Source organism: Camarhynchus parvulus, chromosome 9, assembly GCF_901933205.1.
Source record: "Camarhynchus parvulus chromosome 9, STF_HiC, whole genome shotgun sequence".
In the NCBI taxonomy this organism is placed as follows: domain Eukaryota; kingdom Metazoa; phylum Chordata; class Aves; order Passeriformes; family Thraupidae; genus Camarhynchus; species Camarhynchus parvulus.
The window spans coordinates 9633917-9702510 of record NC_044579.1 but is presented as its reverse complement, the minus strand read 5'-3'; the positions used below and the strand labels follow the sequence as shown (position 1 = coordinate 9702510).

The following is a 68594-nucleotide window of genomic DNA, read 5'->3' as shown; positions in this document are numbered from 1 at the left end:
TCCATGGATCCGCCCAACAGACCCCACTCCACTGGGAGGATTCCTGGGTATGGTCAGGGCTGGGACATGACTGTCAGGGCCCTGATGGAGCCACGGCTGTGTTTCAGTGGAGTGCAGTGACAACCTCTACACCCAGAGGAGCGGGGTGATCACCAGTGCTGACTTCCCCAGCCCCTACCCCAAGAGCTCGGACTGCCTGTACCGCATCGAGCTGGAGGAGGGGTTCTTCATCACCCTGAACTTTGAGGACAGCTTTGATGTGGAAGACCACCCCGAGGTGACCTGTCCATATGACCACATCAAGGTGAGCTGGGCTCTGCACTCTCCTCCTCTCATGCTCACCTTTTGTGTGCCCAGTGCTCTGGTGATGGGATCAGAATCGCCCCAGTCTAAACAGGGATGATAGAATCAGCAGGAGCCTTGTTGTGCTCTGTTGACCCCATGTCACTTACCACATCTGCTTGTGACCCTTCCAGCCAACAGCGACCCTCTTTCTGTTCACATTCCCCCAATACATGGTGCTTAAGCCCTACTCCAGCCCCATCCATTGGCCTCAGGGATCAAAGAGCCCCCTCAAATCACTCCCTCATCTTTGTCTTGGCAGATCAAAGCAGGCCAAAAGGAGTTTGGACCTTTCTGTGGAGAAAAGTCCCCAGGACGCATTGAAACCCAAACCAACAGCGTGCAGATCCGCTTCCACAGTGACAACTCTGGAGAGAACAGGGGCTGGAAGTTGTCATACACAGCAATTGGTAACTCCTGCTGCTTTCCTGTTTGCTGGGTTTGGGAATGGGAAGGGCTTTATAAAGGTGGACAGCTTGAATTTCCTAGTCTGTGATCCTGTCTCCAGAAAGGATCTGTTCCAAAAATTACAATAGGAGAGGCATAAAGTAACATGGAACCCTCCCTCCAAAGGATTCTTTTTTTCCCTACAACAACTGGGCTCTGGAACAAGACGATATTGCAGAGCAGAGCAATTTTGGGCAGGATAATTGCACGAGCTACTGTTATTAGCTCCCAGATTTGTAATGCTCAAAGACAGAGAATTACAGACTGAAGGAAAGACATGGAGCCTCCATGCCTGGCTGAGCCATGCCGGTATAGACTAAAGGTTAAAGGAGGGCAGAGATGCTCAAATTCTGCTACATGGGCTGGGTGGAAGAGCTGGGACTTTACATCTGCTCCATTTATTCCCCTGTTTAGCTTCATTTGCTTTCTATTCAAAGGAAACCCGTGCCCACTGGTGCAACCACCAATCAATGGGAAAATTGAGCCTTCTCAAGCCAAGTACACCTTCAAAGACCAGGTTGTCATCAGCTGCAACACTGGATACAAAGTGCTGAAGGTATGGATTGACAACACGGAGCTGGGAATATAAGTAGCAAGAATAGGATACTTCCTCTCAAAGCCATTACATCTCTGGGAGAGTGAACACAATCACACATCATCCTCATCCCCTTCCCAGGGGCAAGGAAAACACCTCCTCTGAGAGACAACACCTTTCCTTTCCAAAGATGCAGAGGGAAGGAGGAGATAGCACTTCCCTGAGCCACCCTCTCAGTGTCCCTCTAGAGCCAGCAACCTCACAGAATGTCAGGCCTGGCAGCCCTGCCAGAGAAAAAACCAGCAAAAACTCTGAGGCAGCTGCCAGGGCTCTGCCTGCCCCCCACCTCAGTGGGCACTGTCTCAGCAGCCCTGCAGAGGCCAGCCTCCACTGACTGGGAGGTCCTCGGGGACTTGGGGACAGCTTCAGTGAGTCAAGGGGGGCAGGACTTTGGCAGGCTCTCTCCGGGAAACAGCTGAGAGCCACAGAGAGCATGGCTGACTCATGGGGTGGCTGTCTTCCCTCCAAGCCAGTAGCCCACTTTGACTTCCAGCATGGGCTTGGGTATTTCTCTGATCTCCCAGTCCCATCCTTCGTGCAGAGCTGCCTCCTTACCCATCCCATCATTTACAACAAGAATAAGTGACTCCAGTTCTTTGGCTTTCAGCATGCCAGAGTTGCTGGCAGCAAGAAAATGCCTCAAGTTTTTCATTACAATTTTATTGAAATTTTTAGCTAAAAAAGTCCTCTTCCAGGGCATGCTAGCTATAACCTGACTAAATCACCAAGAAATTCCCTTTTTATTGAGAGATTTATTTCTTTGCCTTGAACATTGATAGGTTGTTGGGTTTTTTTGTTGGTACCTTCTGCACAGGATAACGTGGAAAGTGACTCCTTCCAGATCGAGTGTCTGAAGGATGGCACATGGAGTAACAAGATCCCTGTCTGCAAAAGTAAGGACACCCTTCCCTACCCTGCCAATGTTCTTTTCCTGCTAAAATAATTTCATGCTAATGGGAGCTGCCCTGCCAGAGTGGAGTTCCTTACTCAGAGACACAAACCCAGCCAGAGAGGCTACGTAACCCTGCAGAGCTCTTTTGGCTTGTTCTTGGATAACATAATGGGGCTCAGGCCAAATGCCACAAGCAGGAGATTGGTGCTTTCATTCAGATTACTCATAGAACTTGATTTGTGAGCCACTTTGCTGTCTCCCTGTCAAAGAAAGAGCAAGCCTGGCTCTTGAGAACTGGCTCTGTCAGGTAAGCCTGAGACAATGTGGGATAATCTAGTTCCTGGTCCAAATTTCCTTCCAAATTGAGGCTGTTAAAATGCAGGGCATTAGAGAAGTCCCAGGTACTAACCTAAACTGAGCACTGCTCAGGTAAGTGAGAGGGGAGAGAAATATGTCCAAATATTTCCAAACCTTAAAGTGGGAAACAAGGAGAGAAGAAAAGAAATGCCATTTGAAAGGACAGGTGATAATTTGAATCATCTCATCTGGGCAGATGCTTTTAATAATTGTGCATCTTACCTTGGAAGAAAGAGTATTTCTGGAGTTCTAATTCATGTTTTCTCAGGCCAAATGGAAACTGGGAGGCTCTCAGGCTTGCTAAATAGATTAATAACTGAAAGGGCTCCTTAAAAGCTGTGGAGTCAGTGATGCCTCTGCCCTACTGAAGAAATCCTCACTCTTACACTCTCACTACCACAAATTCCCATTGATTTTTTCCAGCTTGAACAGCAATTGGAGAAAATTTTGCATTGTTTAAAACTTGGAACAAAATCTAGGTAAATATTTTTAACACCAAAAATTATTAATTTTTCGAGAAAATGGAAATTATTACCTGCATTGTTCCAGCTGGGCTGGAACTAATCCCTTCTTGTGCAATATGACTCACTACACTAAATTTCTAAGACATCTTTGGAAAGCCAAGAAGCCCCTAAATGGGCAATTTAGGCCTCTAGACTACAGACTTCCACCTCCCTGGGATGTCTGTGTGAGGCAGGGCACAAACAATGCAGAACATAGAAAGCTTCTCAGCAAAGTGGATAAAATCCAGCTCCATAGCCTGGAGAGGCTAAACAGAAACCTGTGACAACTTCTCCCAGCCATCACCCCCAGGTTGCCCTGGCTGAGCAGAGTGAGGGGCTCCCCAGCAGGGCCGGGGCTCCGCTGGCATCCACGGCACGCTGGCACAGCTCGCTGGGAGCTCATTAACGATTTCTGGTGTTTTGGGGGCTGGGTTTCCTGCATGTCTCTCTCTGCTCATCTACTAATTGGGCTTTCTCTCTCTGCTCTCCTCCTTCCCCTCTGCTTTCGGTGCAGCTGCAGATAGAGCCGACAACCAGACAGAGGGAAGAGCCGGCTCGGAGCGAGTGGCCGCGTGAGGCTGGCGCCGGCCGTGCCGCCCCGACGGGCAGCCTGCCTCGATGCCCCTCTGATCTGTCCAGTACCCAGGGCAGGTTCCCTTTCCACTGGCCTGGCTGCCAAATCCATCTCTGTGGCTTGTCTAACCGGCATGGCACTCTTAACCCCCACGCCTGGTGCTTTCTTAACTCCGTCTCGAGAAGGGTGAAGGAAATGGGCGCCGAGCTCCCCTTTCCCGCTGACACACTGCCCCGGGGCATGGGGGCCCACCTGGCCCCAGCACCGCTGCCTGGGCACCATGTGCTGCTGCTGCTGGCTCCCAGCATTTCTGCATCCCTCCCTCTCCACTCGGACTCCTGGGCCGCCCTGGCTCCCCCTCCAAGGCAGCCGTGCAAGGACTGTGGCACGGCCGCCCAGTTCGTGGGTTGGTGGGTTGGCTTCAGTCTCCCACTGTCCTTCCTCACTGGCCCAGCGTTGCAAATAAGAAACACTCCTTCCCCTCCTCTCCCCAAGAGTCCTGGTGCCTTTCAGGCCCTCTGGACAAGGAGGCCTGGAGGATGGGTTGGCATCACCAGCCCGTTCCTGCAGGCACCAAGCCCTGGCACCGAGACAGGGGGATGGATGTTCCTCCACTTCCCCTTTGCTCCCCATGGCTGGCCTGGCAGAGGTGAGGACAGCCTGGCCTCAGGCTGACTGCAGCTCAAAGAGGTCAGAGCCTGGTATCTGGCCCCATTCACATCCCCAGGAACCATGGGCACGCACACTGTGCTCCCTGGGGCATTGGAGGCTCCACTAGGAGGCTGGGGGGATGTGGACCAGAGGCTTTGAGAGGAGGAGGAGGAGGGGGGAGGAGGAGGAGGAGGAGGAGGAGGAGGAGGAGACGTGTGCTGGGGACATCAGTCCCCTTCTGGTCCTACAAAGACAGAGATGCTAAATGGCCCCTTTCCTGAGGAAAAACCCTAGAAAGGTTCACAGAAGGAATGCCCTCCCCTCACCCTTTCAGCAGGACCTGGGACACTGGTGCAGCAACACGTCTCTGCAAGAGCCCATTCTCCAGGGATAAGGCCTGCCCAGGTCTGAGGGACACACAGGGATGAGATGGGGTGTGCAGGCCAGTGAATGCTGCCCTGCAGCCACGAACAATCCCAGAGCAGAGATGGTCAGGATGGTCCCCTGACATTGATTCCCTCTTTACTGCAAGGAAACAGGTACCCAGAGTCTCCACCCAGCCTGCCTGCAGCTACACACTCATCCCATCACTTGCTGTCTCTATAGACAGTGGAGGAGACCCTGGTGAATGGTGAGCTGCAGTGTTTTGCCATAAATCAGGCTTTTTTCACCCAAGGAATTAGGCAATCCTGAGCAGTGGTCCATATCCCTGGTTCCAGCTACTGTGTCCAGTGATTTCTCTCTTTGTTAGCCTGGATCAGTTAGGACTGCTCTCCTCATTCCCTTCACATCCTGGAGCACATGGGAACCAACAGACCTCACATCATCCCTGATCCACAGGACCTGCTTACTGCAAAGTCACTGTGACTTCCTGCAAAGTCACTGTTTCCCTACTCAACCCCTCATCCTAAACACAGCAGAACCCAGCTGCACAGCACTGCATTTCCTGGCAGGATCAGACCCTGGTTCCTGCCCTCCACTGGGGCAGGTCACCCAGGATGGGGTGGGGAAGGCTGCACAGCATCACCTGAATGTGCTGTGAGCTGCCCACGTGGGAGGGAGGCTCAGCTCCAAGGAAGCGACTCCTGGATTTGGCAGATGAACCCTCCCGCAGCCTGGGGTCCTCCCTGGAGTGTTTGGCACTAACCTAATACAGGGGACAAGCCACGGGGAGAGGCTGGGCAGAGCACTCTGGGGGATCATGGGGAGAAAGGGAACCATGGACAAGCCATGGGGAAGGGCAATGGCACCCCAAAATTCTTCTCCCTCAATCCCACCCTGAGTCAACACCAGGGACTGGTAAAGCAGAGCCACCCCTGCTGATGTCTTGGGGGATGGAGGAGTTTGGTCTCACCCACATGTACCGGTCTCCCCCCTGCCTGCAGACCAGCCAAGCCACACTCTCCATGTCCTTCATCTCCTGCTGTCATAGGACAGCCAGGACCAGGGCTGTTCCACCTGATCTGTAAATGCTCATCAGCACTGTTTGGTGAGCAAGAGCAGAGCAGGAAGGACAGGGCTGTGCTCTCAGCAAAGCCTTTTGCATAGAGGAGCACCCCTGATGCACAGCTGGTGAATCACTGCCTGCCTCTCCCTGCACACTCCTACAATGCAAAGACACACTCTGGGATCATCTCATAGACCTCACCTGCCAGGACAGGCTTCTTCCCCTCCCACTGGTGCAGCAGAGAGATCCTGATCCCTCATGGAGGGGCTCCTGGGCCTGAGGTCTCCACCAGTGGGAGTGTTGGTCACGCAGCCTGTGGGTGGGACACGCTGCTGGTGTTCCTGGTGCCACTCGTGTGCTCTGCCTGTGCAGGGTGGCCATGGCAGGGTTTCACAGAGCCAGGCTGCCCTGCCAGGCCAGAGCCCCCTGCAGTGCCATAGAGAAAAGGGACACAGCACCATACAGGCCCTTGGTCTGCCCCACAAGAGCACCATCCCATGCCAGAGCCCAGCACTACCTTGCCTGCTGGCTGGCTGAGCACCCCAAGCTACAGCACAGGGTCCAACCCCCTTCTGTGTTGGCTTTCAGTTGCTGACTGCAAAGCGCCGCCGGAGCTGGAGCACGGCTTTGTCACCTTCTCCACCAGGAACAACCTGACCACCTACCAGGCAGCCATCCAGTACCACTGCCAGCACCCCTACTACCACATGGCCCCCAACAGCACCGGTGAGCAGTGGGCCAGGCCCTGTCCCCACGGCACAGCCAGGGTGGGCACGTGGGATGCAAGAGGGGGGAGCTTGGGATGGCAGCTCCAGGGTGTTCTGCAAACAGCAGGCTGTGGATGTAGCCTGCACATACCAAACCCTGTGTCTACCCTGCCTGGACTGTCAGACTGGACAAATCCTGCTCCACAAGGAGGTAGGATGGAGCTGGCCCTGCTGGCTGCTTTGCCTGGGTGTTTCACAGCTTTGGCAGAGCAGTGTGGGTGTCTGTTTTGCATTCTGCCTTCTCACCCTGCCATCTGCTCCCTGCAGACTACAAAATTTTCTGTGTCTCTGTGAAAGGAGCTTCTGCTGGAATGAGCACTGGGTCCAGCAGCCTCTGGAAGGGCTCTGCAAGGCTCTTCATCCCAACACCCAAATGTTCAGCACAGACAAAGCTCAAGCGGTGGGATCATATCACATTGAGTTTTTCCCACCATCCCCCTTAGTCCACAACCACAGAAAAACTACAAGTTGGTTTATCATTACCACAATTCTCTGTACCCTCCAGACCCAGTTCTGGACACTAGAAAGGGTGCATACACAGCCCAGCCCTTCTCCCTTCTCCCTCAGCAACCAAAGCCAAAAGAATTCTTCACATTCTTGTCTTCCTGCTTTTATCTCCCTGCATATGGTCCCAGCATCACATATGAATTATCAGAATGGGCATTGGCAGCATTTTTGTATGGAGGCAGCTGCCAGCAGAGGCTGAGGCCATAGCACAGCCCTCCAGACAGCTCCAGGCAATGAAACTGAGGATGGAGACATATCCCTGCATGGGGGCAGGGCTACCATGGCCAAGGGCATTAAAAGGGAGGTCACTTCCTGCTCTGACAAAGGGTTCAAAGGGCCCTGAGAGCTGGGCAAGGTCTCCTCACAGGAAAGGACAATCCCTCACGCCAGGACCAGAGCCCAGCTAACACGTTGCTCTCTTGCAGCCACCTACACGTGCGATGCGCTGGGGCAGTGGAGGAGTGAGGAGCTGGGGACCAAGCTGCCATCCTGCAGACCAGGTATTGTGCTGGGGTGGCTTCACACAGCCAGGGGTTCAGAGCAGGGACACACGGAGGGGATGCTGCAGGAACCCTGCTCCTGGTGACAGTGCCAGCTATACATACCCAAGTGCCACAGTGCATGGCCAGGGGGGCCCTGGGGACAGAGGCTTCCTGCTACCCCAGCAGGCCCAGGGGGTCAGGGTGCAGTGGTGGCACTGGGGTCACAGCCATCCCAGCTGTCAGGGCTCCCCAAGCCCCCCACTCCAGCACACAAGGAAACCAGCAGCGCACTGGCCATGCTCAGCTGCCAGCATCCCTGGAGATGGTTTTAGCCAAGAGCAGACTATTACCTGGCTGTCAGCTCCTGTTGGCAGTGTGTACACATCCAGTAGCAATTATCACCTCTTCAAGCCTTCCAGAAAAAAACAAACTGTTTTACAGGGAAGGAAAAGTCCCAATCCTTTGAGCAGCGGCAGAAATGTTTGCAGCCAGCAAGTTTCCAGGCCAGGCACCTGCTTGGGATTAAACAAAAGTCTCTGGGAGTTTCTGGCCATGGCCAAGCATGGGGCCAGACTGGCTGGCACGTCAGGGGCCTGGAGGCAGTTTGGGTGTGGGCTGTAGTGGGATGTGCAGGGATGGCTCTCCAGAGAGGTGCAGGGATCATGCCATGCAGCAGCTGCAGCCACCCTGGGTTCAGACACTGGCTCAGCCCCACGGAGGGTATCTCCTCTCCAGCCATGCCGAGACACTGCAAGGCTAGAGGAAGGACTCCTAAGATTCCCTGCATCCCACAAAACTCCAAGACCAGGGCTGTGGCTGCTCTTGTTGTGGCAGCTGCTCTCTGCATCTCTGCTTGATGTTTCAGCCTGAACTAATTTGAGCTGGGAGCATACGGGGACAGCTTTGGGGCCATAGCTGCTTTCATGGGCCATTTCCAGGCCTTGTGATCAGTGACAGGAGTCAGAGAGACTTCAGGAATATGGAAAATCCCAGAGAGAGGGTGACGCTCTCCTGAGATCGGCATCTGCCGGCAGCAGCTGGCCAGCTGCTCTTCAGATCTTCCCGTGTCTCACGCACCTCCCCATCAATCGGAACCTCTCTTCCAGGAACCTCTGCTCCATGCCTGCCTCTGCCATTAGTGGGAGCATTTGCAGCCTGGTCAGCATTTTTGATATGTAATTTAATAAATATTTGGCTGGATGCACTTCCTCTAAAAGCATCTCCCTGGGACAGCCATCAGCTTCAGTGCAGCAGAGCAGCTGGGCTGGGACACAGGAATTCTTTTCCTGAGCATGTTTTTGATTCCTTTCAACACTGGGAAAGACAGCATTGTGGAGCACATGCAGAGACACATTCACCATGTTCCCTCCCTGTTAGAGTTACATTTTTCCTAGAGACAGACCCCAGCCTCAACAAATCCACAGTAGCAGCTTCCAGTGCTCCTGCCCTGGTCCCAAGACTGATTCTCACCCTGACCCCACCACCCTGAGTGGTCAGGGCCTCTGTCTGTGAGGTTTTGCATCCTCCCCTCACAGCACAGGTGGCATTGAGGCAGAGTCCCAGCACTTTCCATGGAGGATCTGGGGTTTTTTTGCAGACTGAGAGGGATGAGACCAGCACCTGAGTTGCTGCGATTCGGGACCCCTTCAGATGTAGGACAAGCCCAAATAGGCTCCCACAACCTCACAGTGACATCAGCATTCCCAAGCCACCTGAGAGCCATGTTCCACAGTGCTGCCACAGGCAGGAATCAGCCCCACCACTAACAGCCATATCCCAAGTCTTAAATTCCCCAGGGACAAGGTTGTCCCTCCCCACCCCGTCCAACCTGTCAAAGCCACCTTCAGCATCCTGATTCCCTCATCTTCCTAACACTGTGCTTCTGGGAGCAAAGCAGGCACCATGTCAGGGCTCTTCAGGCATTCATTCTGGTCTGTTGAAGAGCTGAGCAGAGAGCTTCTGGTTTGGCTGCCAGAATTGTGGTTGATGAGATGCAGGACTAAAGGTCATGGTGCTAGGCAACATCCCATGGCTGAGCCTTCTCCAGCCACAGCAGCTCCAGGAGGGCAAATGCCATGGCTGTGAGAACACAGACCTCATGACAGGTCTCAGTGAGGGGTGAGACTGGGTTGATGTCAAGCTCCAGTCCTCCCATCATCATTCCCCTGGGTCTCTTGGCACACTGAGCAGGAGCCAAGCAAGTGCCTGAAAGGTCTGGGAAGGGCTGGGTGAGCTCACAGGTCACAGTGAGGCTGTAAGATTACTCATTTGGCCTTTCTGCTTCTGAAGTGGTGTGGATCTAGCCAAATCCCTCCAGAAACTGAAAATGGAAAAAAAAAAAAAACAAAACCAAAAAGGACAAAAGAGAGCGCTTGGTTTGGAGATAACCAGCCACACGGCCCTTTTCATTTGTTCCCTAGATAAGTAAGCTGGAGGTAACTGTACTGTCCCTTCTGTCCCCAGTGTGTGGCCGGCCAGCTCGTCCTCTGCCTGGCATCATCAAGCGCATCATCGGCGGGCGGAACGCGGAGCCCGGCTTCTTCCCCTGGCAGGCCCTGATTGTGGTGGAGGACATGTCCCGGGTGCCCAACGACAAATGGTTTGGCAGCGGGGCGCTGCTCTCAGAGTCCTGGGTGCTGACGGCCGCCCACGTGCTGCGGTCCCAGCGGCGGGACAAGACCGTCATCCCCGTCTCCAAGGAGCACGTCACCGTCTATCTGGCCCTTCACGACGTGAGGAACAAGATGGAAGCTGTCAACAGGACAGTGGAGAGGATCATCCTCCACGAGGAGTTTGACATCCAGAACTACAACCACGACATCGCGCTGGTCAAGCTGAAGGAGAAGGTGACCATGGGGAAGTATGTCATGCCTGTCTGCCTGCCCCACTTTGAGCATGAGCTGGAGGGACCTCACCCCAACACGCTGGGGCTGGTGGCTGGCTGGGGGATCTCCAACCCCAACATCACAGTGGACGAGATCATCAGCTCAGGCATGAGGACCCTGTCTGACATCCTGCAGTACGTCAAACTGCCCGTGGTGCTGCACGCCGAGTGCAAGACCAGCTACGAGTCGCGCTCAGGCAACTACAGCGTGACCGAGAACATGTTCTGTGCCGGCTACTACGAGGGGGGGAAGGACACTTGTCTGGGGGACAGCGGGGGAGCCTTCGTCATTCAGGACCCGGGAACGCGGAGGTGGGTGGCCCAAGGGCTGGTCTCGTGGGGCGGCCCGGAGGAGTGCGGCAGCAAGCAGGTGTACGGTGTGTACACCAAGGTCTCCAACTACGTGGACTGGGTGGAGCAGAAAACAGGCTCCTCAGAGAGATGGACATTTCTGGACCCAGAGCTGGAGAGATGAGTGACTAAGCAGCCTGCTGCCACCGCAGCTCCCTTTCTTCTTGTTGTTATTGTTTAATGTGCTCCAGACTCGGGTCTTTCGCAAGCAATAGCCACGATACTCCACGCATGCCAAGCCCTTGCCAGGTCATTTGTTTCGCTTGGTCCCGCATCCCTTCACTTGCATTCTTAGGAAATGCTTGCTAGGGAGCTGGAAGAAGGGGTCGAAGGACAAGATCTCAGCTGGTGTTCTCTGCATGTGCTGCCCATCTGCAAACCTCACCCACACTCCAGGGAACTTCCCTCCGAGCCAGGAAAAAGGCACAGCGATTGAGGCAGTGTTTCCCTAACACCAAAGCTTTGTGCTGCCTACAGGGAATTGTCCCCACCCCCAGGGCTCTCTGGCCAGATCTCTTTGTCAGAAGACGCAGCTACAGAGCTTCAGAGCCTATGGACAGTGCAAGAAACCCATGTGGGCAGGCCTGGACCTCACAGGTCCCCCACACTGGTGAACCCCTTTTCTGTGCAAGGAGTAGTGAGAGAGTCCTGGGAGTTTGCCATTATTTTTATAGGCAAACAAACATCTCTTCTTGGTAGCATCTCAGGTGATATCCACCTGACCCCAAAGATGTGAGGATGCATCCACATTTAGCCCTAAACTTCAGCCATGGCTGCCAAGACAGCACCAGCCCAAAAGGGATACCTGTATCCCACCATGAGGGATGAGTGACCTACAGAGAACATGAGGACACAGAGCAGGGCTTGAACTCAGCATCACCCTGGCCTCCAGCCACAAAAATTTCTTCAATCTTTTATCACCTGAAGCCCTCTTCAGTCCCACCCTGAGATTAGCTCTGTGGTTTCCAGCCACAGCAGACTTCCCAAGGAAAATTTTCCATTACAAGACAGCTTCACATCAGCTGTATCTAAGCAATACTTATTTTCAGCAGAATCATTTCATATTAAACACCCTTTCTTGGCTTTCATCTCTTTCTCAGGGGCCTGGTTAGTCCTGCATGACAATTTATTCATACTTGCAAGAACCTAGTCCCTTTTCACTGCTTTTGAGGCCACTGATTTAGCTGATTTACAGGTTACCACTGGTGTTCAGTGTTTATTCATGGCTCTTGTGGCCTATTGCAGGTGTCCAAGTCCTTCTAGACTGACTCAAATCCACCTAACACATCTCCCCAGCTCCCCTCCATGGCCCATGCAGACCAGTCCCAACAAGGAACAAGGTCAGGTGAGCTTCCCTTCCTTCAGCAGGACCTTCTCCTTCATTTGCCAGCATAGCTGTAAGCAACATGCAAAAACTGCCTGCTGTGCTCTCTGCATGCCTGTAGCCTCCTTCAGGCCTGTCCTTCTCCTCCTCCTTTGGTTTTTCCATGAAAGGAAGAAGCCAACAGTGGATGAGCCATTCTGAATTTTGCTATCATCCAAAAAGCCATTTTTAGAACTTGTAGAGGAGCAGAAGGCCTAAGGAAGGTTGAACTTGCAGATACACTATGAACTGTACTCTCGGCTATGTCATGTAACTGCAAGGTATTTTTTAATATATATGTATTTCTTTTTTTATATATATTACATTCTGTAAAATACCTGATGTCAGGTAAGGATGGTTCTCTTAGTCTTCCTCCTCAGAACAAAATAAAACTTTTGTATGTACTGAGCTGGTGCCCTGTGGCTTTTATTCCGAGAGGAACATGGTTAAGGCTGGTTGCTGATATCTGCCATGCACGCCTGCACTCCCAGGAGAATCTTCACACCATCCCTCACTCTGACGGCTGCTCAGCCTTGGCCTGTGCAGCTTCTAGGGCTGAGACAGACCCTGAGCAGCCCCTGAATACAAATCACAGAAAAAGGGCGACAGAGGAGATCCTGCCTTCAATTATTTATAGCCTTAGCACATCACTGAAGATGGGGGTGGTGGCAGGAGCAGAGGGCAGCAACCTGTTTGCTGAGAATAGCAATTAAGTCTGAGTTCAATTGACATGAGGAAAAAAATATGAGGTTTGTTTAAAAGGTGTGAAAAATCAGCCCATTCCCACTCGTCGTTGGACTGAAGGAGCATGTCCTTGCAGCAGAGGACTTGCAGGGAGCTCAGATGTGAGCTGAGGCAGGGACAAAACTCTGCCGGACATCTCTGCATCAGAGACTGTGAGAATATCCACTCTGGAGAGAGCTTAAAATAATGGGGGGTGTTTCCTCCCGCGTGCCTGCATCCAGGGCTGGGAGCTGGGTTATTGACCCCTATTTTCCTATGGCACAGAACTGAAAAACAGCACCAGGCTCCTCTGCACTGATGGCAGGGAGGAGGGCAGTGGGTCTGGCTGGCTCACAGGTCTGCTAACCCATCCAGAGCCATCATGGGAGTAGAGGAGAGGAGAGAGAAAAAGCAAAATAAAGGCCTGGTCCCCTGAGCATTAAACCATCATCTATGAGATCTGAGCCTAGACAGCCCTGGGGCACATAATAAAATATTGCTGTCCTTTAACAGATCGCTGGTGAATACAGACTCTCCCCGCCTCCCATCAATAGCTCTGCCGGGAAATCCCCGACCCAGCCCAGCCCTCGCCCCCTGCTCACCAAGCTGTGCCAGCCCCGAGTGACCCACAGGCACTGCGGTGGCTGCAGGGGGCTGGGGACAGGCAGCCGAGGAGAAAAGTGAGACCAACAATGGGCTTTGCATTTCTGGCACCTCGCAACCTGCCAGAGTGATGAGAGCTTCTCTCCAGGGAGACAGGCGTGGAGACAGCAATTTATCAGTCTGGCTGTGGTGAAAAGCCAGCAAAACATCCCTGGGTGAAGTTTTGCTGTCCCTGGCTGTGAGTGCCAGGCATGAGCTGAGAGTTGGCTGCAGCAGAGCCCAATCTCAGACAGACTGGGGGGGCAGACAGGACCTGCACAGAGAGAGCATCCTTCTTCCCTCATCCCCAGGGATGGGCTCACTGCTCCCATGACAGCTGGGGGCCTGGCCAGGCCAGGACTGCTTGCTCTGAACCCAAAAGTGCCAGGAGCCACAGAAGGCAGAATTTTGAAGGCAGTTTGCTAAGAAACTAGTAATGGCCACAACTGCATGTTGGAAAGGGGTATACTGGAAAGGACCCCAAAAATGAGGCCGTGGCTGAGAAGCCCGTGCATGCACAGGTGGCTCTGAGTACTGGGGAGGCGATGAAGGGGCTGCGTGAGGGACGAGACATGCTTGCACAGGATGAGGACACCGGCAGGCAAGAAGGCAGCAGCGAGGAGGGGAGCAGGGGAAAAGGAGCATATTCACACAAGGCCATGGATGGGGGAGCGCAGGGGGTGTGTAAAAGACTTGCAGGGGAGCAAGAGGTGGGTCTTGTAAGAGAGGCTCAAGCAGGAAAATAAGGACCCCTGCAGGGATGTAGTCTCCACCAGAGCTGGCATCTCAGGCAGAGGTGAGGGAGTTCCCCCATGGCAGCGGGGTGGCTGGGGAGGCACAGACAGCCCAGACACGGTCACTGGGGCTGGGAAATCCTCAGCATGGAAAGAGAGGGCTATGGGCAATGGCAGCAGGAAACTCGGCCGTATCTTCGCTGTCGGGGAGGGGCGGGCTGCTCGCAGCACAGGAGGGAAGAAAGCTGGTCCGAGCTGCAGGATCAGCCTCATCCGAGAACAGCCCCGCAGCAAAGGCACCCATCAGAACCACTCACCCACAGACCAACCCCAGACACACGCAGGGTGGGCTTTGGGGCGACCATGCTACAGGGCAGCAGCTGGCCACAGAAATAGGAGGGAGGGCATCCCCCATGTGGGGAATGCTGTCCCCTCCCAGTGCTGGCGGGACACTGGTCCTTGTGGTTCCCAGTGCAGTGCCGGAGATCTGCAGCTCCATCTGGTGGCCCCACGGCCAGGGCTGCTGAGGCTGCAGAGAAGGCGCTGCTGAAGAGGTTTGGTGGGATAGAAGCAGATTAGAGCACTTAAGAAACCAAATCCACACGGCGTCTGGACCACACAGTGTTTTCTTGTTATATTTATTTTTTTAACCAATTTCTTGTTGTATTTTTTTTTTTTTAACCAATAGCCTGCAGGTTGCCTAGCTGAGAATAAAGACGAACCTTACAGTAGCAGAAAAAAGCAGCACAAATGGCCCTTCGGGATACAAGAGGGAGGAGAGGACAGCACATGAGAAGCTGCACAGCCAGGGATTGGTGCTGTGTGAGCCACACTGAGTTTGGTTATTTTTTTCCTTTGGTCCATCATTCTTCCACTAATTCAGTCACAAAATCTTTAATATCATACCCGTCTTCAGCATCAAATCATTTGCAAAGCAAGGAGAGGACAGATACAGCTGCCTGAGTGGTTCTGCAGGTCTGCTTCTTGTTGGACTAATTTGACAGGTCTAAAATCAATTTCAGTACCCAAAGTCGTTTGGAGGTTGTTCAATTCAGCTCTTGCTACTCAGATAAGTAGCATGGCTGCATCTCCTGGATTCTCCTGTGGCCCCATGGAGATGGATTTCCCATGGCATCCCTGGTGTCCCCAGGGCACTCCCAGGTGACAGCCCTCAAAATGCTCTCTGTCACAGGGCACACCATACCCCCCCACCACCACTTGCTCACCCCAGGATCCTGCAGAAGACAGATCTTGGTAACCATGGTTGTGTTCAAGGTTTGTGATGTACAGGCTACAGACTATTTCAGAAGTTTATTCAAGTTGCTGTGGTTTAAGCTCAGCCAGTAACTAAGTACAGCACAGCCTCTCACTCAGCCAAACCACCCTGCCCCAGTAGGATGGGGAGGAGAACTGGAAAAGGGTAAAGTCTATGAATTGAGATAAGAACAGTTCAATAATTGAAACAAAGTAAATATTAATAATAATAACAATCATGAACTGAGAGATAGAGAGACATAATAAAGACAAGAGATGCACACCACAGTTGTTCGTCACCCTCTGACCGATGTCCAGCCCATCCCCCAGAGCAATCAGCCCATCCCAGCCAACTCCTTCCAGTTTATCCACTGAGCAGGATGATCTATGGTGTGCAAAGTCCCTTGGGCCAGTTCTGGTCAGCTGTCCTGGCCCTGCTCCCTCCCAGCTCCTTGTGCACCTGCTCCACTGGCAGAGCACAGGAAACAGAAAAGTCCTGGACTTAGAGTAAGCACTACTTGCAACTACTAAAACATCAGTGTGCTAGCAACATTATTATTCCCATATTATATCTAAAGTACAGTGCAGTAACAGCTACAAAGAAGAAAATTTTCTCCATCCCAGTTTAAATCAGTTGTGGCCACAGGACATGCTGTGCCCACAGCTAAGTTCTGCAGGAGCCCAGCTGCCCTGCAGGGAAGGTAAGAGTCAGGGTGTTAGGCTGCATGGGGACAGCACGTTTCCTCCCAGTCTTATGACACCCACCAGGTCCCTAAAGCCCTGAAGGGTGAAGTAGCAGAAGGCAAGAGTCTGCATCTTCCCCTTTGCCCAGACTCTGTAGCCCAGTATTTGTAATTTCTGCATAACTGGGGCATAGACTTTGGACTTGCTGCCACAGCCTTCTTGCACTTGCCAACTTTGGCACCCTTTGACCCCTCTGCAGGGTACCCAGACAGGTGGCCAAAGGCAGGACAGACTGGGCATGTGCCTCTCTGGAAGCAGAGCTCTGCTGGGAGATAAAAACAGCCCCAAGCTTCCCTTCAAGATGCCCACACACGCCTAGAAAAGGCTTTTGAGACATTAAAAAGCACAAATGCATTCCTGGGCTGAGGAGAAGGGGGTTGTTTTGTTCTTGCAAGTAACAAACCTCATCCTGTGCATGGGGTAGCTGAGAGATTCATCCTCATACAGGGTATGTCCCATAAGAATCCATCAGACCCATCAGTCTTCCAGAGGTTGTTGGGTAAGGCGCCTGGCTGAGGCATCCCAGTGTGCTCCCATGCCACCAGGAGCTGGGGAGCTTGCGGAGCCAAGAGCAAGGGCTGACCTTGGGTATCCAATTTTCCAGGCACTTCATCAGCTTCCCTAGCCATCGCCTCAGCTCCTCTTTGTGATCCCCAGGTCCCTCTACATCCTAGTAAAATAAAACACAACGAAGACGATCAGTGCCGAAACACAGAGCAAAGAGCTGCCGATGCAGCAGCACCATTTCCAGGAGAAGTTGCTGTTGGAGGGTGAGGGGTGGTGGGTCAAGGCTTCATGGGGCCTTAAGCCCTGGTGTTTCAGGGTCTGAGATGTCCTGGATTTGTTTCTATTCCAGGCAACCCATGCCGGGGCTGGCTGCGACTTAGTGTGATGGGTCCTGGCCTTGCCCACACCAACCAAGGGCTTGCAGTCATCTGATCCCAGGGATGACTGTGGCTCCGTGTGATGGGTTCCAGCCTCCCCTATATTTGTTAAGGACTTCCAGACATCTGATGCCCAGGCCACCCATGGCTCGCTGTTGCGCATCCTGGCCTTGTCCTCATCCATCAAGGGCTTCCAGGCATCCAGTGCTGGGACCCTATGTGACCTGTTGCAAATGCCGAGCTCGCAGGCCTCACAGTGGGCACAGTCGTGTGGCCCCGTCACTGGTCTATCCACCACGACTGCCAGGAGGTCAGAGGGCTGGACAGGCTTCTTGTAGAAATACTGGAGGATCTTTATCACCAGGTTGTGCAGAATTGTCTCCACAGTGTCCAGGCTGAACTGAGGATCCTCCAGCCGGGAGTTAGGGCAGCGCCTGCACTTCTGGCGAAAGATTCGCATCCACACCGTGCCCCAGCCTGGGCAGTGGTACATGTGGAACAGGATGTGCACTTTGGCAGAAGACCAGTTATGAAAGCACTGGGAGCACTGAAACCTGTCAGGGCAAAGAGGAGACCAGCTCATCCCAGGTGCCCCATGCTGAGCTAGAGGCTTTCAGCACAGTCAGTAGGGACGAGGGTTAACACCGACTATGGACTATCTTCACTCATGCAAGCTTTACACCAAACTGTCCTCCCCCTAACAGCATGAAGCCAGTCTGGGAACTGCTCTACAGATGTGAGCTGAGGGCTGGCCCCAGCATTAAATATTTCAGAAGCCAGGCTGTCTTTTGGGATCCTCACCCCACTGCCAAAAGCAGGGGCCCTTGGGGTGGGTAGCATCAGGTCCCTATTTGGGACTCCAGCCTCTCACCCATGCTGGCTCATCGCAGCTCAGCAGAAAGCCAGCATCAAGACCAAGACTGGGTAAGACAATAAAAAGCAAAATAGAAGGAAGGTGTGGGTGGAGGGTGCAGGGCAGGTGCAAAGATATCTTGAGAAGCCAAAAGGTGTGCAACCCACAGCTCTTCATCTTGCACAATCTGCATGGGGGCTGGCAACCAAGGTCTTTATTTGCTGCCACTCAGGCAAGGTGTCTGAGCAATGCCCAGGGTGGATATGTTTGGGATGGGGCTTCCCATGAGCAATGCAGAGCCACAGCCTCCCTCTGCCCAAGGCCCTGCAGCCTGGTGCAGGTGCAGGGGCTGCTGAGGCATCACCCCATGTCCCAGAACACCATGGTTCTCCCTCTCCTCACCCTCTGAGTGCAAACCCAGAAGATTTGGTTCTAGTGAGGTATAACTCCCACTACTTGCTGAAGGAGCTCTTTTCATCTTAACAATGACATGGAGAAATTCTGGCCAAATAGCAGCTGCCCTTTGGACCTGCTGAACTCTTCTCCCCTCCAAACATCATGTTTTCCAGTTTGGCAATAACCCACCGAGATTCAAACAAAAATGAGGAAACCCTTCACAGCCTCACCCACCTCCAAACTCCCCCTTTTGCTCAAAAACCTGTTTCCTGCAAGCAAATTTTGAAAAAGGAAAAGGTCCACATGGCAACCCATCAACCCTGATCCCCCTCCGACAGGGTCTGTCAGCAGCCCCCTACCTCCCAAGAGCACGGTGCTGCACAAACTCCTTCCAGCCAGGTCTGCAGGCCTGCACCTGCAGGGCATCATCTTCCAGAAGCGTCCACCCATCTGTTATGTGCATTTCTTTAATCTTCACTGCAAAAACGTCCTGCCACATACTCATAGTGCCACTTTGTCCTGGGTTGATAAGGAAGTGAGTTTTCCACTTTGTCCTGGGTTGATAAGGAAGTGAGTTTTTCAGGAAGTTGTGGCCAAACCACAGGGTGCTCAGATTTGAATATTGGCACCTGGCGTGGCCACTGAGGACACAGATACGCCTCTGAGAACACAGGGAGTTAAAAAGCAGAGAACTCCCAGGGAAACGCTCTCTTGGTGGTTTCGGTTTGTGAAAGAGGTCAGGCCTGCCCTGGCCAGCTGCGGGCTGGGCAGGGGAGGGGAAGCCATTTGTAGGCCGGAGGCCCTGCAGGAAGGAGGGATGGAGGAGCGCTGAGAGGCATCGGGCAGCCCCCCCTCGCCCTGGGAGAGACAGAGAAGGAGAGTGCCTGTGCCTGTGCTTGTGCCACCTTGAAATTTGATATCTTGTGTTGGCAGCAGAAGGGGAGGGTGCGGCTGGAGAGAAGGTGCTGGGCCACTGTGGGAGTTCTGAGCAGGCAGAGCCTGAAGTTTTAACCCTTTTCTTGGACAATGAAAGCTCTGCGGAACATTAAACCCTCCTAGAAGAGAGACAGACATGAAATAGAAGGAAATGGGCAAGTGTGGTGAAGGTCTGAGCAAGTAAAAGATGTCAGAAGAAGTTGAGAAGAATCCTAGGTGGAAGGAGATGATGGAATGGCCTTTGGCTGGACTCTTTCCTTGTATAGCCATGGACAGAACCATTTTTCCTGTAACACAGAGACTGCATTTAGGGGGAGGCAATAGCTTGGAGGCAAGAAAGTGTGGTGATATTATGTGAAGGAGTGGCATGAACAGAGATGGATGAGGAGGGTGTGGTAGTACCCTCTGTCTTCAGTGAAGAAGATCTCTGTTCTCCAGACCCCTCAGCCCCAGGGGGTGAATTTGGGGGGGACTGGTGTCCTGAAAGTGAGAGACTGTTGCTTTTTTGGAACTGGGCAAAGCATCCTTAAAAGGGGAACCCTAGAAGCAGCTCTAGTCCATGCGCAGTGGTGAGAGCACGGGGCATGGAAGGAAGAGGTCACGATGGCAAATGTTCTCTGGGCGGTGCCACGTGTGACATGGAAACACAAGATTTTTCAACTGTTTTTCCTGGAGATGCTTATGGTACAAGGAAGACTCCTCTCTCCTTGATGAACTGAGAGTTGATTATCTGAGGGGCGGTAACTGGATTGAGAATCTAAGGTTTTATCTCATTGTGCTGTGGTGGAAACTGGGGGGAGGAGGAGGAGTGTTTTGGAAGGTTTTCATTTTGAGTTCTGTGTGTGTTCCTTTTTACATATTGTAAGTTAATAAAGTTTTTTTTCCTTTATTCCTAAGCTAGAGCCTGCTTTGCTCTATTTCTGGTCACATCTCACAGCAGCCACTGGGGAGAATATATTTTCATGGGGGCCCTGGCATTGTGCCAGTGTCAAACCATGACACACTTGAAGCCGGGCAAGGTGTGGTGACCAAGCTTGCAAGTCAAGCTTGCAGCTTCTGAATGCACATATGCAACTGCCTTTTCCTTATACTATTCCTCCTTGTACAATGTTTTTGTGCTTGGAGAGGGGAACCTTTGCTCCTGCATGAGCAGCATCACCCCGTCCCAATCTCTGGGTCAACAGTCTCTGCTGACACTGCACCAGGTCTTGGCCAGGTGAAATGTCTCCTAAAGTAAGGACAAGGTGGGTTTCCTCAATATACGTACATGAACCCCTGACCTTGGAAAGCTGCCATGCTGCTCTGTCCATAGGCAGAAAGACTAGAAACAAAACCCCCTACCAGGCTGCCCACGCCCATCACATTCGTGGCAGTGGGGAGAATTTAAGAAAGATTTGCCCGGCTTAGGAATAATGAAAGTGAAACCCATTGAAAATGCAGGACTCAGCAGCTGATAAAGCTCCAGATAACCTTATCTATCTCAGTAGCTGCCACCAGCCATGGGCTATTTTTACCTATTTTCAGACAATTTGAGCAGAAAAAGGCCTAACATGAAACTTCAGGGTGGAAAGTTGGGGAGGACAGCAGGGTGCATAAAACCAAAAGAGATGAGGTGTGCTCTGAGCTGAGAGCACCCAGGCAAGGTATAAACAGCAGGGCTGGGGCCGCCTGCCACCCTCTGCCTCCCAGCTCACCCGTCTTGGGGTGCACAGGTCCCCCAGGAAATCCCATGGAGAGCAATGCGGGATGGAAAGCAGGTTAGATAGGACGCCAAATGATAACAGGACTTGAGTTTGAGAAAGATCTTGATAAGGCAGGTTTAACTCCAGGCGGTCCATGTAGGCAAATCCCAGGAACCACAACCTGGCAGGGAGGCTCTGATGTTTGCTGCTGGAATGGAAAAGCCAGCAAGTCCTTTGTACCAAGTGCCCTGTAACACCTTCCCTGTAACCTGTTCACAACGTGCCCTGCCCCTCCTGTGACAGAGGAGGCAGGAGACCCCAGGAGATCCCAGGGCAGAGCAAACCTTAAGCTTCCACATTTTCCTTCTTTGCAGTTCCTTCCTCTCTCAATTACACCTTGATGCCATCATCTGGAGCAGGACTGGAAGGACAGAAAGTGCTTGGAAGCAGAGAAGCCAAGACGAGGTCTTCAAGAGGCTTATGAAGAAAGCCCTAACCTATGGATAGACCCTGAGTCACCCCCTTGCCAAGACCCTTGTCATGGGTTCATTGGGTCCTGCTTGGGCTGGGGCAGTGAACTACAAGCAAGACAGTGAAGGAGGGATCACCCACCAGTGTTTTCAGTGTTCACAGAAGGGAGCTGGGGGACATCCCTGGCTCAGGGCTGGTGCATGAGGAGGAATAGACGAAGCAGCAGATCTTTACAGCCTCCTATCATTCCTTTCCCTGGGGCTCCCATTTCTATAGGGTCATTTTAGAAGATCCATTCATGTATCCCACCACAGAGGGGTCTTCAGGGCTGCAAATCTCATGGTGCAGAAGGTGGAGCTAGGTAGGGAAAGTGTTGGCCTCACAGCTGGCACCATGGCCAAGCATGGCATGGGGACCCAGCCAACAGCAGGGTGAACAGGATGGAGCCCCCACCCTGCAGCATCTGTCTCTCCACTTGACCCCTTCTATGTTATTGTCCAAGATTTACCCTGTGGGGGTTGAATGCAGGAAAGGCCTAAAGGCTTTGACACCTTCCCTTTATATCTAGGGCATGCCTGTGTTAAACATCTCCAGCTATTTTAAGGAGGAGAAGCCCCCTGCGGACACAGCCCTAGCTCCTGACACTCTCATAATCACCCAAACAAGGATCTGTGGTTTCAGCCCAGCTCTTCTTCCTCGAGGCTGCTGACACAAGGCATTCTCCCCACAGGACAGGCACTACTCCCCACACTTCCCACCCCAGGGGCCAAAACACTGCCCCTCTGGCACACTGCTCAGTGGGGATACAGTGGCATACCTGGTTCCTGGTGTGGGAACAGGTCCCTGCCTTCAAAACCTGGCTGTGATGGAAACCAGTGCCCTGTTACGTCATGGCAACACAACTCAAATCACGACCCACAGTGTGCTGAGCCCTCACAGTCATCTCTGACACAGCCGAAAGCTGGTCCCTCTATTAAAGCTTTTGACTTGCTTCTACTAAAGGGACTTTCCTAGAACAGCCCACAGAGACGAAATTGCTTTGACATCCTGTTCCATTTCACACACACCTCCTGGCTCTGCCCAAGCACCTTGCTGGTTATCAGTACCTGCCTGGAAACAAAAGCTCTTCCTACAGGATCTCCCCACAGCCTGGCCTCAGCAGGGAGTGGGGACAAGCTCTGTCCTGCACACAGTGTGACCTCATTGGGCTGGCAGGGTCAGACCCTGCCAATCCTCTTCACTCCAGCATACTGGTCATAGCTTCTCCGTGGGATGCGTGAAGGAAGCACACAAGGTGCAGCCTCAGTGGTAATTTCCCTGCTGTTTTTGCACAGCACAAAATTATTTCTGACTTGAGCTCCCACCCCTGGGTGAGCCGCCTCTGTGTGCACAGGAAGGTTTCCCGAAGTTCTTTCTCCTCCTCTTCATCTCTCACTATGTGTCAGCCTCCAGATTCCCCACTCTTCCAGCCAAGGGACAAAGTGCTCACATTGCCCATAAGGACTCTCCTTGGCCCACATGCGCCCCATTCCTGCTGGGACATCCATCCCTTCCTTTGGCTTGGGTCGCTCCATACTCTGGTGGCTCCATCCTGCCACCAGTCCCTGCGAGGGGCAGAAAGGGGCATTCAACCCCAGACCCCATGCAGGACTGCAGAAAGGAGCATCCCCTCAGCAGTGGGGATGCTGCGTCCATGGGCACTTCAAGGTTTGCAGGACAAATGAACTGACATCTAAGCAACAGAGCAGAACCCTAAACACTTCTCACTGCTTGCTTCATATTGAGGCTTTTTCCCATTCTGAAGACTTCCCTCATTTTTTCCTGTGCTGAACACACCCAATTCTTTTCCATCAGTCATTCTTTCAGGAAATTTTTGCTCTTTCTTCCAGGTCATGAGGGTGAATTCAATTTCTAACCCCCCACCCAAACACCCTCTTTCAGTAGCATCTTGCTTTCATATGAGCCTGACTTCCCCAGAAAATCTCTGTTGGATGTGTCTGCTGCATGAGCTATTGATAACTGCTCATGGGATAGAGCTTCTTGAGAATCCATCCACCCACAGTGGCAGAATTTCCCATTTCCTCATTTGCTTATGAGAATGTCATGTAAGGCAGCACAAAGATAGCATCACTCCCGCTTTCCCTGTGGTACCCAGTCTGCCACCTTAATGAGGAGAAAGTGAGGATGGTTTGATACAAGATCCAGCTAAATCTGTGTTCTGAGCCTCAGCACTGCCCTGTCAGTGTTTGCCACTTGGTGGTAATTTGTTCCAGCAGTTTTCTGGGTACTGAGGCAGGTTGACTCATCTAGAATTTCTCGATCCTCTTTTTTCTGCTTCCATGAAGCAGATGGTCAATTGGACATTCACATCCTCCTGGGACACAGCTCCATGACAGCTCTTTGTGCCTCAGTCCCCCTCCAAACTTGATGCATTTGACAATGAATGGCTGTCACCCCTAGCCATGATGAAACCCACCCGCTCTAGGGACAAGCAGTGGCTACAGGTTCCCTTCCATGCTGGACTGTCTGCACAGCTGAACCCTTGGAGCAGAAGGGTCCATCTATCTAAGGGTGGATTTGAGGAAAGAAGGATCAGTTCCTCAGGAAATATGGCTATGCCCAAGCTTGACTGTAGACAGGGCACATTGTCCCATCATCCTGGACTTCTGGGATGGAGAGGGATGTTGAGCAATGGAGAGAGATTTAAGGGGGCAAATGGATGTGAAGATATGGGCAGGTATCACCCCACAAGGGTTTAGGCTCCTTGTTCTGTGATGGTCCTTCCAGGCATAAGGAGTGAACTCGACCCCCTCCAACAAGGCTCTGTGCCAGTGTCGTGGGCAGAGAGTTTGGCCTTGGGACAGAGGAGTAGGCAGGCACAGGGCTCCTGCCTGGCCCTCCAAGCCCCATGCACCAGGATCTGGACTGTCAGCTCCCTCACTGAGCAACACATCCCACCAACGGGAAGAAGAGAGAAGAGAAGAAACTCTGGAGGCCACTCAAAGCAAAACTAGAGAAAGCAGAATGAGAACGGGAGGAGGAAACACAGATACTCTGTAAGCTACAACAGCTCAGTGACAGGTGGGGTGAGACTCTCGGTGGGACAGGATGGAGGAGATGTTTTGGACCCAAATCCCTCAGGACACACCAGAGCTGTGCAGCCTGACCATGGTTAGGGGGCCCGGCAGCCTGTGCAGCAGCCACCCCTCCCACCACCAACCACAGCACCCACCAGCTCCCTCCAGCCTTTCTCTTCCAGGAACAGCAGTCACTTTCCCAGATAGTCAAGGACATGGCAATGCTCCCAAAGCACAGTTCCTGACAGACCCGTCCCACCCACAAGCCATCTCATTAACGCAGGGGACAAATAACCCCCACATCTGATGCATCACCTCCAGTCCAACCTCTCCTAATCAAAAACTTCTGAGACATCCCAGTGACCAGGACAGTGCTCACCGGAAACTGACCCTGCTGTCCTACAGCCTGACCACCCCTTCTCCCCTCAACACCTGCAATGCCCTGGTGCTCAGGATCAGTGATTTGCTGCTTCATGGCATGGCTCTCCTCAAAGGCACAGGTGCAAAGTGCAGGAGTGGATTTCCTTTCCATCTTCATCTGCCTGTCCAGTTTTCCCAAGACATGGTTTATGAGTTCAGGTTTCTTGAAGAGATGCTTGCTCACATGTTGTTTCCAACCACCTTTAATCAAGACTGAGGTGTATAAGGAGCCAGGCTGGCTCTCAAGCATCATGTAGGAGGTTTTTTCTTGCTTAGGTATAGCCCAGGTACGTTGCCACACATCCAGTTTCCTGCAGATGCTGACAGGGACCAGTCCCAGCTCTCTGAGGTCTCCCAGAGGGCTCTGGCCATTCCCCATCATCAAGACCCTAATGCAGGACCAGGCTGAGGCTCTCCAGAGGTCTCAGCAGGGGTGTGGTCTCAGAGGGCTGACGAAGCATTTTGGCACTGAGGTGGTGGCAGCCACTGCTCGGGGGAGCGCTGGGTGCCCGCGGTTGGAAGCCGCTGCTTTAACTGCCAGACCAGGCTGCACAGGAAATGCAGCAGCTGCAGCACACACAGCCTCCCCCTGGCTGCTCCTGGGTCCTAGCACAGCAGAAGCTGTGGCACAGGGATGGGGGCCTGAGGGGATGTGTGTCTGTGAGGAAGATGGGATTTGGTACAGTAGCTGTGCAAATCTGGGGGTGTGCACACAAATTTGTCTGGCGACTTGTTTGCACATCTGTGTGTTCATGAGCATTTGTGTGTGCTTGCACATGTGTGCACACTTGATTCCCCATTCCCAAGAAGGATACTGGGGTGTGGAGCCTGACACCCATCTCAGGGCACTGCTTGGTCTGGGGATGCTCAGGGAGCACAGCCAGTGCCATGCCAGGTGCAGGGGAGTATAGCTCATGTCTGTTAGGGCATCTTGTGCTCCAAGCAGGGATGGGAGATGGTGTCTGGCAGCCTGGAGTATCCCCAGCACTCAACCCATGCATCTTGAGGCCACAGCCTTCCTCCCTGCAATGGGCAGGACTGTAGCCAGGCTGATGGGGATTGGAAGGGCACAGGCACTGCAGCAGGCTGGATGCTCTCCCATCCCAAAAGGCAGTGGGAGATGCTTTTGCTACCCCTCCAACCCCACTGGATGGCTTGGGACCCTCTGCTCAGCTACAGACCACCATCCAACCAGAGAGGAAAGGACTCAGCCCCATCTGCACCTGGAGGAATCATAGCTGCAGCCAGGGAGTGCAGGAAGTGCTGAAGATCTGGCACCTCTGCTGCCTGAGAGGTAGGATGGAAAATATGAAGCAGGGTCCACCCTCTCAGCTAAGTCAGTGTCGTGTCTGACGGGAAAGCAAAACGGAGAAGTGCTGACTGAGCTCCCGCTTTCCCGCTGCAGCTGCCTCCTGCCTCGTTTGCTGGGGCCTGCTGGCCACAGCAGGTCTCTGTCAGAGCTGCTGGGGCAAGGAGCAGGGCTGCTGCTGGCAAACAGCCCCAATGGGCTGAACCATGAACTGCCATGAGTTATGTGAGTTATGGGCAGTTATGGCACTGCCCGTGGAAGTTACTGGGAGCCTTCAGCAGCACAGGGGACCAAAGGGGATACCACATCCACTGTCTTACCCTGAAGAAAGGTGAAAGCTATCCCAAATGGATATTTATACCATCTACTCCCCTCTGGAAGTTTCTCATGAACTTTCCAATCCCCACAGGGTACAAGATATGGTGCCTGGCTTGCCTCACCCATTCCACCAGCGCCCAAGTTGGCTCCCACAAGGCTGCACTGGTTTTACTGGGGGCTAAGGGAGGAAAAAACCTGCTGACAGTGCTGCCAAAGTGTAAGATGCAAGTGACTCTTCTCAGTTTTCACTGAGTTTCACACTCTCCTGGCAAGCCTCTGCTGCCTCCAAAGCCACTCCTTACTGGGGTTTCTTCTCTCTCAAGCAGCTGTCACTTCTTTCCGCTCTGGTTTCTGGCAGGCAGCACATCTCTTTCAAGAGAGAAAGTGGAAGTTTGAAGCCAAAAAACTGCACTGAGCACCACAGTATGAGCTTTGCCCTGGCTAATGGCAGCCAGACCCCTGGCACAGCAGGGATGCTCATCCCCATGGAGTGGGTGAGTGCCCCAAGACAAGCCTGATTAAGGGAGAGTGTTGCCTCTCAGCCATGCCTGGGTGACCAGCTCAGACAGGGGCAAGGAGAAAATGAGCATCCACCTCCCTAAATTCTTAAGAGCAGCTTTGTGGAAGAGCAGCTTGCATATGTCACGGAGAGGCCCAGGAACCACAACAGATGCTGCCACCTCCCAGCTCTGCCCTGCACTGCAAGAGCCGTTATTTGCCTGCCCACGCACTTGCCATCACGAGTCAACAAACTCCTGGATGTAAAACTCTTTATTCCCCACCATGGCCATATCTGACTCCCACCTGGGGAGGGAGGGACACAGGGGTAGATATACCCCTCATGTAGAGGAGAAAAATGCCTGGAGACAGGCAGAAGACCAGCTGCCTGCTTCCCAGGGATTTCTGAATAGCAGTGCATACGGAAGCCTCTGCTCCGAGCAAGAAGCTTGCAAGAAGCCTTGAGCTCTCGTGAGCAGCATCTCACAGGATTCATTCCAGTTCTGACCTCCAGCACTTTCTTCAACAGTCATGCTTTGATAGCTGGCTCAGACCTAGGGCAGGGAAGCAGCACGGCCACTCCAGAGAGCACTGGGTGGAGGTAGAATACTGTAAGTCACCTTTGGGACAGACCTGTTGGCATCACTGCTCTGCCTCAGCCCATCCTCCCTGCCCTGAGTGAAGAGGCAGCACATGGAGCACAGCAGGGACCTTCCTCATCCTGTGGTACCCATCCCATGGCCACAACAACACTGTGGCTAGGACTGTTCAATATCAGCAGCAGCAGCAGCATCTCTGTTGCCTTAGTCCTGATACGCAGGATTTTCCCAGAGTGAGGGGCTGGGGCAGCCTGTTCATGCCCACACCCTGGGGTGGAGGGACACTGACCCTCAGCACGGCTGTGATGGCAGCTGTCGAGTCCTCTCCTCCCGGTGTTTCTTGCCACGCTCCGGTGTGACAGGTTTCTCCTCAGGGAAGATGATGGTGGCATATTCAGTCTGCTCAACTGGCTGAGTCTTGGGGGGCACCGGGCTGTGCTGGTCCCGCTGAAACTCCAGCACACCATAGTCCACAGTGGATACAAACACCTCGGGGGGCTTCTCTTCCTTCTGCAAGGTAAGCCCATCATGGTGGTTCAGCATCCAGAGGTACCCACCATCCCCAGCACAAGCCCGTTCTTACAGCAAGTGCCAAAATCAGCTCTGAAAGCATCATGGGAGAGTGAGAGTGATACACAGCAGAAAGATGCACAGACCTGGGGCAGAACATGCACAGAGGGACCACATCATGAGTCTTAGGGTCTCAGCTCTCTGCCTCTTCAGGCAAGCTGGACTCTCTGCCTGCCCAGCCATGGAAGGCAGGGCTGTGCTAGGAGCCCCTTTCCTACCTTCCCATCAGGCTCCAAGGTGCATGGTGAGCAGCAGAAGAGCCTAGGGGTAAGTTTGCTCAGCCCAGAGAGGAGAGAGCAAAGGGCAACCTACTCACTGCCTTCGGCCACCTAATGAATGGGGTCAGAGAGAAGATGGAAACAGATCCCTCCTAGAGGTGCCTGCCTAAAGAGAGGAAAGCAGGCACCAGCTGCAGCAAAATAAATTTCAGCTTGATATATTGGAGGGAAACATCCTCCCATTCTCTACAGCAACACAATCCACTGTCAAAGAGAAGCCTGCTTTGAAGAAGAATTGGATTAGAGAGTCACATCCTATCTTGGGTAGTTTTATTTTGATTTTGTGATGGGGCTGTGCTGCTCCAGGTGCAGAAAAGCAGTTGTAGCTGTGCAGAAAAGATCAAGCAGCATCAGAGAAGACAGAAGAAGTGAGAGGCTTGTGAAGAACCGATAAAGGAAGGCCCAGCACCCTCCTTGCCCCAACAATGCCACAGTGCTCTCCTGCAGCACAGCAGGGTGACAGAGGCGGAAAACTCACCACTGGCATGTTTTCACTCGGTGGTTTCTGCACATCTGCAAAGTAACACACTTGGTTAGGGGAGGTTTGTGTGCCCCACCCAAGAGCACTGGACACCACAATCTTTTCACCACACATCCTCCTTGTCCACAGGGCCTAACACCCTGAGCATTACGAGGACAAGTGAGACACCAGCCCACAGTCTAGAGTTTGATTTGGGATTAGTGGAGTGCAGCAGAACTCTCTGTGAGTCCTTGGGTGCCTGTGGCATTTCTGAGGTGACACCTTGTGCTGCAGTAGGGTGAGGTGCTCCAAAGGTACCTGGGCAAGGTGCATGGGAGGGATTCAAGTGCACCATTAGGGCACAACATTAACAAGTGATGTAGAGCCACTGCACATGGTCTGGGGGCTCTACAAAGGGCAAGCAGAGCTCAAAGCATCCCTCTCCTCCCAGCATGGAGATATCTGTCCCACAGGGGCATGCCAAGGCTGAGTTTAGCACATTGAACCAGTCCATGTACCCCAGGCAGCTGCAGACATCTGGCTGACCCCAGGTCCCAAACTGGGTTTGTGTGGCCTCCAGGGGGATCATACCTCCTCTCCTGTATGTGAAGGTGAGGTAGCCGAAGATCAGCAGCACAACCACTCCAGCCAGCAGGAGGATGCCCAGGAGCATGGCCTTGATGTGCTCTGAGGGGTTGCCTTCCTCCATCCCCGGCTCGTCAGTAGCATTCACCTGGGGGGCTGCTGCAATAGGCATTCAAAAAGGGGGAACAAAACAGCAGGTCAGGAGTGTAACATGGCCTCTACAGTCCTTGTGAAAGGCAGCAGGGGAACATGAGGCTGTCCTCAGAAAGGGCTCAGTGCCAGGTAGGCTGTCATAGTCCCATTTGTCCTTCAGGGTGCAAAGGAGACAGGACAGGGCAGGGCTGTGCTCTCCTGACCCATGTCAGGTCCTCTGCCAGCAGGTTACTGCCTGCCTTAACCCCTGGTTCTACAACAGGCTTGGGACCCATCCCTATCAGCTCAGCCCCCAGGCTGACCTGTGACTATCAGCTGGGCCCTCTTGCTCTCCATCACTTTATCGGGCTCATAGAAAGTGATCAGTCCACAGTAGTAGGAGCCTGAGTCATTCTGGTGGAGGTTCAGGATCTCAATCTCAAAGACAGGAATGTGGTTGATGAGCCGGTACTTCTCTGTCTCTGTCATGGGCTTGTATCGGCTGATCTCAGCAGTTTTCTGGGCTTGGCTGTGGTTGGTCTCCTTGTACCAATTGAGGCTGTACTCTGAACCAGAGTCATTCTCCATGGAGATGTTGCAGAAGAAAGTGGCTTTGTAACCTTCAGGGAGAGTTAACACTGCTGGGGAGATGGTCACTGTTTGGGAGAGAGGATACAAGGAGCAGACATGGTTACAGCAGGCACAGGTCTCAGAAACAGCCATACCCTGGGTGGGAGCCAGGGATGCAAGCCCAGTCCACATCATCACTCTGGGACATGGGCAGGTACATCACTCCATGTCTCTGCCATTCCAAATGTATGCCTACTAGCTGGAGAGGGACTCTCAGAGGTAGCAACTGTACTGTGAAACGGTTTCAGCAGACCAAATTGTGCTCTGGGCTACCTAAAATTAGCACTGAACACCTGTACCGGGGAAAACAGACTTTGGGGGTTGTATTATTTTTAAATATATACTGTATGTTCATGTCTGAACATGAGAGAGTCATCCTCTCTCCAGCTGAGGTTGACTCTGAAAGTGAGCAGAAGGACAGAGTCCCAGGCTGGGGCAGTGGTGTTCTGTGGTGCAGCCCATCCCACGCCTGGCTGCCTGCTGGGATGCTCTGGCTCTCTCCACTACACATTCCTGGGAGCTCAGAGCAGGCAGGGGCTGCCCTTGGCACAGTATTTGTCATCTCCAGCCTGAGACCACCTGACAGGGCAGAACAACCTGGAGCTTACAGTGCTATCCCTTTCCAGGGGCCTGTCCTCTCCTTGTGTCTGCATGGGCAGCCAGGTCCTGGGGTTCCAGCCAGGCTTGCTAGGCTGTTCCCAACACAGAATCCAGGCAGCCACAGCCACAGGCTCCTCTGCTTTAGCACCAGCCCTGCTGCTTCACCTCATTTCCCTGCCCATTATCCCGGTGGGTTCATCCATCCTGCATGGTGGGAATGCTGCGAACACGGGCCAGGCACACAGTGTCCTGCTTCAGCCAGTCCCACACAGCAGAACAGCTGTTGTAATTATTTCTGTTCAGAACAATGAAAAGTGGGAAGAAGCATTTTTCACAGGGGTCACCCAACCAAGCTATTCAAACCACCATGGCTTTGAAAAGTCTCTGTCAAAGGAAATTTGCCTTCCCCTTTCAGAAAATCGCCACTGAAAGCAGCCCCAGGGCTTGTACACAGAGAGTCAGAAAGTCCCTCCCGTCCCCCCAGCTCTGCCCTGAGGCCATAGGACCATGACCTCAGCATCACCAACCAGAAAAGTAACCTGGAAATTCTTTGAATAAATACAAGATCGGATGGAAAACTGGGCTGAGAAATGAGGCTTGAGACCAAACAGGAGGAGGGAATGAGAGAAGTGCCCCAATTCCCACAGGCAGCACTGGCTGTGGCAGTGTCCACACCAAGAGATGGAATTTCTGACATGTTTTGGACTTCTTGTGTTTAACAGGAAATATTTGGCAGGTTCAGGGCTTTATTTCCCACTAGTGCCGCTGCCAACAATGAATGAAGCGTTCAGACAACTTCTGAAAGTAGATGTTGGGTCTACATGTTTTCCTGTATCTTCCCAGCTCCAGAGGTAACATCTGCTCCAAGGGACACCCAGCCCTCTGCCCACCCTCAAGGCAAAAAATACATGAATCCACCACAGAAACAGTGAGCTGGAAGGAAAGGAGACAGCTTCATCAGAGCTCTCACTCACCCTGCCCAGACTCACACCTTCATTTCAACCTCTCCTTCTCCAACAAAGTTCACCCAGAGAAAGGATCCTGGATCCTACAGGATCAAGTCCAAACCAGGAGTTGCAGCCCAAGGGCACAGACTGAAGTCACAAGAGCTAGAAAGTAAACCCCACACCCCACTGTCAAATCCATAAGCTCAACACCAAGCTCCAACCACCGTCACTGTGTCACAATACAGCTCTGGTGTCCTGTCCCCTTCTCCGTCCTTTAATCCCATTTCTGCCCCACGAATCCCCAAATCTTTTGCTTCAGCTGCACATACCCAAAAGCTTTGGGGTTTGTGCCTTTTTGATGCCAGAGCTAATTTTTAACTACAAAGCTCCCAGCCCTTAGACATTTTCCACCAGCATCAAACAACATGGCCATGGCAGTGAGCCCGCCACACTCCTGTACCTACCCCGGCGGCAGCAGGTCAGCATCGGCCCACAGCAGAGCAGGATGGCACAGAGGTCAACCAGGGCCACCTCCACGCTGCCCCACGACTTCTTTGAGGCACCTGGAGCCATGCTGAGCCGCTGTGGCCCCTGCCCAGGCAGGCGGGAGGTGCTGTGCCGTGTGTGCCGTGCCGCTCCCGGCTCTCTCCGTGCTTCCTTTCCCGCAGAGGCAGCTTGTTCTCTGTTGTACACAGCGAGGGCTGGGTGGAAATGAAACGTACCCATCTCTGCCCCAGAGGGAAACCCGGGCTGCCTCCCGCCCCCAGCTTCCTCCCCACAGAAGCAAGGATCAGCTGAGCCAGACCTGGCCCCTTCCCCTCCCCGCCTGCTCCTGGCATGTTCCCATGCTGGTACCCAGCGGCCAAGCAGTGAGGACAGGCACCTCTGAGCCTGCACCCTTTTTGGGGAAAGCTTCCAGGGATGGAGGAGGCAGAGACCACAAGGGACTTGTCCTCAGCTCTGAGCCTGGCCCATAAGTAAAAGTCGTCTTGGGTTCCCAGGCATCCACAGGTGCTCCCACTGGGTGCCCAAGGCAGTGGGGTTGTGGGACGTGTGGCACTGGGTAGACAGGGTCTGAGAAACCATGGGACACCTATTGGTAGGCTGTTCCCACCAGGATGGGATAGGATGGGAGATGAGGAGGGGGAGGAGGACGAGTTTTGCCTCCTGAGGTGTTTTTCTTCTCAGATTTGAAGAGAGCAAGGGCAGGTGCCCAGGGTGCTGTTATTGAGGCAGAAGACTTCTGTAATTTTTTGCCATCCATGCTCCCCTCTCACCACACTGACTAATACTGGCATAGGAAATAACCAGCGGTGAAAGCACGCTCCTCCACTCCTCTAAAACACAGCTTGGTGCCTCGCAATTTTGGAAAGTGTCAGGGGAAAATTAGTAACTGAAAATTAATAAGAAGGATGTGATTCTAATGATGACTTCATTATTTTTCCAAGCTTCCACAAACAAGCTGTGGGGCTGGGGCTTGCTCACCTTTCACTTTCAAACATGTCCCTGGCAGGTGAGTGGGCTGGGGCAGCCGCCCCTAATTTCACAGAATCATGAAATCATAGAATCATTAAAATTGGAAAAGACCTCTAGGACCATCAGGTTCAGCCAAAAACACCATACTACAAGGATGGCCAAACGGGGATGGCCAAGGAGGGGGTTCCGAACCAGGGCAGACAGGGATCACCCTGGGGGGCGTGGCTCAGTCCAGCCTGTCTTGGTCCTCTTTTTCAGTCTCCTCCTGACATTTGCAGCATCACTCCTTTCTCATGAGCTGCTGGTACTACTTGAGCTGCAGAGCCAGGCTGGGTGCTGTGACCACCTTGTCACCTCTCTACCCCACCTGGCCAGAGGCCACCATGCTGCCTGGATGGGTGGCAACAGGAAGTGCTCTCCATCATGTACAAGGGTGCACGTGGGTTTTGACTTGGACATCACCTCTTCCTTCATAATTTCCTAGATTCCCACTAAAAAAACCCTGACTAAACTAAACTAAGCTGAACTGAACTCCAGGAAAAAAGGAAACTGACAGCGAGGACGTTTTTCCACCTTGAGGCTTTATGTCCCCAAATGATGACACCAGGCACTGGAGCCAGGTGTGGGGAGGCTCGTTTGGCACTTGCCACATGTTTTGGTTTCTAGAGGTGGAAGATGTGATGGGTATCGCTACCAACATCACAACTCAGCAAGCCAGGGGGATAGGCAGGAAAAACTGGCTCATCCTCCCCACCCCGTGTGGCAGCAGCAGACAGCTGATTAGAATCATAGCACAAATTGCTCAAACTTTCCAATGCACACTTGCAATAGGTATAAACTGGTACCCAGGGCAGGGAGGCTGTCGTGTCCATGAGAAACCAACAATGGCAAGAGGCCCTTTTCTCTGAAACAAAAAACCCATGGTGATGAAAAGAATAAAAGAAAAGATCAAGCTGCTAGGAAACTGCTGTGGAGGAAAGCAAGGTGAGCAGCAGCACCAGCCTCAGGTGTCAGCATTGCAGAGGAGCACAGCCCCAGCCCACAGCAGCCCTGGGGCTTCAGGCAGGCTTTGAACCCTGCATGCAGCCTGCCAGACCAGCACAGCTCACCTTGGCTCCTTCACCAAGTTCTCCAGCATGAAGGAAAACAGCCTGGCTCCAACCATGATGCAGCTCCCTGCTCGTGCTGGTAAATCTACTCCAGCCCAGTGGGGTAGATGGTACATCTTGGAGTTTGCTGACATGGTCATAAAAAGGTCCTTTGGTGCTTAAAGAAAATATAAATTCTTTCTGTGAGTTGAAGCATGGCAAACTGCATAGGACAGTGCTTTTCTATTTGGCCACCAAAAGATGAAAATGAAGTCTAAAAAGTAAGGACAAGCAGAAATAAGTGAGAAGCCAGTTCTTTAAAACTAAGAAACAACAACTTCAGCAAGCACATGTCACTTCAGTTCATTGGAGCACAAATGTCATAGTTTTTCTCCAGCCAGAAGCTGCTGAGTTCCATCAACACAGGTGAGACCTAGAGGAGGACCTGGTCCTCTGCAGCCATCACTGTTGGGGCACACAGCTGTCACCTGAGCACTCACCTCAAAGCTTAGAGAGTCAGCCCCAGAATGATTTAAAAGCATATGGGGTATTTAAGGAGCACTGTAAAATTGGAAGAAGAAAAAGAAAGCTGTGGTCAAACATCTCTGATGGAGCTGACTGAAGCCCAGAGGTGCATGACCCTGAAGTCCAGGGAAAGCATAGCTTCCCAGGTGAAAGAGGAAACACAAACTGCCACAAAAAGATGCTGAGGAAGAGAAGCCCACACGTTCCAAAGATCCTTCCCCCAACGGTTTAACTGAATTCACATCTGTGGGTCTGACCCAGGCGGGAGCCGAGTGGCTGGGGTGAGAGGAGGAAATGGTGAATAGTGTTTGCAAATAAATACAGAGTCTTGAGGTCTTTCAGATACTTATCAGAAATTATGAAGGTCTCTCCAAACGATTTGCATGAGCAGCAACATCTGACCCTGCGGGGACAGGCAGCGTCCTGTGGTTGTGAGTAAGCAGCAATAAGCAGTGAGTAAGTACAGGGATGGAACAGAGACACAAAACTGTTCCTCTAACAAGCAGGGCCTGGGCAGAGCAGTGGTAACTGTGATGGTAAGGTGACACATGGGTATGGCAAGGGACCAATGTCACCTCCAGCATGGCAGTGAGTGTTCCTGCTGGCAGGCAGAGCTGACACCCAGCCCAGTGGTACTGAGGACTCTGACGGTCCATCTCTAGCAAGAGGTGCTGGTAAAGTCTGTGGAAATTATGAGCTGCTGCTGCTCAGGGTCTTAGCAACCCATCCATTCTCAGAGCAGGTTGGGGCAGGATCTGGCACCAGTTGGGAAATGCCTGTGCGTCCCAAGCAAAACTCTGGCAGTGGTACCCCTTTCCTCCTGGGGCAACCTCACACCTCCTGTACCCGAGGGGCACCTCCAGGCACACCTAGCCCTGTCACAGTTCATGGCCCCCTCCAGCCTCTCATCTGTGGCAGCAGCACCACTCCACAGCAGCACTGGCTGTGCCTTCACACTGTTTCCATTCAGAGCTGGGTGAGGCACACAGAGACCTTTCTCAGCCGTGTCATCTGCTGCACGTGGGAAGCACAATCGATCACAAAGATCGCTGCTTCGAGATAACCTCCAGAGGAAACAGAATGTCAGCTTCTCAGCAGGGGCTGCAGCACATGCAGCCTTCCCTGTGACACACAGCAGCTACGGGCAAGGAAAAGGGCACAAGGGGTAGGATTCTGGGGAGCAATAATTTTAGGCCTTTATGGAGGATTTAAGAAGTTGCTAGAGGAAAGGAGCAAGGCTGGGATCTCCTCCCTGATGTCTGGGATGTGTGGTACAGAGGCAGGAAGGGAGCCTCCAAGCCCTGGGCAAGGCTGAGTGCAGGGGCTGTGGCTGCTGGCTGGTTTGGGGCAGAAGGGGGGCACTGGGGAAGCACCCAGTGAGGCCAGGTTGTCTTACCCCACTCTCTCCCCATCATACCTCCAGCCACAACCCAGCAACTTCTTCAAACCCTTTACAGAATCACAGAATGAATCAGGCTGGGGAAGACCTCTGAGATCGTCACATCCAACCTATGACTCAACACCACCATGACAACTACAGCATGGCATTAAGTGCCACATCCAGTCTTTCCTTAAACACCTCCAGGGACAGTGACTCCACCACCTCCCTAGGCAATCCATTCCAATATTAATCACTCTTTCTATGATTAGAAATTCCTCCTAATGTCCAACCTAAACCTCCCCGGGAACAGCTGTGCCCTCTCATCCTGTTGCTGGTTGTTTGGGAGAAGGGGCTGACGCCCACCGGGCTACACCCTCCTTTCAGGGAATTGTAGGGAGGGATAAGGTCCCTCCTGAGCCTCCTTTTCTCCAGACTAAACACCCCCAGCTCCCTCAGCTGCTCCTCACAGGATCTGTGCTCCAGACCCTTCCCCAGCTCCATGGCCCTTCTCTGGACTTGCTCCAGCACCTCAGCATCCTCTATAAGCCATTGCAAAATTTTATAATTATTACAGTTATTAAAATAGCCTGCAATTATTTAACACTTATTTACCAACTACTTCATTTAACAAGTCTTATTGCAAAAAAAAACCAAAAAACTTTTCTTTCTTTCTTTTCTCTTTATTTCATTTTCTTTTCTTTCTTTCTTTCTTTCTTTCTTTCTTTCTTTCTTTCTTTCTTTCTTTCTTTTTCTTTCTTTCTTTCTTTCTTTTTCTTTCTTTTCTTTTTTCTTTTCTTTTCTTTTCTTTTCTTTTCTTTTCTTTTCTTTTCTTTTCTTTTTTTTTTTCTTTTCTTTTCTTTTCTTTTTTTTTTCTTTTTTTCTTTTTCTTTTTCTTTTTCTTTTTCTTTTTCTTTTTCTTTTTCTTTTTCTTTTTCTTTTTCTTTTTCTTTTTCTTTTTCTTTTTCTTTTTCTTTTTCTTTTTTTCCCTTTTCCTTTTCCTTTTCCTTTTCCTTTTTTCCTTTTTCAATACAAAATGATACCCCACGCTGCAGGGACACACGCACCAAGCCCAGCACCGCGCCCCACGCAGCCGTGCCCGGGCGGTGCCGCGCGGGGCGGGCGGCGGAAGCGGCGGCAGCGGCGGAAGCGCCGCGGTTGTCCCGGTAACCAACGCCGGGGCCTGCGCGGCCATGGGCGAGCTGGGCCCGGACGAGGGGGCCGGGGGGCCGAGGGGGCCGAGAGGGCCGAGAACACGTACAGCCTGCGGCCCGGCCTCCAGCACCGGTGAGGCTGCCGGGGAAAGAGGGGCCAGCACGATGGGAGACTTTGGATTGGGGCGGGTGGGCCCCACTGGGAATGTGGAGCTGCGGGGGGAATGGCGGGAGGGCGTCCCTGGGCGTGAGGCAGTGCGGGTGTGGGGAATGGGGAGCACCGAGGGCTTGGGGGGCACCGGGCTCCCACACCAGCTTTACACCCACTAAAGTGGAGGATGCTGCTGGAGGGGCAACTTCCAGTGCGGCTGGTTTCACCCCTGTCGATAGGTGTTTGGCTTTTGGCAATATCTCCGTTTTAGTGGAGCTTTTTTTTAATCTATCATTTTTCTCTAATACATGAAAGCTATATTTTCCCAGGAGTGGCACTGCGTGTGTTTCTACACATTGCATGCGAACTTTTCCACTTTTTTACTTTTTGTTGCCATGATAGATTTAAGTCCTCCACAGTAAAAGAATGCATCCGTGCAATACTGAAGGAGAAGCTGGCCGATGTAGAGTACAAACCAGAAGAAATGCCTGAGCTGACAAAGTCTTTATCAGACACAATAAAAGACAGACTGAAAGGTAAGGAGGTCTGCTGGGGATGTAATTTCTTTTCTTGCCATGCTCTCTCGTTTTTGACAAGATCCCTCTTTCTTCCTTTATTCTTGAAATGCATTCCTTCCCTGTTGACTGACTCAAGTCTGCTGGTATGAAGCAATCTGTCCTATATATGTGCATTCCTTGCCTGCAGAACTGGAGATCTAATTGCAGCCGACAAGATTTGTTTTCGTATAGCTTGGCAAGTGTGTGATGTCAAACGTGGAGGGTCTGCAGGGGGAAAGCAGCTGCATTAGAGAGAAGAAAGAAGTGATGTTTCATTGCTTTTTGATTCCATAAACAGAACCATTCCTGCTGTTTTTCTGCTGTGAGTTAGATCAGAGCTGGAATAGTGGTGGAGATCAGAAAAAGGCTCAAGGGGGCACAGGGAATGGGGAGAGAGGAGCAGTCAGCCAAGGAGGGGTGTGACTACAGCCTTATAGCTCTAGAAAAAGGTTGTGCTGCTGCACAGGATGCCCTCCAGCATTTTCGAGTTCAAGAAGAAAAGTGCAGGCACCAGCAGATGTTTCCTGAGTTTTGTGCTGGAATCAGTATATGGCTGGCACGGATATTTTTTTCCCGTTCTTCCTGGGGACACGCTGGTGCTCCACCTGCTGGGCTGGCCTGCCGTGGTGGCACCGCGGTCACCCTCAGCAGGGGCCGTGCATTTGTGCTTCTCCCAGAATTACACACCTGCTTTAAAGCCAGCAGCAGCAGCTGTAGTCCCTGCACGTGTTCATGCTGAGCTCCTCTGCACAGGGCTTGGCTTCAGTCATGTGTAAGCCCAGTGGCAGCAGCCTGGAGCTAGGCTGGCCCGGGGTGGCCACTCTTATCAGCTGGCATCTCTGATAAGCATTGACGTGTTGGATGTTAGCAGAGCCAGCGTGCTGTGTTCAGCCTTCCAGTGGAAACAGGGTGCTGGAGTCGTCCTGGGACACTGCTTTGTTGAAGACAGGCATTGGGATCTATATTTGATTTCAAACATGCCTGTTCTGATTTGGCTTCTGGAACATTGCCATGGCCTGATTAGATCTGGCCTGTGCCCCAGAGGTACTTTTTACTGTTGTGAAACAATAGCATATCTCTGGAGACACAAAAATAATACAGCTATTATGTGGCCTTTTATACCACTCAGGAGCAAAGGAAACACCTGTGTGGCAGAAGAATCTCACAATACCTTTGCATCAAAACAGTTTTAAAATAAGACAGTTTTTTTCAAATTGCATTTTGTCCACCAGCAGCCTTGTTTGTGTTCTTTCCATGTGGCCAGTTCTTGAAAGTTGTCAAAGCAGAGTGCTGACTCACAGTGTGGCTGCTCAGGGGTGTCTTGTGCCTTAGATCATCTTCTGATGGATGCCAACTACACTGTTCACCCTTCAACTCCAGCAAAACCATGGTACTCCATACCAGGAAAATGAAGCTTTGCAAGACAGTCTGTCCACTTGGCTACTTGCATAGGCTTGTGCAGCCACTTGCTTTGTAGCCAGAAATCTTTAGCTTTCAGGGTCGTGTCTTGGGCTCATATTTTTAAAAAGTTATTGCTCTCACTGTTATTTTTTTCTCTCTCCAGAGGAAGGATTTGACAGGTACAAGATGGTGGTGCAGGTTGTCATTGGAGAGCAGAGAGGAGAAGGAGTCAAGTAAGTTTTGCATCTTCTAATTGTATTTCCGGCATGTTTTCTGGGTTTAGGTGTAGTTTTTTCCTTCGGAAGCTGCTTCCAACTTCCCTTGCTACAAAGATCTGTCTGCAGACGATAAAGTGTAAATCACTTTCTTTTCTCTTTTAGTGGCAACTTGAGTGCTTAGGTTGTGATTGATTGAATTAGCCAGTGATAATTGGCTCTATGGTAGTTCTTAGCAAGCTGAAATGCTGAAAATCATTTTTGAGGAGTGTGGTAGAAGCCTTTTGTGTTGTATTCATGATGAATAAGGGTACACCTCCCATCCATTCCTAAGGCCCTGCTGGAGCACAAAAGCCATGGTAACTCACTTCTGTCTAAAGCCAGAAAGCTTCCATAAGCACTTCATTTACATTTTTCAGAAGTTTCAATTTCTATAATCCCACTGCAATACTGCCATGGGAACCAAGCCTAGATTCCCATGTGAGTGCTGAGCACTTGTAGTCAGCTCCAGATGCCTGCAGTCAGATGAAAGAATTCCTCTTGGCTGCAATAGTGGGCTGTAGCTTTCCATTACTCGTGGGTAGGGACAAGACAAAAGGGAACAGCTCACAAGGTTTATATGCTTTATCTGCTGGGCTTATCTTTTTTATTGTGCCTGGTACTCCAGCAGAAGTGCAGCAGAGCTGTAATCAGATCTGCTGCCTCCCTGTTCTGGAGGTCAGAGAGGAATACCTGTACCTGCTGCCCAGGCTTTTGTCAGGAATGTCTGTCTGCAGGCAGGCTGCTCCACAAGCACTGTGCCAGGGTGAACAGTTCAGTGTTCAGGTGGTCTGATCAGAAATGTGAAGTCCAGCCACACAGGCTGACAGAGCAGTTGGGGACATTTTCCAGTTTGTAACAGACAGGAGGCAAGATTGAAACACAGCCACTGACATCCTTAATGCAAAATACACCTTAGTACAGTCATTCATACATGATGGGACTGTGCCCCAAAAGGAATCCTGTCAGCTGAGGCTCACTGGGGCAGGCAGGGAGTGGGAGCCTTGCAGCAGAGAAAAGGGAGTGTCAGTGCTTTAGACAAGGCAGCAGCAAGGTCTCCCATGCTATATCCTGTTATGGTCTGGCTGTTTGTGTTCAGGATAGGGCTTGGGTGTAGAAGTCCATCAGGATAGTCAGGGAGCAGAGGGTATAGATACGAAAGGACTTGAAGAGGTCGTGGTCTCGTAGCATGGCATCTGCCAAGGAATACGATAGCTCCCTATAAATAAATTGGGAGTATGTGCCATGAGGGTGCAGGAGGTGAAGGGCAAGAACAAATAAGCTAAATTAGCCACTGATATGCACAGGCCAGAAGTCAAAGATTCTTAAGCACCATAGCAATGAGGTTTCAAGCCCTGCTGCACAGTGAAGGTGGCAGGGTTGAGAGCTGATGAGCACATACAGAGGGGATTACAGCATGTGGTAGAATTCAGCAGTAGAAAACTAGGCTTGGGATTCAGGAGCATACTTCCCAATCCCATTACCTTTAAAGCAAGCTCAGTTTGGTTTTCAAGGGAAGTATCTGTGATCACTTAGGTCATTACACATGAACTCTGGGTAATGTCCCTGTCTGGCTCCTTTGTCTAGCATGGCTGCACGATGTTTCTGGGACGCTGACACTGACAGCTGTGCTCACGACGTGTTCATGAACGTAAGTATGGGCTGGATTCTCAAGGGAAGTGCAAGGCTACTTGCTTTTGTATGAGAGGTAGAGTGACCTTCAATATGGAGCAGAAAAGAAACAACTACTAGAAGGAAGGAATCAAGATTATTGAAACAGCCTGATTTACATGCTTGTTCACAAAACATACTTAGCTATAACAGCCAACATAGTAAAAGTTCTCCCCTGAGTAGGTGACACAGTACAGTACAAAAGTCATTGTAGTCACACCATTTACTGGTGGGGAGAGAAAGCACAAGAGACAAAGTCTTTTCTTACATACTTTGCTGAACTGCAGTCATGGGGCATGGCTGAAATCCAGGACTGAGCCAAAGTCAAGGTTTTACTTTATTATTATTTTATTTTAAACTGACACCTAGATACCTGTGGGTGTGTGGATGGAGGCGCTTCTGGCATTCAGATGCACTGACCTGGGTTACACCACAAGTGAGATGAATAAGAAATTTAAATAAAAGACAGAAAATTGCTATATATTACCATACAGTTATTATCTGGTCTAAATGTTCCCTGAGGTTTGCCTGTTCCACTAGACTAGCAAAAAGCTTGCCTTGACTAACACAGAGCCTTTCTCTGTTTTCCCCAGGACAGTCTGTTTTGTGTGGTGGCTGCATTTGGCTGCTTCTACTACTGAAGGTGACAAACATTGCACAGAAGGATGGACGTTGGGGAGAATGCTTTGCAGTATTTTTTCTTTAAGTGTACAAAACCATCATATTCTTCCTTGAGTACATAACCCAATTAACTGCTCTACAAAGCACGTCCTACACCTGTGCTACACACTACAACATTCCCTCTTCCTTGTAGATATTTATATAGTTTAAGCACAATATTATTATTATTATTATTATGTCCTTTATTTAAATGGCCCTTTGTTTTTTATATAGTGTTGGTTTTGTCCTAAAAGTGTATTGCCAATAGCCATTGCTTCTAAGGCAAACTCAACTTCTGTCTTGAAAGGGTTCTGTTACTTTTATTTTTATTTCTATGAAATTAATGAAATATTTATAAGAAAAAAACATAATAAATCTATGTATTTGATATTTCTTCTCTTGTGGCATTTTCTTCCACTGTACAAGATGCACTATAGCTTGTCTGCATTTCTTAGGTGAGCTTTTTGACAATTCTTTGTAAATTAATCCATGAAGCTGGTCTCTGATTCTGGTTATCCAGATTTGTTCCTATGACTCCCACAACAATTGGGCTATGAATCCCAGCTGTGTCACATGAGATGGTATTAATTGATGGAAAGTCAAGATATTTAGGACATTAGGTCAGGCCAGCAGCCCACACACCCCATGACTGCCAGAACTCCTCCCTGCAGTAAGTGCTCCTTGGTTTGTGCAATGTGGCACCCGTGGATGCTGTGTGTGATCATTGCTCCTCAGGCTCCTCAGCAGATGCTGCAGTGATTTCCCAATCTCTCTCTAATTGTTTTGGAATATAAGGGTGGATGTTTGGAGAACAACTTTGCTAGGACTCCAGCCTCAGAAAGGCTGCAGTAGGTCTGCAGAAGAATACTAAAACTTCTCATCTCCCCAAAAGTTGGCGGACCACGTGGGTTCCTGAGACAGAGGGTGCCAACAGAATACATCTTAGCATGCCCACTGGAAGATGGGATGCTCTGTGGTGACGCCTGTTCTCTCTCTGCCAACAGGGAAAGCACAGCTGAACCATTCCAGTGGGATGAACGGCTTTCAGAGTGCCAAAGTGGGGTGAGGTGAACCCTGAATCCCACCCTCACCAACTGTTACAGCAGAGCACACCCTCCCCATGCAGCTCTTGGAAGCCAGGGAAGTAAAATATTATGGTGCATTTTCTGGAATCCTTCTTTCAGTGTGCTGGAGGCAGCACACTGCTGCTTCTCTATTGTATTAGTTTGAAATATTTTGGTTATGAGTCATCCCCTCCTTTTCCTCTGGTGGGAAATGAAGGGTGGCTTCACTGACTGCTTTGTTGCTGCCTGTGGCTGTCACCCACTAAGGAACCTGCAGAGAGATGTGACAGCACTGCTCTGTTTGTGCACAACCTGGGAGTGTGACTTTTAGGGAACACCAAAACCCTCCACACAACATTTTCCAGGAGCTGGTACATATGACCTCAGACTCGTTTTGAAGCTTTTATAAAGCCATGGCTGTTAAATCACAATGTCTAACCTTGCACTTGCTCCATTTTGGAGGTGTTTAATGGCTTCTTCACAACGGTGTTGTACAAAGCAGGTGAGCAGATTTGAGTCTGTAATTGCTCAGTCTCACCACCCTTGGCTGTGGTGTGGAACAGGTAAGGGGTGCTGTATTTTCCCTGGAGAGAAATTGAGCCTCTGCTGAAGCACTGCACGCTGGTGTGGACAAGCAGGGCAGCTCCCTCTTTCCAGAACCTCCGGAATTTACACCAGATTCATCCATACACTGGACGAACGAAGAAAATACTTCATCAGTCTCCTCTCCTCTCCTCACGACGGGAAGCAGAGGGGCAGGCACTGATCTCTTTTCTGTGGTGACCAGTGAAGGACCCAAGGAAATGGCCTGAAGCTGTGTCCTGGGGGTTTAGGTTAGGATCAGGAAAAGGTTCTTTCCACAGAGGGTGTTAGGGCACTGACCAGCCTCCCTAGGGAAGTGGTTGTGGCACCAAGCCTGGCAGAGCTCAAGAAGCGTTTGGATAAGGCTCTCAGGCACCTGGTGTGACTCCTGGGGATGGTGCTGTGCAAGGCCAGCAGTTGGACTCCGTGATCCTCGTGGGTCCCTTCCAGCTCGGGATATTCTGTGACGTTGCAGAGCCGCGGGGCAGGCCCGTCGCGAGCCGGAACGGAGGTTCCAGGCGCGGATTCCCGGGACGCGGCTTCCCCGCGGCGGGCCGGTCCCTTCCCGTGGTTCCGGGCGGACACGCAGCGGCTCCGCCCGCGCCCCGCTGGCGTCGGCGGGAGCGGGGCGGGGCCGGGAGCGGCGGCGGGGCCGGACTCACCGCGCTGGGCTGCGGAGCGGCGGCGGTGCGCTGGTACGGGGGGTCCGGCGGGAGCGGGGGGCTGCCACCGAGGGGGTGGGGTTGCAGGGGACGGGGAGCGGAGCGGTGCCTGTCACCGGAGCGGAGGCTGTGGAGTGCGGTTAGACCGGCGGCACATGAGGGCACCGCTCGCTCCCCCTTCGGAGCCGCTCAGAGGTCCCGCCCGGGCCCCTTTCCCGGCGTGGTGCCCGGGGCACGGCCTGGGGGCTCCGGGCCGTGCTGGCCGGTCGGGACGTGGCTTTGGGCGAGAGGGCAGTGTCGGCTGGGGTGGTCGTGATGCGCTGCGTCCCCTTTGTGGGGGCTTGGGCAGAGGCCGGGGCTCGGGCGTGATCCTCCGGGATGGCAGGACTGGCAGCCGAGAGAAGGTAGAGACGGCTCAGTGGGAAACTTCTGTAGTGCATCCTCGGCGCCTGGAGCGCGGGGGCTCCGGGGGACATCCCCCAGCCAGGGGACACAGCCAGGGCCTAGGGAGGACAGTGACGAGGTGGACCTGGCTGCGGCGGAGCAAGGTGTGACCCAGCTGCTGCGTAGGCACACATCCTCTCTAACCCTCTTCTTGTGTCCACCGGAGTCCTGGCTGCACTGATTAATGGTTTTGTAATGGGACTTAAAGTCCTCAGGAATTCCGAGAGCTGTGATGCTCTTCTGTAGTCCTCACTCACTGTGGAGGGAGGTGCAGGATGCTGCAGGTGGCCTTCACTCTGTCCCCACCCTGTGATGCTGCCGCACCAGGACCCTGGCAAAGGTTGAGTTGTCAGAAACAGGTAATGCTGGGTTTCCATCTGCAGGACCCCGGGGTCTGAGGACAGCCACTCCATTTGGTTTTGAAATTCAGATGACAAATACCCATGCATTATTTCCCAAAGAAGTTTGCCAGGTATACACAATTATTAAAATTCCTGATTTTGAAGTTTTTTGCTGTGAGGTCTGGGTTGTAACACTTTTGAAATCACTGTACCAAGAGCCACAAACAATAACTGTTGTAGTAAGGAATTGGTATTGATGTGTAAACCTGCTAAAAGAGGTTTACACCTCCAGTCTCAAGAAGCTCTGTTGCTAATCCCTAAAAACAAAACAGTGCAGAAGTCGAGTCAGAATAGCCACCTATTCTCACACTTTATTGTCCCTGACAGTATTTTTTCTGGTATTCTGTAATAAGTAAACTCTATTTCTGCTGCTTCACTCACCCAGCAGCGGCTGTTGCATGTCGAGACACTCAGTGCCTGGAGGTGATGGTATACTCAGAAGGGCTGTGAATTCACAGGGGTTCTGACAGCAGTTTCTCTTTTTTATGTGTATTACTTAGCAACACTATCTAGGTGACTGCACTGAACTGTTTTGAGTTGTGGTTAGACAGTTATCTTCAGCCATTTGGGACTTTGTTGGAGAGAAGCAGCATCTCTCCATCAACTGCAGGACATGGGTACCAGAGCTTCTGCTTGAGAGAATGTTACCAGCCTGCCTGGACCAATAGGGGATGCAAGGCCTGGGGGTTTTTTTTTGCAGGTATAGCAAAGGTGAGGATGCTGTTGGACTGATGTGTGGCACTGGCTGGACAGGAATCCCTTTTATATGTTCCTGTGGCTTTTAACACACTGTGGGACAGCTGCTTTTGTTGATCTTGATCCAAAGTAGCTGAAGCAGCCTGTGTTTTACAAGTGGACAGGACTGTACCAGATCCTGCAGTAACCTTTTTAAGGGGCTCAAGGGCTTGACCATGCAGGTGGAGCAGATGCTGACTGTGGGGAGCGGTGCAGTCTGTCTGGAGGTGAGCCGGCTGGGTCATAGCCAGCAGCACTCTGTTCCCAGGCAGGAGCTCTGAGTCTGGAGACTGGGACAGAGCTGGGCCTGGCAAGCCTGGGCTGGGCATGAAGCTGCCTTGGAGATTGGGCAAGTTTTTTAAGCACTGATAGAAGAGAGATCCATGATGAGTCTTCTGTCATTAACCTCTCCCAGGTCTCTGTGTCTCCACAGATCTCCATGGGGATACACACCAGTAAGGTTAATTGGAGACTGGGTGTTGCACATGAGGGAGAGCAGGGGGAAAAGGATTCTCTTTGATCTGTGGTCAAGGAATGCAGAGGAATGTAGAGTTGCTTTGGTACTTTATAGCCTGGCAAGGGACCTATCTGAAGTGACAGGACTTCTGCCTTTTCCCTGAGGCTCTTGCTTACATGCTGTCCATGTGTCAAGACAATTCTCTGCAGACAGCTGGCAGAGTGCAAAGTTTAGTACTGTTGCCTGCAGATGAGTCAGCAGAAGAGAAATATCTTGTTCCTGTAGAGTGCAATGATCTTGTAGGCAAAGCAGCACATGACAGTCACATCTGACTGTGCCAATGCCTCCCAAGTTCAGAGGGACAATAGGACAGCCTTGGAGCAGGCAGTGCCAGCCAGGGAGCTGTGGGTGTCCCAGGGCCTCCCTGGTCCACCTGCCAGTCTTGTGCTTTGGGTCCCTGGTGGGAATTGCAGCAGCCTTGGGCTGGAGCATTTACTGAGTTGTTGCAGCAAGCTCATTTTCAGTTTAAGTAGCAGCATTTATTTTGCTTCACAGGTAAATCTGCAAGTGAAAAGCAGCAGAAGTGGCAGAAGAAATCCTGCTACTGCTGTAGGTTTGCAGTTAATATTCTCCAAGAAGTTCTTCAGGACATAAAAAAAAAGGCAGATGGGCCAGGTCCTCATGCCATCAGCGTGCTTAGGGTGTAGAAAGATCTGACCTGCTTCTCCAGTGTAGTGTGATGCTGGAGTTCTCTGATGCCACCAAGACTGAAAAATAGCAGCACTGTCCATAAAGATGCAGACAGTGAGGTAAAGCTTTGGCTAAGCAGGAAATTTGCTGGGCCCATTCTGACCTCTTCCACGTGCCAGAGGTGTCAACTTAAGTGTTGTGGTTAAATTCCAGCTCTGATGATGTTGTAGTTAAAACTGCCACTAAGGGAGAAGTTTTAAATTCCTTCCCTGCCTCTATTTTGTTTTACTTTCTAGTAATCAATGCTTGTCCTCTTTCCCCTCCCAGAAGTGGCTGTGTTTCAGTGGGATTCAGTGATTCCCTGACAGGAAAAGCAACTCTTTTCCCATCTGGCAGTCAGCTGCTCCTTGCAGAGCCCGTGCAGGTCTCTCTGTCAATGAGTTATCTGGCAGGTGATGCAAGGCCCTTCTTTGATACAGGATACACCAAAGAAATAAGTTTGAGAAGAAAAGCCCTGAGTGTTTTATTAAGTGGTGCAGGGATTGTGATATGCCCATGGCTTTTCCAAACGGGGCACTTCCAGCTTTGCTCCTTTGGAGCAGTATCTTGTATTCAGCCATGAACTCAATAATGCAGGAGAGTGACACCTTAAAATAGAACAATATTAATATTTTACAGCTAGGCTCTTTCTTCTGGTTGTGCTTGGTTTCTATCTTGGAGTGTTCAGAATGAGCTTTGAGAGTTATCTTCTCTTTCCTCTTCCCCATCTGCTGCAATTGTAATTAATTTTAGAACAGGCAGAGTTTTATGCATTTGGAGAAGCAAAGCCGTGTCCTCATGTGTTAAACTCAGCTACAGATGCTGGATCCCACTGTTGGTAAATAATTGTTTGGGATGATATTTTAGTCACTTAGGTCAAAATGAAGCATTCTAAGATGAGTAGGTTTATTGCAATAAGGTATATTCCCCATTTTTTGTGAAGCCAAGCCTGGTGATGGGAGGACTTCCCAGAAATGCACTATCCACAGGGCAGAGGTTTTAAAGTTCTGAATAGTGGTAAAATTATGGTTTCATTTCTATGTTGAGTAATTAACAGAGCTGTGTCACTCCTGAGGTGTTCGGACACTGCAGAGGCACATCCCACCTGTCAGGCCAGAGCAGACAGAGCATATTTATCCCACCCTTGAAGCTGGTTTCTCACTTGGTACATTGGGTAGAGCTGCTGCTGTGTGGCTGATGCTGGCTCACCACTGCTGCTGATTTAATGCACAGCAAATAACAGAATCTCTCAAGTTGGAATCCATTCACTTCAGTTGTTTTTTGCCATCAATTTAACTGACTGTGGATACCCTGCGAAATGGAAAGGTTGGGGTGGATGGTTGAGTGTGGGAGGAGCTGGAAGAGGCTGTTGGAGTTTTCTCCTGAGCTGGGACAGTGCTGCCCTGTACTGTAACTGCAGTTCTTTGCCTGGCCGTGAGATCTGCACCCAGCAGCAAAGGGCTGCTGATAATTCAGCAGAGACTGTACTTGTGTGCAGTGAAGTCTGGTTACTCTGATGGGAGAAGAGCTTCACCTGGTTGTGTGTGGGGCTGCTGTGTCTGTGCTTCAGCACCAAAGCCTCTGCTTTTGATGTTTTGCTGGGCAGTGTTTCAGAATGTTTGCATTCAGCACATTAACAGACCTTTTAATTCTCTCCCAAGGGAAGGAAAGAAAGTGGTCAGAGACCAACAGTGACTTGAAGCACAGTGGAATTATTTTAACCAAATAACAAGAAAATCGGCTGCTGTTTCCCCTCAGTGTTTCCATGAATTCTGGGTTTACTTGAACCAGACAGACATTTGCTGTTTTTTTTGAACTTCATGGTTTCTGCTAGGACCGGGGTGGTAAATGACTGACGCAGTGTGCTTGCAAGATGACACCTTGCAAAATGTAAGAATGACTCGTGTCATACCCTGTGTTTTCACAGAGGCACTCTGGAAGGTGCTGCATTTATAGCACGGATCTCACCTGAAAGTCAAATGCTTGCTTAAGTATTTGAAGACTTGGACCTGAGGGCTCCAAACTTTTTTGCCTGAGGTTATGTTTGCACTCTCCCATATGTTTGTTCTCAGGAAATAGTAATTTAATTACAGGAATGGGGGAAACGGCAAGCTTGACTCACAGTGAGTGCTGGATGGCTCACACAGTTCTGGAATGTCCTTGTGGCTGCTCTTCACTGTCACTTTTATCTTCTCCACAATATTTTTTTGGCTCCCTACTGACCTAAGATTCTCTTTCTCCGTTTTAGTACATCGTGGTAGGTCTAGCAGAGCAGCCGGGGATATTTATATGTGTGTAGCCCCAAACCAGTTCAGCTGTGTCTGACCCTAAAACTGCCCATAAGGTATCATCATGCTGATGCTCAGTGGGGAGGGAGAGATATTTGCATCTCGTTAAATTGCATTTGACTTGTTACTTTGGGGCATTCCTTAACCTTGAGTCATGTGTGCTTGAGTAAGTCCGATCACTAAATCTGCTATTTAGCAGCTCTTTCACAAAACACACCCTTCTTGGCTGCCAAACAGCAGAGCTTTGCCAGTGGCCCTTTGAGGGCAGTCACAGCTCCTCACGTAGCTCATCCCGAGCAGAACACTCAGCAGAGCCGCTCTACTGCGGAAAAAGAGTGGTATTCAGAGGGGTCTCTGCTCTTGGTCGCACCTTGCACTTGCCCCACCTAACATTCCAGCACACCCACTGCATGTGGGTGGGGAGACGTTTTAAATTCCACACCACTCTTATTATTAGGGAGTTGAAGCATGTACCTTAGGATCGTTAAGGATCGTTGCTGGGTGGAGGGGTCATGCTGCTCTCCAGGCCCGAGGTGCCACGTGCTGCCCTGGAGAGGTGCACACTTCAAGTCAACAAGAGAGATAATGCTGTTTTTTAGTTTTTGCAAATCTAGCACCCATATCTAACTCCTGCAGCAGCTGGAAAGGGACTGCCATGCCTTCCTAGAAATCCCTATTTTTGTTTCAGCTGTGTGAAGCAGGAGTTACTAATACTCCAGGCCCTTCTGCAAAGGTACAGTGACTCCAGCCCAAAGCACAGATAACTTCCTCCTTTATAACTGTCACCATTTCTGTCCCAAATTGGTGGTATGTCTGTCTGTTCATCAGAGAAGCAGCTCAGCTGAAGCACCACTAATTGCAAGCTAGTACATAAAGTGCCAGAAGTGTGGCCTAATGTGGTGTCAGCAGCTGCTTCACCATCTGCTGAGTCACCACTGCGGTGGGGACAAGGGACAAGAGGGAAACACGGTGGTAGCTGTCCCAAGGTGGACTGTCCCCACTGGGGAGTTGCAGCTTGGTCTTACACAAACAGCAAGCATGTTTAAAGTCATTTAAGTTACGAGCCCTGCCCTCACCTTTATCCTTCTGCATAGACCTTCCTTTGTCTCTTCAGGACTGTACAGAGAAGAGAAGAAAGGACTGTACACTGCACACCCACCTGCTGACCTTGGGGGTGTAAAGAATCCAAAAGAGAGCTGGATGAGGGCTAAATGTGAACTGGACATGCCATAATCCTTAGGTTGCCTTTTAGATGCGAAAATAGCATTATTAACCTCATAGTAACGATTTATAATTTGCATTGCAACTCTTGTTTCAGTGTCTCTCCAGCCAGCTGACTGCTGCACACTTCTCTCTGCAGAACAGCTCTGAGTTGCATTAAATGATTCAGTATTCCCACCAGGCACTGTTTGTCAAGCCTTGGCAGCTGATGCCAAATACAACTGGCTAAGCCCCTTGTGAGGTGGCTGTGTCTTTGCACTGACCTTCTGTGCACTGTGCCTGCTGTTGACTGATTCTGTTTTGGAAGAACTGAGAAATATCTCTCTTTTTTTTTTCGTTTTTCCCTCTCCTTCATTTTGTTCCAGTTCTTTCTGGACGTGCTTGGCAAGATGGAGCCGCCGACCTCATCCAGGCTGAATTCCCGAAAGAGAAGAAAAGATGGATCAGGCCCTAATGGGGCAACAGGGCTGGATGGAATCCCTCCAAAAATGTCCCGACGCTCACTCGTAAGTAAGCAGAGATAAGAATTTTGGGAGCCTGTGAGATGAGGACACTGAGCTGTAACAGCAGAAAGATACAGGTGGTTGTTTATCTGTGGACAGAGAAAACAAGGCAGGGGGCAGGGGATAAGAAGCAAATGACAGTAGCTCTCCTTCTTGCAAATCCAGTTTGGAATCTTCCTTTGTTCATACTAATAACATACTTACAACATGGGCTTAAATTAGGTCTGAGGCAAGCATTGCTAAGCTGCTTTTGTGGTGTGTCCAGCTTGTCACTTAAGCTGAGCCAAAGAGGCATGCGTTTAAATAGCCATAGAGAAGTAGGCATTTCTCACAGGTGGGTTTTAAGTGACCCACTGGGAGGGAGAAATACTCAGGAAAAGCAGAAGCACATAACAGCTGCAGGAGGGTCTGAAGCCTGTAAGCACCTGCAGAAGTGATCTTTTGAATCCATGCTCTGACACATGGGGAAGATCCCTGTTCATTTGATTTTCTTGGTCTGGAGAGGGACCACATTTGTGTTGCTGGTACTTTGGGAGTGCCCAGAAAAAAAACCACAACAAACAAGGAAAAGGATTTCTTTTCTAGGTCAGCCTTGGGATGGCTTTAACTAGCTAAAGCCAGTGGAATCTTTTCTGAAGGGGTTATGATCCAGTTAATGCTACTGACAAGGGCTGTCTTTAACTTGTCCTTGCCACAAGATTGCGACAATTGGCTTTTTATAGTTCTTCTCTGCCCTCTTCCTGGAGCTGTCCTGCACATCACGCGTGCTCTAGTTGTTCTTTTCTTATCTCTGTCAAAAGCCGGTTACCATTCCTGCCACGTCATACCAGGGTCATGGTCCTCAGCAAAATGTGGTGATGTGTTGCAATCTTCCTCCTCGATGACAACATTTTGCTCTTCAGGAGGGCTTTAGCCCTGTCACAGAGCATTGACAGTGGTGATGAAGTAACAGCAGCACCAGCAGTGAGAACTGGGGAGGCAGGCACTGGGAATGGAGGCTTGAGCTGTTGTGTGACTTATCCCACAGAACACTGATGTCCTTCACTGTTGCCAAAACCCACCCTGTCCCTCTTAAAGATCTCATGTATTTCAGTAAGGAAAGAGAAGTGTGCAGGTTATTTATTTTTCTGTGGGAGTCACTTGCTCTTCAAGTTGCTGTCTGTCCTCTGTTAGAAATAAAGCATTGGCAAACAGCACAAGACAAGTAATATCCAGCCACTTTCTAAGCTTCCTGTCTGTTTTTTAGCCACAGGGCAAATACACTTCTCCTGGTGAAAGATTTTTTTTTCTTCTTTTTGCAAAAGTTTTATTTATCATAGCAAGAGTAATAGTGTTGCCTAACTGTGAGATTACCTTGAAGCCTTTTCCACTCCCAACTAAGCAGCTGTTGGCAGAATGTTCCCCTGAAGCAGCAGGGCTCAGCAGCAGATGGTGGTAACGAACCTGCTGACACATAAGCCTGTTGTATTGTGCACATCAGGTTGAGTTTTGACCCTCATTGGCCCTGCAGGGAAAGGGCAAGATTCTGGCAGGACCTTTTGAGGACATGTCTCTGTGTTCCTCTGATAATTCTGATACGGCTTTTTTGTGTTTTTATTCCTTACTTCAACTAAACTGCCAAAAATCTGGTTTTGTAGGGAAGTCCTAGACAGGACTTAATGGCAGTGATGAGATGAGAGGCCTGCAGGCCTTATCTGACAGTAAGGATCCTGGTAGAGGAGGTGCTGTGTGAAATGTGGAGCCCTCAGTAACTTAAAGGAGATGTTCAGCAGGAGCAGCTTGTTTGAATGTCATGGTTGTTTTCCTGTGCATTTCACTATAAGCACTCTAAGAAGGATTGACACTGGCCAGAATAGCAGTGGTTTTTCTGGTTGCAGTGGTGCTGGACGCTGCCAGGATTCTGCAGTGGGACAGGAAGCCAGAAAGGAAACTGCAGATTAGCCTTTTCAGCTTGAAGGTATTATTGTAATGATTTGCAAGCTTGTTTCCTAGTGTTCTGACTCGGAAACAAGATGTCCATTGCAGCCCTACACCTTCCAGCTAGAAGGAAATTCAGCTCTTTGTTTTGTAATGGCAAGGGCAGATGTTTCATTTCCATCCAGAGCAGACCAGAAATGATGGCTGCACTTCAGCTGTTGATTAAATGTACTGCTATTGTCAAGCTAGCTGGCTGGAGGGGTTTTCTTGCAGCATTTGGAGTTATTCTGACGCAGATGAAGATCAGTCTCTCACTTGTATGGCTCAGAAATGGTGACAACACACACATTCCCTCAGAGTTAGTGCTGCATTGGTATTGCTCTTCTGCTTGTTCATATACTCAAATCAAGGAGCTGTTGCAGTTTGTACATCACAGCACAAACACTCAGGCACAGCAGAGTGATGGTTTTGGCAGAGTGGGCACAGCTGGAGCTGTGGCAGTAAGGTTTAAAGCTCGGCTTGTGCTGCTGTGAACTGCTGTTTGTCAGAAGTCTGAGTTTACCAGCTGCAGCTCTCACCCTCTGATTTTCTTGCTCCAGTAGAAATACTGCTTACTAAACTCTACTTTTCTCTCTCTCCCCTTCTCTAAACTCAGGCTAATCAGCCTGCAAGGCTGTTTTGAGGTTTTACACTAATTATTCTTTCAGTACACGTGTCTGAATTATGCAGAGGCAGTGAGTCACCCAGTGACTAGGACACTGTGATGGCAGTGCTGCCACTACGAACTGCCCTCACTTTTGCAGTCTCTCAGTGAAACTCTCCTGACTGTTTAGGGGCTGCGGGAACCTGCTCCGTTCTCAGATGAGGTGGAGATCGACTACAGCAAGCCATACATCAGAGTGACCTATGAGGAAGCCATGAGAGGGACCCCTTGTAAGTAAGAACACAGACTGGAAGGGGATGGTATAAATGTTGGGTTTGGGGGATGTGGATATGATTGGGATATCTCTGAGACCAAACCAGCCTTGTGTGTTTGGCCAAGTTTACAGCCAATGACAAAGTGAGTGCTTTGGTGATTAGATAACTGTTTCCATGGGAAATTTGGCCTGTCAGTACACCTGAAATTCAAGTTTGTATGTGTGAGGAGATTACAGATATTTGTTTTAAACTCTAGCTGAGCCACTGACAGCTATAGAACTCCACACTTTTTGTACTACTTTGTCTGAGATAGCTTAAGGTTAAGCACTTCAAAAGTCATATTTTTTAAAAGTCGTATTTTCTGAAACTTGAAACTGGCAAGTAAAACCAATTTATATCCTTGTCAGAATGTCCCATTCTAGCCTGGATTTGAATTAAAGTCAGTGTCATTAAACACCACAGGCCAGCCCCTCAACAAGAATGTGTCCTTTTATTCTCTAAACCAGGCTGGGAAAAACACTGTTCTCTTTGCAAGTCCACAGGGGAGGCAGAGGCACAACTGACTCCTGAAGGCTCTCTCCTGCCAAACAGAGTGTGCAGACAGTGCTGTCTTACCTGGGCTCTCTGTTGTGGCTACAGAGGCAATAAAAATGCTGCACTTCTATCTACTTGACTGCTGAGAGATGAACCAGCTCAGACTGAGACCTGGCTGTGGTTTCCTGCCAGAGGTTCTGAAAATCCAGTGTATTTCACAGTCTGCATTAATTTCCCAGCTGAAAATCTCCAGAGTCTGCACAAAGGTCTCTGATTCAGCAGTGGTGGCTTTCCTGCCTTCTGAGACTAAAATACAGTGCACAATTCCTTGTTGCTGTTTGAGTCTGTCTTTGGGAACTGTAGCTGCTGCAGGTACAGAGGAAAGATAAGGATGTCCCAGCCACTTTCCAGAATGTGAATGAATATTCATAAAGGTCTGCTAGGACCAGTCCTCTTCTGGCATACAGAAAGCTTTTGCAGTCACAGATCTCCTTGGCTCTTCAGAGCCTTCTGGCATCTTCATACTGAGGTCTTAGAACCACTAAAAATTATTGTAAGGGGCTGTCCTCAGACTGACTCCTCTGCTTAGCTTGAGCTTAACAACCCTGACCTTTGCATCAACTCTTCTTCTTGCTGCCTCCCAGTCTCTGTCTCTGGGTACCTCCAGGGCTCTGCCCAGACCTGTGGGGTCTCAGCTTCCTGTTAGGTCCTGTTCTCTCTGCCCTCTCTTCACTGCAGCTTTGCTGTGCCTGTGCTCACCACTCCTCTGAGTCTGTCTGTCTGAACTGAGCCAAGAGAGCAGCAGGCTGTTCCCAAGTGTGTCACAGACAAAGACTGTGGCTTTTGATTATCAGCAGCAAGAGGACTGTGGTCCTGTGTGGTCCCAAGATCAGAAGCCTCCCACTATTACATGGCAGCGCTAGACTATCTCACTTTACCTCTGTGCTGCCCTCAAAGAACTGAGCTAAAATTTCCCCTGGCAGAGGTGGCCTGAGGGAAGTTTTGTTTATTATAATCATCATCATCATCATCATCATCATCATCATCATCATCATCATCATCATCATCATCATCATCATCATCATTATTATTATTATTATTATTATTATTATTATTATTATTATTATTATTTTAGCTGATAATGCCAGTGATTCAGCAGAATTTTGTCTGCTTTTATTTGAGTAGTTCAGCTGTGTTTTTGAATAAAGCCATACACTGCTTGTTCCTAGGGGAGCTGATGCTGCTGGTCCCTCAACCAGACTGTGGCAGCAGGCTGCAGAGGGGCATGGTGTAAAGGTCCTGAGGTGCCATCCTGGAAGCAGGAGGAAATCAGGCACCTGTGAAACATTTGGGCCAGTTCCCCTCTGGTGTGCAAAAAGTTAATTCTGCATTTGGATATCCATAGAAGAGAAATGTTCAGGGTTTGCTTTTCCCTTGATCTCTCCTTCACCTTGTTTGGATGATACATGGTGGACTTTCAGTGTGCCTTTATCTGTGGCTATATTTCAGCTCTGTGCTCAGATGCATTTGTTTCCACATGGGAAGGCAGAGAGCCAGGCATTTATCTTCACAGTTCTGTCCTGATTATGGTGCTGCATTCTGTAACACCTCTGTGACTTTCAGAAGGTCCTCAAATGTGAGTATGAGCAGCAGCTGCTTCTCCAGGCAGGCATATTCACAGCTGTGTCTCTGTTCCTTTGGCACAGTGGATCGCCCTGTCAGAGTTTATGCTGATGGAATATTTGACTTGTTCCACTCTGGACATGCCCGGGCCTTGATGCAAGCAAAGAACCTCTTCCCAAACACATACCTCATTGTTGGAGGTAAGGAGTGACCTTGTTGACTTTGGCTGTTGCACGAGTACAGTTTAGCTCTGTCTGTGGTTGTGCATACTGGGGTTTTGTCTTTGTGGCCTCAGTGACTCTCACTGCAGACACTTGTCCCAAATGTTGCTGGAGTCTTATTGCAAAACGTTGAGGAGTGGATATGTCTGCAGAAAGATATCCTGTACCAAATGAGTACTTAAGGAAAAGATTTTTGATTGTGCTGTTTTAATTCAAGCCCTCTATTTTGTGTTAGGTACAGGTGAGTTGCACATCTGAGTATCAAAATATATTAGGGATAGTTGAGCATTTACTTTTGACTCATAAATGAGACAGCTAAAGTATGAGTCCCTCCCATGGCTGCTTTATTCACCTGTATTGCCCTGCAAGTCACTCCCCAGCTCCAGTTTCCTGCTGGAGACTGCTGAGGTCAAACAGATCCCACTGGGAGCATGGAGATCACAGTGGTTTCTTGGGCATGTGCCTGGACACCTGGAAGTCAGTTAGGCCTTCCTTCTCAAAATAGAAGTTCCCATTTTATCTGTTAGGTCATAAGTCTTTAGATGATGCCAGGAATGTCCTGCTGAGTGCCTGAAGGGATCTAGCAGAGGTGTTTCAGCCAGGCTCCTTCAAGCATGTAACAGAAAAAAGATACCCCTTTTCTGGCTGCTGCAGTATGTGGGCTTCTGCCCAGGCAGTGCCTCTGCTCACCCCTCCACCCACACTGAGGACACATCAGGCTGTGCATGTTGTCTGTCAGGAGCTGACCCCTGCTCAGGCTGCATAATGATGCTGAAGTATGAGAACTGAAAATACCTTTAACAACTTTTCTCAACTCCCATTGTCTTCGTGAAGCAAAATGAAATTCTGACCGTGCCATAGAACAATTATAACATTCTTGAGTGGTTTGTTTCCTTATCACAGTTCCAGTCATTGCTGAGAGCATTCTAATAGTGGTGTGCCTGCACTTCTTGTGTGCTACAGTAGTGTCTGGAAGGGGAAGGGAGGGGGAAGAGCTGAAACAGTTGCTCCAACCTACAAACTGCCCTGAACTTAGAAATCTTAAAGGCTGAAAGACATCCCCATGTACGTAAACACTACAACAAACAGGAAAATAACTTCAGGTCAAACTACTGATATGTTAAAGTAGCAAGGAGTGTAACTGATGTTCTGTGCCTCTGGGAGACTGGTGAGGAGAAGGGCAATGAACTTGCACCAGGACTGAGACAAGAGGCCACATCCCAGGAGAACATTAGCTCCAAGCAGGGAACAGTCTCCCCCAGTCTTTATCATCTGTTTGTCTAGAACATATAAATAGACCCAATACCAGTGAGACTGGTAATGCCTTGTTTACTTTTGAGTCTGATAATCAAATAGAACTCCTTCCTCAGTATCTTACATTGCAGATTATGAAGAGTTGTTAATTTTCTTTCTCATAGAACATAATAATTAAGCTTGATTTCCTGTGAACTCCCCCTTTGTTTTAACATAAACTTTCCAAGAACTAGACTGTGGTATGGCATTTTATGAAATCAGAAGTTCAGGCAATAAGTTTTTTCAGATTCCAAGCCTGAGACAGCCATTGCTTTAAACGTGGATTTCTGAGCAGCAGGCCCCCCAGGTGCCATATCTTATAGAAGAGTGGTCTTCTGTGTTAGCTGGTTTTCTTGATCAGTGTTGAAAGCTCTGGAGACTATAAAGGCTTGAGGTGTGTGGGTCCCCAGCTTGGGCAGAAATTCTCCAAGCAGCCTGCCCAGAATTGCTCAGGGGTTTAGTGCCCTGCAGTGCTCCCTGTTCCTGGTGTTTTGTGGCTGGAAGAGCTGGATTTGAAACACCAGCCTCTGTCAGCCACTGGCATTGTCAGGTTCAGCAGAGTGTGGGCAAGGTCCTTTTATTGTAAATCATTGGGGTAAGTGCCTCAGACTGTGTTCTCTGCCTGTTTCTCCAGTCTGCAGTGATGAGCTGACCCACAACTTCAAGGGTTTCACGGTAATGAACGAAAACGAGCGCTACGATGCTGTGCAGCACTGTCGCTATGTGGACGAGGTGGTGAGAAATGCACCCTGGACCCTCACACCCGAGTTCCTGGCAGAGCACAGGGTAATCTGTGACATCTGATCTCCTTGGAATTTCGATTAGCCTCTCTCTGTTTATAGCAAGAATTCATCTTTGGGGGTGACCTCTGCCTGAGCAAACTGTTTCTGTTGAAGCTCCTTAAATATAGAATGAGCTGGGTTATGGGAATTGAGTGGGTTTCTTGGGAGTGTAGAAGTATTTGCTGAGCTGGCATGTAATGTTAAAATAATGTAGAGATTGTGACATAATGAAAAAGGTTCTTGCTATTTCAGGAGAGATTGGTGCTGGTTACAGATAGGTGTGAAATGCAGCAGAGAGAGGAATACACGGTTTGAAGTGATTTCTGGGTGGTGTCTGGTCCAGCTCTCTGCTTACAGCAGGAGCAGCTTAGATATACATCAGCTTCCTTGCCACAGGAGACCAGACAAGCTGTCTTGAAAGCCTTTTATCAGCTGGTGAGATAAAGTGAAAGGAATCTCTTAACATCTGTTGAACAGCTTTGGGAGGTGAAGGAGTCTCCAGGGAAGCTTGCTTAGTTTACCGTTGTTGTGTTGTTGTCGTTAACAAGCCTTTTCTCTGTGGAGCTTAAAGCAGCTGTGTCCCTATTCCCAGCCTTTTCTTTCCTCTCTGTCATGTGCTTACAATTCACAGGCAATTGCCACTGAGCACTTGGGACTGCTCTGTGTTGAGTTGTAACAGAGGGAGCGTCCTGCTGTTCTCTCTCATACCCCTGAGTGGAAGTGTTGAGCCGACAGTTACCATCTTCCGACAGCAGCAGATCTGCACGTTCCAGATAAAATGTTCACTAGCTTTTATAATTTTTCAGATCGACTTTGTTGCACATGATGACATCCCCTACTCTTCTGCTGGCAGTGATGATGTCTATAAGCATATAAAAGAAGCAGGTGGGTCCCCCTCAAATTCTCCAGGGCTTCTTACCAAAAATCTTCTGTAGTTTCTCTTGTACCTCTGTAATACGAGATTATGCCTCTCTGATCTGCCCAGGAGCCTGTGGTGGCAGGAAGAAGCAGCTCTGGGCCCTGCTTCATAACACTAGGACTGTTCCATGGCCCAGCATTAATTCCTAATTTCAGTCTAGTTATTTTGATTGAATTAACACCAACCTCTTGAAAACATACTACAGTTTAGCTTAGAGATTCTCACAAATGGGAAGTCTGATGAACTTAGCAGAGGGACACCTCTAGCTGTTTGCTGTTAAATTCACTGGGGGTGCAGCTTTTTTATATCTATCCATACTCAGCCATCAGAGTGTTATATTTCCATCCATTGAAATCCTGTCCTTGTCCCCACACTATTCTGTATGCAGTCCATATTTAAACCAGCTAAAGTGAAGACCTTTTCATTAGAATTCCTGATATTTTGACAGGGTTTTGACATGTTTTGGTCTTACTTAGGCATCCCAGAAAGGATGGCTCTGGTATTTTACATTTAAGGACAAAGATGTGAGAGCAGTTAGCAAATCTTGACAAGAGAAGTTGCTTCCTGACAGAGGTGGCAGCAGCTTTTTGCCCTGTGTCTTGCTCAAGCTGTCCTGGGTCCTTTTCCCCAACTTTAGGCATGTTTGCACCAACGCAGAGGACTGAGGGCATCTCCACATCCGACATCATCACGCGCATCGTGCGGGACTACGACGTCTATGCCCGGCGGAACCTGCAGCGGGGCTACACAGCCAAGGAGCTCAATGTCAGCTTCATAAACGTGAGTGGAAGTGGGTCTCACCCTACGCTGCAGGAGCCAGCACCTTGCCAAGTGTGAAGGGAGTCTTGTCTAGTGTTAGCACAGTCCTGCCATGTGCCAGTGAAAGGCCTGTCTGCAGAGCTAAGCGTTGGCACCAAACCAGTGTCCTTGGAGTAAAAATTAGACTTCCACCCCTGAAATCACCTCAGGGACCCACTCAGAGGAACTGGAGGGTTGCTAATGCTGCTGTCTTGTCAGAGATGTCTTGATGAAGTCTTACCTATTGAAAGACCTGGAGAGAGGGTGTGTGGCAAAATGTATGTTTTCTTGAATCGAGTGTGAGTTGTTCTTGACAGGAGCTGCTGTCTCATCTCTTTCTTCCCCCAGCCACCTCCTTAGAGTAGAGTCATTTGCTAGGATAAAATCTGATGTTGTTTCCACTGTACTGTTCCCTTCTTGGAGCTGCAGGAGCAGCAGTGCTTGGGTAGGACAGAAGGATGTGCCCTGATCCTCTGCTGTGCAGCTCTAGCCCTCAGAAAGAATACATGGCAGAAGACATTTTTGATGTTGGAAGTAAACTTGTAAACATTTTTTTATCACTCAGATACTGTGCCTGTGAACAGCAATGAAACAGGAGAGGTAACGGCTGCTTGGCCTCTCCTTGGCACATAACTCTGCCTCTGTTTAAAAACACCCAGCAGAAAGACTGGTGCTGTTGTGATATGCAGAGACCTACAGCAAGTCACTCGAATCTAATCTGTGTGCTGTATAAATATTTCCCTCTTCAATGCACTCCTATTAGATAGTGCTTATCTCTGGCTTTAGTCTTGCTTTGTGTACTGTGCCAGTGCCTGCCACAGAGTGTCTCACAGCCCCACTGTGTCTGCCAAGTAGTCTAGGAAAGAGGTGTCATGGAAGTGAAGGAGGAGTGTCACCAGACTAATGGGGATGCTGAGTCTCAAGCAGCAGTTCAGTGTAGTAACACACAGCAGAGATGGTCTCCACTCAAATCTGGTGAGCTGTATTCTGATCCACCACTCTCTGTGCAGGAGAAAAAATATCACCTCCAGGAACGTGTGGATAAGGTGAAAAAGAGGGTGAAGGATGTAGAGGAGAAGTCAAAGGAATTTGTCCAGAAAGTGGAAGAGAAGAGTATTGATCTCATTCAGAAGTGGGAAGAGAAGTCCCGGGAGTTCATCGGCAATTTCCTGGAGATGTTTGGTCCAGAAGGTGCACTGGTAAGAAGTCGCTATGGGAAAAGGGGAAAGGGAATTTTGGAGACATTAACAGACATTGTGGGGCTTCTACAGAGTCTGCAGAGGAAAGGTTTGGCGTTTGTTGCAGTGCTCTGTGTGCTGCCAGTCTCCAGACAAGTTGTCCCAGGCTTGGGCAGCCTGTTTTCAGGGAGTACTCACCATTGTCAACGAGATAATGCCAGTTACATTGTAGAGTGAAAAAACCCCCCTGTCCCACGAGCTGGCCTCTAAACTCAGTTTGTGCCCTGCTGACCAGAGGATGGTGGTCACTTTGTCATTGGCCTAAGATGAGTCTGAAGCTAATTGTTTATGCCAGGCTTTCCTGCACTGTTGGGTGAATATCACAGGTATTTCATGTTAGAAGTGCTTGAAAATGAGTGGTGATTACACTGTGTGCAGTTTCCAAAGCCCAGAGTGACACTGGGGCTTTTTCTGCTCTTAAATAGCATGAAGTTCTAAAGGGGCACAACTCCAAATGCTGCACAGGCTGTAAGTAGTGCCCATTTCCATGAGTGTGTCACCCATGCCAACTGTCCTCCTGCTTCCCTCACCAGAAACACATGCTGAAGGAGGGCAAGGGCCGGATGCTGCAGGCCATCAGCCCAAAGCAGAGCCCCAGCAGCAGCCCCACACACGACCGCTCCCCATCTCCCTCTTTCCGCTGGCCCTTTTCCACCAAGACTCCTCCTTCCTCCCCTGCCAACCGCTCCAGGAACGAGTCTGCAGTCACCTATGACATCAGTGAGGATGAAGAGGATTAACCTACCTGCCAGGATTTGCTGCGGACCGCTAATTGCTGAATCCTAAGTCCAGACCCACTGGGGAACTCTAAATGAGCAAGAGAGCCATAGGAACAGGGCTGATGGGTGAGCACAGGGCCTTGGAGGCACCCGTTGCTCATAGCAAGGGCTGCTGCCTGGAAGCACATTCAAACCTCCTCTCCCTTCTCCCCAAATCCTCTTTTTATTGTTTACATTCTAGCGGTTTCCAGGGTGAAGATGGTTTTTATATTTTAAGAAAATATTTGTTAAAAGGGCAAGGAATAGCACTCAAGCGTGGCTTTTGTTTTGGTTTCTTTTCCCTTGTTAAACCTCCAGGCAAGAGAGAGAGTGGGAAGAACCCATCTGTCTCTTCTTTCCTTCAGCTTCCCTGTCTTATCCCCCCCACCGCCAGGCAGTATCTGTGCCACTGCCAAATGAAAGACCCCTCAGTTCCTCAACCAGCATGACCTCGAGAGCATGCACAAAGCAGTGGTGTAATGAGGCTTCTAGGAAATAGAGACATCCCTGCTGGGCTGGAGCTGATAGGAATCTGTCCAGCAGATCCTGTAGTGCTCACATGCCTCTTAACTGAGCTTCCCAGCGTGTTGCAGTGAGGATGTGCTGGGCAGGGGTACCAGCTTGGCACGCAGGAGCTACACCTGGGAAGGACCTGCAGCACTGTAGAGTGGCACACCCCATAAAGTGCACAGAATTCACAGATCCAAACTGTAGAGGGGCTGCAGAGGAAAGGCCTTTCCAGCTAATCTTAACAAGACTGCTAAATCCTGAGCTAAAATTGAGCCCTCAGTTGCTGTTGGAGAGAAGAGAATGAATCTTTGCTTCAGGGCATTTGCTGTTGTACATTTCCTTGGGTGTGTGAGAGCCCAGGTAGGAAATGAATGCATCTAGTCTTTTGAGAAGTTCCTTGTTCCAGTCTGTGGTGTGTTACACATTTTAGTGTCTGTCCAAACGGTCCCTCAGCACTGTGCTCTGTGTGTGTTTGTCTGTGTTTCAGTTGCTGTGCTGTAGGGGCTGGAGGAATCCTTCACACTGGTGCCATGAAGTCGCTGCTCTAAGGGCAAAGCAGCCAGTGTGCTGCTGCTGTCAGTGTGTGTAGCTGGACAGATGAAGGGCCCCAGTTCTGTTTGACAGTTTCCTGGCTTGTGCAGTACATGCACAAATCCATGCCTGCTCACTCTGCTCCATGAGGCAGGATGGAAGGAGCATCAGAGAGTGCTGCAGTTTTTTAAGGTTATTTAAATGCATAATGCTCGTGAGTCCGTGGTCCAAGTTGTGCCTGCTGTTGTGTCTGTGATACACACTGAGCTTTGTGGCCTGTGGCTCCCCAAGGGGACTTGCCCTCCTCATGGCTGAGCAGAGCAGGTCCAGCACCCTGTCCTGCAGCCAGCACTGGAGAAACTGGCCTTGCTGTCATGTAGCTGTGGAGCTTTTCTGCCAGGGTTTGCCTCTGATACCCACTGTCTCTGGCTGGAGCTGCTGGGCTGAGTTGCCTGTATCCTGTGGTGCTGGGAGCAGAGGACAGCTCAGAGCCCTGTCAGCAGTGCTGCCAGCAGGTCACCAGAGCAGGACGTGAGGCTTGGGGAACAGCACGTGCAAGGAAGAAACTCGTCAAGTGCTACCACAAGCTCTGCACACTGTGATGCTTCCAGAGCACGTGGTGGCCCTGGGGTAGGAACAGGCTGCAGCTTCTTTCCAGCTTCTGTCTTGATGGTCTTTTGTCACACTGCCCAAAGGGCTTGACAGAGGTTATGTGCTTCTCTTGAAGCCAGAACCAGTATGGGAAAGGGTATTTTGGGGATCACTAATCTGCCACTTGGACCTCTTTCAGCAGGGATGTGCACAGCTGTGGGAGCATGGCTGGCTGCCGTGGATTTTAAACTGTAAGGAGCAAATAACAGTCACGTGGTAGAAGCCAGTTGTTAATCCTCTGTTTTATGAGTGGTAGAACACTTCCTTTGTATCACTCACATTGTCTCTTCCCTCATCTTCCCTTCCTCACCCTTCCCTCAGTATGGATGTTGCGGTTGCTTCCCTGAGCCAGATCACAAAGGCCAGGCTGCTTTAGAGCCTTACTACTGTTTTAAACACAAGTTATGCAACAGTGTTCTGTAAGTTTGGGTATCCATGATGTTCTGGATTGTGGCTTGTTCTGCAGAGACCTTAACAAGCTTGGTCTCTTTGCAAATTCTGGGGTGCTTGGTAAGAAGCCAGCCATGGTTTTACATGTAGCTTGGAATAACAGAGCTGTTTCTTGTAACCAATAATCTCTGCTTCCTCCTTGCACTGAAATTAAATTGGACACTGAAATCCCAGTCTAGTCCTTTATTTTTCCTTTGTTTTGTTTTCTCCTGGATTGCTGGACCACTCTTCTCCAGCACTGTCATATTTTATCAGGAATAGGTAAGAGCTTGATCTTTCAGCAAAACATGAGCCAAGTTCACCAGGGTCATCTCATTCCCACAGATACACCCAGTGCTGCTGCTTCAGGGCTGTTCTGCACAACTCTAAGCCATCCCTTGCTCTTCAAAAGAAGCATCCAGAAGAGACATGAAGTAAAAAGTGCAGTGGAAAAACAAAAGTTTACTAGCATGCAGTGAAGAACCCTGTGGAGTTTGATGCTGCCAAATCTAGAGGCATCTACTCATGTGAAACAGCTCCATTTCGCTTCCTCTGTAGATCTGGGGTGTGAGCCCCTGAGAAAGGATTTTCTGATGGCAAAGAACAGCAGCAACAGGACAGAATTGAGAAGTACCAGGGATAGTGGTAGAAGCAAGAGCATTGCAGAATGCTGCAACTTTTTTTAACATGTGATCTGCTCATTTGAAACCCGAGTTGTGCTTCTAGTGTCTGTAATGAACACTTGGGGTCAAAAGATTACCCAGTGGTTTCTGCAAATTGTTATTGCTCCTGATGTCCATCCCCGTGTCTAGAGCAGATACTGGTACTGGACTGAGGCTGGTTAAGGCAGCATTGACTAATTCCCAGTGTTATGAAGGTGCTTCAAGGCTCCTTCCTTTGCCTGGCACCTAACTGGCAGGTGTGGATGCTTCCTGTGTGCTTTCAGGAGCAGCCAGTCCCACAGAGAACAGGCCCCTGGGACAGGTCAGACCCATCCTGATATCTCAGGAGAAATCACCACTGGCCTGGGCTCGCCTTGGCTGTGGGACCCCAGCCAGCAGCACCCAGAGCACAGTGTCACAGCTGGATGTTGGGCATCCTGTGACAGTCCCATGCCATGGCTGTGTTAGTCTGGGTTCCATCCTCCTCCCCCTGTATGGAGTCATCTCCCACCCAGCCTAGGCAGAGATTATATGAAGCCAGTCACCAATGCAAGACTCATGTAAAAATTTATCTTTACTCAGTGCTAGACAAGAGCCCCTGGGCTGGAGGTGGCTTCATGGACCCCCTTGGCTTATGGCTTTTAAGTTTCAAACCTTTCATTCTGTCCCAAGATGCTCTTTCCCCTCCTGCCTCTCCTGCTGCCAGCAGCTCCCCAGGGCCAGGGGAGGAGGAGAAGGTTGTGCAGGATAGACCAGCCCCTCACCCCACTCTGCCCTTGGCGCCCCAGTTTGTCCCTCCTGCTCACGCCTTGGCGTCGGTGCCCGTGGGTGCGAAGCCAACGGGCTGGTAGCCCGGCTTGTCATCCTGCTTGCGGTAGTACATCCGTGTCAGCACCGCCAGGATGAAGGTCTGCGGGATCAGCAGCTGCACGTTCATCTCTGGAACAGGAGAGGGGTCATTGGAAGCTGCCCTCAGCCACCATGCCCACCCCCCATGCCATCCCCATGATGGAGGGGCCTGGCTGGGAGTGCTGCTCTCATCTCCCTACTTACGCTGGGACCTGGCCTTGGAGGAGAAGGGCGGCGAGCAGGCAATGCTGCCATTGTTGGCCAGGATGCTGAAGATGGCAGGCTGGAGCGCCGTCAGGAGCAGCAGGATCTGTGACCACCAACACCCTGCCGTGAGGGCTGTGCTGCTGCCTGGCTCTCAGCCTTCACCTTCCCCCTGTCCTGCAACTCTCACCCAGCAGTCGCTCCTGCCCCACCATCTCCCCTCATGCTGCCTCACCTCATCAGTGCTGCAGAACCCCCTCACCTAGGAGGGAGCTGGGCAGGACAGGGGCTCACCTGGAAACAGGTGAACTTGGCCTGCATGTTCTGCTCAGCCAGGTGCAGCCGGGCCTGCCGGAAGAGGATGCCCAGGCCCCACAGCCCAAAGAGGGCAGAGGCACCAATCAAGGTGTTGATCCAGAGGGCCACGCTCTCCCCTGAAATCTGAGGGGGACACACAGAAAACATTACTGGCCTGACAAAGTTCAGGTGGAGGCTTCCTGTCTAGGTCATCAACCTGCCCATCCCTGTGCTCTGGCACTCACGTCAGCAGGGTTGTAATTCCCATCGGTGGCCAGGACCAGCCCCAGGAAGACAGCGACTGCCTTGAAGAAGGCGTACTGGAAAGTCCCCAGGATCATCAATTTAAGCTTTTTCCTGGCATGGTGAGAGAAACCAGTAGCACTCTGAAGTCCCCAAGTGCCTGCCCAGGGAATTGTCTTCCAGCCCAGCAGAAGCACAGGGTGAAAGCCCTCCAGGGCCAGAGGTTTATCCCAGCTCGCCCTCACCTGCTCATGGTGATTTTGGGCAGGCAGGGGCAGCAGCAGCAGCAGGGCCCAGTGCTGACGACCATGGGCACATCCTTCAGGGCGCTGAGCAGTGCTTCCTTCCCCCCAAAGCCCTCCACCATGACCATCATCATCAGATAGAAGCAGACAGCGAAGTACCTGGGGAGGAGGAGGAAGGCAGGTCAAGCCCTGTGGGCTCTGTGGTGCCCTGTCCCAGGGTGGGTGATACTCACGCCGTGGTTGCCATCTCCACCACCATCATGGAGCGCGGGAACCACAGGCCAAAGCAGCTGATCACTGACACAACCTGGGGGACATGTGAGCTTGGCACACGGGCACTCCCCCCTCCTGTGGGCTGGCACTCCTTGGGTGGCCCTGGTTCCCCAGGGCGATGTCCCCCAGCACCCCCAGAGCCCAGCTCACCGTAGGGGCTGAGCTGCTCCAGCAGAGGGTCTTCATCTTGATAGGGCAGCGGATCTTGCGGAAGAGGTACGAAACCTCTTCCATGTAGATCACAACCGACAGCAGCGTCATGATGGTGCAGAGGCCCAGGATGATGAGTTGGGCTATGTCCAGCTCTGCCAGGGAGGGGTGAGAAGCTGTCTTCATCCTATCCAGTCCCCCCCTGGGGTCACTACTGCAGGGAGCTGCCCCTCGGCCCACCACTGCCCAGGTTTAGGAAGCTGCGCCACACCCTGGACATGCCTGTCTATGCCAGAGCTGGCCCTTCTGTGCCACTGTTCCCTGTCCCATGACACCTGCCCCAGTGCTGGCCCTTCCTGGGCTGTCCCCATCCCTACAGGCAGGACTATGGGATGGGAGGCTAAGACCCTGGCATCAGCCCAGTTTCTGACTTCTGGGGCTGCTCCGTGCCTCGGCCACCCTACCACCTTCATCCCTGTCCTGCTCCTGCCAGCGACAACAGGAGGGTCCTGCCCACCCCGTCCCCCCACCTACGGTGCAGCAGCTGCTGGGAGGTGGGCGGCAGGGAGAAGCAGGCTGCCGGCACGCTGAAGTTCCTGATCAGCATCTCCACCAAAGGGCGGGAGAACCTGCGGAGCAGAACCGGGAGTGCTGCACGGGGCCGCAGGGACACGGGGACACCCGGCCCCGCAGGGTCCGAGCAGTCAGTCCCCCCGCCTGGTTTGCCTCACCACCAAGCGCCTCCCTTCCTTTACAGAGGGAATGAATCCGATCCAAAGTTCCGACCCAAGAAGCTGGATTTGCCCGGCTGCAAAGCGGCAGGGGAGTCTCCAGCACTCACCTGGGGTCATCTGCCAGCTCCAAAGTGGGCTCCATCCTGTTCGGCTGCTCGCTGTCTCCGTCCCAGTGCCTGTGGGGCTGCTCGTCACCGCCTGCCTCAGCTCCCCTGGCCGGCCCACGGGGTCAGAGTCCCCAGGGCAGGGACCGCGGGACGATGCCGCGCCTCCTTCCAGTTTAACCAGAGCCTGCAGAGCCTCCCTCCCTCTCCCGCAGCGGCGGGCACCCATTGGCGTGGCCGTCCCGGCCCTCCGAGTGCTTTGGCCGCCAGGTTATCGACCCGGGGTGCCGGGGAGGCAATTGTCACCCGAACGGGCACGCCCGCGTGTGCCAAGGCCCGGGGCGCAGGGCACCTGTGCTGGGGTGACACCGCTGCGCCCTCGGCAGCGCGGACATGGGCTGGTGGT

The 68594-nt window shown here is 50.9% G+C and overlaps 5 protein-coding genes across 6 annotated transcripts in view; 3 read left to right on the top strand and 2 right to left on the bottom strand.

Annotated features, from left to right (window-relative positions):
- Nucleotides 1–12561, top strand: part of MASP1 (mannan binding lectin serine peptidase 1) — a 22969-nt gene extending 10408 nt beyond the window's left edge. The window contains exons 5-11 of one of the 2 annotated variants that reach the window (XM_030954797.1): nt 108–304; nt 605–752; nt 1227–1345; nt 2199–2277; nt 6397–6534; nt 7508–7582; nt 10028–12561. In XM_030954797.1, the coding sequence (XP_030810657.1) occupies nt 108–304; nt 605–752; nt 1227–1345; nt 2199–2277; nt 6397–6534; nt 7508–7582; nt 10028–10923 (1652 nt within the window). In that variant the 3' untranslated portion in view covers nt 10924–12561. Of the gene's footprint in view, nt 1–107; nt 305–604; nt 753–1226; nt 1346–2198; nt 2278–3650; nt 4196–6396; nt 6535–7507; nt 7583–10027 lie in introns of those variants that run through there. The other variant, XM_030954798.1, reaches the window with a different exon arrangement.
- A 15432-nt stretch (nt 12562–27993) lies between these two features.
- On the bottom strand, nt 27994–32580 carry PDCD1 (programmed cell death 1). The gene is made up of 5 exons (XM_030954817.1): nt 32369–32580; nt 30051–30383; nt 29602–29754; nt 29029–29063; nt 27994–28212 (listed from the first exon to the last, which is right to left on the bottom strand). The coding sequence occupies exons 1-5, from the start codon at nt 32475–32477 to the stop codon at nt 27994–27996; spliced, it is 849 nt and encodes a 282-aa protein (XP_030810677.1). The 5' UTR covers nt 32478–32580.
- Nucleotides 32581–37564: 4984 nt separating this feature from the next.
- On the top strand, nt 37565–42605 carry TCTEX1D2 (Tctex1 domain containing 2). Its single transcript, XM_030954667.1, is given in 6 exon segments — nt 37565–37615; nt 37618–37658; nt 38079–38212; nt 39798–39867; nt 41476–41539; nt 42153–42605. Coding segments are annotated over 6 exon segments (408 nt in total). The 3' UTR covers nt 42201–42605.
- A 1835-nt stretch (nt 42606–44440) lies between these two features.
- Nucleotides 44441–64621, top strand: PCYT1A (phosphate cytidylyltransferase 1, choline, alpha). The gene is made up of 9 exons (XM_030954666.1): nt 44441–44560; nt 51168–51308; nt 54056–54155; nt 56381–56497; nt 58446–58597; nt 59400–59478; nt 60150–60292; nt 61321–61509; nt 62082–64621. The coding sequence occupies exons 2-9, from the start codon at nt 51192–51194 to the stop codon at nt 62286–62288; spliced, it is 1104 nt and encodes a 367-aa protein (XP_030810526.1). The 5' UTR covers nt 44441–44560; nt 51168–51191; the 3' UTR covers nt 62289–64621.
- A 1147-nt stretch (nt 64622–65768) lies between these two features.
- SLC51A (solute carrier family 51 alpha subunit) lies at nt 65769–68351 on the bottom strand. Its single transcript, XM_030954610.1, has 9 exons — nt 68192–68351; nt 67885–67979; nt 67351–67505; nt 67161–67234; nt 66928–67086; nt 66685–66796; nt 66437–66583; nt 66143–66248; nt 65769–66028 (listed from the first exon to the last, which is right to left on the bottom strand). Exons 1-9 carry the CDS (start codon nt 68224–68226, stop codon nt 65892–65894), a joined length of 1020 nt encoding a protein of 339 aa, XP_030810470.1. The 5' UTR covers nt 68227–68351; the 3' UTR covers nt 65769–65891.
- Nucleotides 68352–68594: the final 243 nt, after the last annotated feature.

What these genes read in the sequence shown, in the direction of transcription:
- SLC51A (XM_030954610.1), bottom strand. Translation starts at nt 68,226, where the DNA reads ATGGAGCCCACTTTGGAGCTGGCAGATGACCCCAG. An exon ending in GAGCTGGCAGATGACCCCAG is followed by an intron (nt 67,980 to 68,191) that starts GTGAGTGCTGGA and finishes TCTGCTCCGCAG; the next exon opens with GTTCTCCCGCCCTTTGGTGG. An exon ending in CTCCCAGCAGCTGCTGCACC is followed by an intron (nt 67,506 to 67,884) that starts GTAGGTGGGGGG and finishes CCTCCCTGGCAG; the next exon opens with AGCTGGACATAGCCCAACTC.
- PCYT1A (XM_030954666.1), top strand. Translation starts at nt 51,192, where the DNA reads ATGGAGCCGCCGACCTCATCCAGGCTGAATTCCCGAAAGAGAAGAAAA. An exon ending in AAATGTCCCGACGCTCACTC is followed by an intron (nt 51,309 to 54,055) that starts GTAAGTAAGCAG and finishes CTGACTGTTTAG; the next exon opens with GGGCTGCGGGAACCTGCTCC. An exon ending in TTGGTCCAGAAGGTGCACTG is followed by an intron (nt 61,510 to 62,081) that starts GTAAGAAGTCGC and finishes TTCCCTCACCAG; the next exon opens with AAACACATGCTGAAGGAGGG.
- PDCD1 (XM_030954817.1), bottom strand. Translation starts at nt 32,477, where the DNA reads ATGGCTCCAGGTGCCTCAAAGAAGTCGTGGGGCAGCGTGGAGGTGGCC. An exon ending in GGCCCAGCTGATAGTCACAG is followed by an intron (nt 29,755 to 30,050) that starts GTCAGCCTGGGG and finishes TGCCTATTGCAG; the next exon opens with CAGCCCCCCAGGTGAATGCT. An exon ending in CTTCACATACAGGAGAGGAG is followed by an intron (nt 29,064 to 29,601) that starts GTATGATCCCCC and finishes GTTACTTTGCAG; the next exon opens with ATGTGCAGAAACCACCGAGT.